Source organism: Quercus lobata, chromosome 1, assembly GCF_001633185.2.
Source record: "Quercus lobata isolate SW786 chromosome 1, ValleyOak3.0 Primary Assembly, whole genome shotgun sequence".
Classification (NCBI taxonomy): Eukaryota; Viridiplantae; Streptophyta; class Magnoliopsida; order Fagales; family Fagaceae; genus Quercus; species Quercus lobata.
The window spans coordinates 41,705,332-41,777,420 of record NC_044904.1 but is presented as its reverse complement, the minus strand read 5'-3'; the positions used below and the strand labels follow the sequence as shown (position 1 = coordinate 41,777,420).

The 72,089-nt window shown below is 35.0% G+C and overlaps 6 protein-coding genes across 6 annotated transcripts in view; 1 reads left to right on the top strand and 5 right to left on the bottom strand.

Annotated features, from left to right (window-relative positions):
* The window catches only part of LOC115956349 (F-box/FBD/LRR-repeat protein At5g56420-like), a 2,932-nt gene extending 613 nt beyond the window's left edge, over nucleotides 1-2,319 (bottom strand). Inside the window, exons 1-3 of the mRNA XM_031074775.1 lie at nucleotides 2,202-2,319; nucleotides 183-1,155; nucleotides 1-84 (exon numbers count right to left, since the gene is read on the bottom strand). The exon at nucleotides 1-84 is cut by the window's left edge and continues 72 nt beyond it. Coding sequence (XP_030930635.1) covers nucleotides 1-84; nucleotides 183-1,155; nucleotides 2,202-2,233 — 1,089 coding nt within the window. The 5' untranslated portion in view covers nucleotides 2,234-2,319. The remainder of the gene's footprint in view (nucleotides 85-182; nucleotides 1,156-2,201) is intronic.
* Nucleotides 2,320-21,498: 19,179 nt separating this feature from the next.
* On the bottom strand, nucleotides 21,499-23,341 carry LOC115956252 (F-box/LRR-repeat protein At3g26922-like). The gene is made up of 3 exons (XM_031074709.1): nucleotides 22,307-23,341; nucleotides 21,992-22,147; nucleotides 21,499-21,858 (listed from the first exon to the last, which is right to left on the bottom strand). The coding sequence occupies exons 1-3, from the start codon at nucleotides 23,273-23,275 to the stop codon at nucleotides 21,571-21,573; spliced, it is 1,413 nt and encodes a 470-aa protein (XP_030930569.1). The 5' UTR covers nucleotides 23,276-23,341; the 3' UTR covers nucleotides 21,499-21,570.
* Nucleotides 23,342-36,648: 13,307 nt separating this feature from the next.
* On the bottom strand, nucleotides 36,649-41,264 carry LOC115954108 (pantothenate kinase 1-like). Its single transcript, XM_031071985.1, has 5 exons — nucleotides 41,193-41,264; nucleotides 40,934-41,062; nucleotides 37,999-38,111; nucleotides 37,669-37,849; nucleotides 36,649-36,974 (listed from the first exon to the last, which is right to left on the bottom strand). Exons 1-5 carry the CDS (start codon nucleotides 41,262-41,264, stop codon nucleotides 36,798-36,800), a joined length of 672 nt encoding a protein of 223 aa, XP_030927845.1. The 3' UTR covers nucleotides 36,649-36,797.
* Nucleotides 41,265-41,365: 101 nt separating this feature from the next.
* LOC115954101 (pantothenate kinase 1-like) lies at nucleotides 41,366-51,912 on the bottom strand. The gene is made up of 5 exons (XM_031071974.1): nucleotides 51,769-51,912; nucleotides 44,131-44,250; nucleotides 43,932-44,026; nucleotides 43,731-43,824; nucleotides 41,366-41,380 (listed from the first exon to the last, which is right to left on the bottom strand). The coding sequence occupies exons 1-5, from the start codon at nucleotides 51,910-51,912 to the stop codon at nucleotides 41,366-41,368; spliced, it is 468 nt and encodes a 155-aa protein (XP_030927834.1).
* Nucleotides 51,913-56,930: 5,018 nt separating this feature from the next.
* On the top strand, nucleotides 56,931-61,428 carry LOC115990404 (GDSL esterase/lipase 1-like). Its single transcript, XM_031114241.1, has 5 exons — nucleotides 56,931-57,346; nucleotides 57,436-57,557; nucleotides 58,565-58,789; nucleotides 58,895-59,150; nucleotides 61,053-61,428. The coding sequence occupies exons 1-5, from the start codon at nucleotides 57,088-57,090 to the stop codon at nucleotides 61,289-61,291; spliced, it is 1,101 nt and encodes a 366-aa protein (XP_030970101.1). The 5' UTR covers nucleotides 56,931-57,087; the 3' UTR covers nucleotides 61,292-61,428.
* Nucleotides 61,429-64,549: 3,121 nt separating this feature from the next.
* LOC115954091 lies at nucleotides 64,550-70,490 on the bottom strand. The gene is made up of 7 exons (XM_031071961.1): nucleotides 70,297-70,490; nucleotides 69,912-69,945; nucleotides 67,194-67,544; nucleotides 66,654-67,102; nucleotides 65,415-65,943; nucleotides 65,092-65,323; nucleotides 64,550-65,010 (listed from the first exon to the last, which is right to left on the bottom strand). The coding sequence occupies exons 3-7, from the start codon at nucleotides 67,542-67,544 to the stop codon at nucleotides 64,550-64,552; spliced, it is 2,022 nt and encodes a 673-aa protein (XP_030927821.1). The 5' UTR covers nucleotides 69,912-69,945; nucleotides 70,297-70,490.
* Nucleotides 70,491-72,089: the final 1,599 nt, after the last annotated feature.

Genomic DNA, 72,089 nt, shown 5'->3' with positions numbered 1-72,089 from the left:
CATTGGCTCCCCAATAAATTTAAGACAGGTCAAATTACAAAACACAGGCAGATGAGTTAACAGTTCCTCTGCATAACTGAGACCCTACAAACAGTAACATACACCTTTGGTAAGAAAAATAATGAAAGGCCAACTGCAAAAATAAAGAAACTCACTCATTTAAACGGCAAGTGAAAACATACCTCAATAATGTAAGGAGTGATAGCGAGTTCTTTTACTAAAGAGAGCCCTCTGAGAAGTTTATGCACCCGGTAAGAAACTTCTCTCTGTCTTTTGCCCTTTTCTATAGAGTCTTTTCCACCCAAATATATAACTGCTTTCATTAGAGATGAAGTTTTATAGAAGAAATATTCATTTCTCAATGCACCTCCATAGTAAAAGTATTTGAGACTTATTCCAAAAATCAAGAATTGACAATCATCCTGATCCAGACTGTCTACAGTTTCATATATGGCTAAGGTTTTAAGCATGGGAGCAGAAATACAAACAGATCTGACATTCCACCAACAGCATGCATCTAAAGTTAAATCCTCCAGGACTGGGACACCAGAGAAAAGGCGTTGCATCGAGCGGTCATCTGGAAATATAGCAAACCTTATTTTCAAAGTCTTAAGACTTGAAAACCGGATGGAAGAAGGAACCTTGAGAAGAACAAACAACTCCAGATAGAAATATGTCAGTGATTCAGAAGTAAATAGGCAATGAGGCAGCACGATTGGTTCTTCAGAATTACACCTTGAATCTTCATCACTACCGAGGCCAATAGATAACACTTGAACTTTGTGCATTACTGCAGCCGAAATCCATGCATTAATGCGAGAGGCATCATTTAGCACATCACATGAAAGCACGAATAGAGTCAAATCTGAGGAGTCACGAAGCACAAGTACCCTTTCCACAAAATTCATGAATTGCACCCTCTTCTTCCTCTTATCTGGCCCATCCTCCACAAACACAAGATCAGTAATGGACATCCATAGGTACTGCCATCTTTTTGATAATGTACTTGTTTTAACAGCATCTTTTGTTTCAAGTAAGGTTAGAATGCGCTGAAGAATCGCATCAGGTAGATTGCTTATTCTATCTGTGTTCTGTTCATCATTTAGCTTCTGGTTTTTGGCTTTGCGTGCTAAAGGACTTACATTCATGGTTTCCCTAAATTACAAAATACATTGTCAAATATGGTAGTGGCATAGAAAAGAACTTGACTAAGATAATTATGAGAAATATAGAACTTAGAGCAAACAATATATAAACAGACAATTTGGTTAATTGGTTATACTTCTTTATTTACGGATTGGTTGTGAAGTAAACAAAGAACTGCTTTAGTAAATAGAACTTATGCAGTTATGATTGTCATACAATTTTAAATCAAATAGCCAAACCCAAATGAAGCTATATATTTAAGATTTCTTGAAACCCTTAACCAAAGGTTTAAATACCATACTGTATCAACCATACCGGCCAATAATATGGATATATTCTTAAATTTAATGATGCGTTAGATGAAGTTATTTTGTGGTTTCAAATGTGTGTATAACGGTAACCCCAAAATGTTATACCAAATAATAACCGGTATCAAAAAACTTTGTTCCCGTAATCAAACTGAAACCACCGTGGGTACAGTATTTATAACTTTGCCCGCAACTCTCATCTAAGCAATTTTTTCATATTAACAGCAACAATCTGACCTACTTGACCAAAGACAAAGAACAAAATAACCAACATTTCATACTTTAAACATTTTGCACCGGTTTTTCACAAAAAATTTCAACATTTCAAAGCTCCTATAAATTTAAAATTCAGAACCCATGTGGCTCATTGAATTCAAACATACATTTTCCTTCTTCTTTTCTTCTTTTCTTCTTTTCTATTATTATTATTATTTTCTCCCCCCAAACCCAAATCAACCCTTCACACAATGCAAACATTACAATCACCATCATTTCTATGAACAAAGGGCTGTAGAAATCACTAATCAGGAACACATAAAAAGATATGAGAAACATAAGGAGCATAGAAATATATAAAAATTTTAAAAAGGTTAGAACTTTAAAGGGCTGGCTATATAGAAATGCAGAAACAAAGCATTAAAAAACACACACACACACACACACACACACCCAATAATTTCATAACTAAGGCAAAGCTACTGGGTACCATTTGAGAAACTTTAAAGAAGAGAGAAAGCAAAAACCAACCCGATTGCACGGCGTCGCCGGACGATCTCCATAGTGGAGGCTCTGACTACCAGACTCTTTTATTCAGGTCCAGTCCAGGTGGGCTGGGGTTTCTTTTTTATTAGGCACAGTTTGATACCCGCCTATACCCAGAGTACGAATCTCAAACACAACCTATGACACCCACGTTTTTCACAACCGAAGTGAAGGGGTTGATTGGTATTTTCATTTAAACAAATGTTTTCAAATTTTAAATAACATTATATATATTTTTATATATTTTTTTACTTATATGTATTTTCAAAAAAACTTAACACTTAAAAAAAAAAAAAAAAACTTAAAACTGTTTTTTAAACATATGTACCAAACGGGTCCAAAGTGTGGGGATTTTTATTTTTAAAACTAATTTTGCAAATATATATTTTTCTATTTATACTACTATTTAAGGAGCTACACTTATTTGGATCGGATTTTGTTTTTTTGTTACAAAATACCCCTATAGCCTATGTTTAAATAGGAGTAAAACTTGATAAAAATGTTTTTTAACTTCCACGTAAAACACTATCTACGAAATAGGACCATTTACTCTTAAGTCTTACCTAAAACATTTCCTACAAAATAGGAATTCAAATCTGCTCTAATCACTTCTATCAAAACACGTTACTTAGAAATTTTAAAAAGAAAGTTTCTTTCTTTAGTCAACTTTTTTTTTTTTTTTTTTTAATAGCCGTCTAAATTCATGTCTTTTTTTTTAATAGCCATCTAAATCCATGTCTTGGTTTTCTCCCTCAATCCCCTTATCCGGTTATCCCACATTCCCACTTCCATTTTTTCCCCCTGAATTATCCACTTACAATTAGTTTCACATTCACGATTTAATAGTCAGTTACCACTCTTTTTTATAACAGTTTTTTTTTTTTTTTTGCTTAATTTCAAAATTAAAAAAAAAAAAAATTAACTCCCAAAACATTATCCAACCAAGCTACCATTTTCTACTATAAAAGACAATTGCAGTATATCAATCAAAATTCAAAACTAAAATTCTTTGCTTATTTGAAGACAGAAAAAGAGGTAAGTTTTCGGTGAATTGCCCCGGTGCTAATTTGTTACAGAATCTAAGTAATAGAGGTGAGAAAATTAAATTATTGATTTTAGGTATTTACTTTATGATTTTGATGTGTTTCTTAGCCGGTTTTTATAAATATTTGCACTTCCTCTCTTTTTTTGTGATAAACTGTGTAGTTGAATTGCTTCTCTATAAAAAATCTTGATGTGAAAATTTTTCAAAACTTGGTTGTTTCTATCTGATTATTAGCGTGCATTTGTTGAGATTTACTTTTTATTGTTAACATCTTCTCTCTTTGTTACAATTTCTTAGTCCTTATGAAGCTCTAAAAAATAAATATCTTGAATTGAAAGTATTGTACTTTGGGAAAAAAATGGAAGAGCTCTAAAAAACAAATATGTTAACTGCATTTGCAAGTTTATTTAAGATTTAAGAATTGAGGCTAGATATTAGTTCAAGTTTATTTAAGGTTTTAGTAATAAGTTGGGTTTGAAAGATAAGGGTGATGTGTTTGATGTTCCGTGCACCAATCCTTTTAATGTATTCCCTATTCAAGATACTCATGCTATCGGGAGTGGTATCAATCTAGATAAGGGAGGAAGAGCCTGAAGTGCAACAAAGAAAGTGGAATACATTTGGAACGATTTAAGGTCAACCAAAGCGCAGAAGATTGTATAGTAAACCTACTCACATAGTTATTATAAATTAGATTCTAAAAACAGAGTTATATAAAAATTCAAATGGTTTACGTCTTTGTAAACAAAAAACAAAATTCTTACTAAATAGACTAATTTGCAGCCCTCTGTTTGTGTCTTTGTACCTTACCCCTTGGAACCGTTACTTCTCTAAGAGTCTGTTTTTGATAGATAGATTGCACATACTAAGGCTGTGTTTGGTTCGTGTAAAAGCATTTCCGGAAAATAAGGAAAATGTTTTCATGTGTTTGGTTGCATTTCAAAATATTTTCCGGAAAATATTTTCTGGTGTTTGGAAAAGAAGAAGCAAAAGACAAACCCAGGAAAAAAATCATCAACGATTGCGATCCGAGATCGTGATCTCGCCGGCGCGATCTAGCTGATCAACGGCGTGATCTCGCTGATCAACGGCGTGATCTCGCGACGGCGCGATCGATGCTTCGTGAGATCGCGATCGACGCTTCGCGAGATCACGTCGTTGATCGCGATCTCGATCCGGCACGATCTCGCGAAGGCGAGATCACGATCAACGGTGCGATCTCGCGAAGGCGAGATCGCGATCGACGCTTCGCGAGATCGCGCCATCGATGGCGATGGCGATCTCGATCTCGCGAGATTGCGATCGACGGCGCGATCTCAGATCACGGTCGTCGGACTGGAGCTCGCGAGATCGGCTTGGACTGGAGCTTAGAGTTCGCCGGCGATCGTCGGACTAACTGGAGCTCGGTCTTCTCCTCTAGCGCGCGCTCTCTCTCTCTCTCTTTTTCCGGAAATACTTTGAAGTGAAAATGGAAGTGGAAAATGATTTCCGTGGTCAAAGGCATTTTTTTTCAGTCAACGGATTTCAATTTCCGGAAAATAGAATTTTCCGGACCAACCAAATAGCCTCATTTCCGGAAAAGCATTTTCGGAAGTGATTTTCACCCAAAACAAACACACCCTAAGAACTCTTTGGCTTCTGTAATCAGATTCCAGGTTAGAATATAGATATTTGCAAACTTCTGCTTTGTCCATTTCCTATTTTTAATATCATTTTTATTTTGAGAAAGAAGATGTAACATATGCTAATGTATATAAGGATTAAAACAAAATATTGGGTCTTATGAAAAAGTTCCAAAATTCTTTGATAAGTCGGGTTGACGTATGCACAAATTTATTGGATTGCATTGAGGAAGAGTTGGAATGGAATATTAGATAAGTTCAGGTGAGATTCAAACCTCACATGAAGTGGTTGTTATCTAAGAAATTGTTGTAAAAAAATTTCTTTTGTAACAGAAACTATATTTATCATTTGTATAATTCTATGTGAAATTTAATTTATATTTTTTTTATAATTATTAATTTACTATTCCATCAAAAATGTTACGTACCTTTTCTCAATTTAAAGGTAGTTGATAAATTTTAAATTTAAGCTCTTTTTAAATTTTGTTATGGTTGTGTAGTAAGTGGCTAACTTTTAGGATTAAAAAACTAAAATTTTGAATTAAACAAAAATTGATAACTGTGAGCCTTTCCTTTAACCAAAAAAGAAAAAAAAAGAAAAAAGAAAAAAGAAAAACACCACCTAAGAGAAAAAAAAAAACGTGGATGCAGCATTGATCTAAATTTTAGGATTTAAGCTCTTTTTAAGCATCCTGGAGCCTTTCCTTTAACCAAAATCAAAAATCAAAAATCAAAACAACCAAAATTTGAGCTTTTATCGTAAAAGAAAAAAAATGGTAGTTACTAAATTTTAAATTTAAGCTCTTTTTAGCTTTTTCTTATGGACGTGTAGTATATGACTAAATTTTAGGATTAAAACACTATATTTTAGAATTGAACAAAATTTGACAACTGTCTTAAATATACTAGCCTCTGAGCACGCGCTCATACACGTGCTTAGAGGTTCTTCTATTTTGTGGGTAATGGTTAATTTAGAGCATTTATTATACTTTGGGATTATTACATTTTTCAATTACAAAAAAACCTAGGGGTGTGATGAGTATTATGTGTGGTGAAATAATTTTTCATCACACCCCTAGGTATTTTTTTATTTTTTTATTTTTTATGATTGAAAAATGTAGTAATATCAAAGTATAATAAATGCTCTAAATTAACCCTTACCCACAAAATAGAAGAGCCTCTAAGCACGTGTGTGAGCGCGTGCTCAGAGGCTAGTTTTGATAAAAATTTTGCAAATATATTGATTATGTGACCAAAATTGAAATATATTAGTTCTTAACCTGTGCAATGTATAGAAAAATTATTAAATTTGAAATTTTAAAGAATATATATATATATATACACACACTTTATTTACTACATGTAGCAATTATTCAAGATACTATTATTCAATCATAAAAAATAGCAATAAAATGATTAATAACCTACTATACTATTCAATAGACATTGCAAACAATATGTAATCAATTGAAAAACGATTTTTTTTTTTAATTCTCCGTAATTGCAGATAGTGGTGCAAGTTCCGCATCACAGTTTCTGCATAGTTAGAGGAAATTAATGCACTTTGACGAAGCCAACATAAATTCTATCCTTGTGTTTTGATTGGGGGGGGGGGGGGTTGTTTGCATTGCAGTTCCTTTACTTGTAGTGGGTCTAAAAGATGAGCAAAAATTTCACATCAACATGCCTCTTTTTTCAGTCCATCCACGTGGTTAAGGACCATTCACTTCTTTAGTTCCTTATCTCTTAATCTGACCCTTCCTTTTCTTTTACACCGAGGGCGGTAAGTGAGTCAAGCCGTTCATGAACAACTCAGGCTCAGCTTGATAAAAAACTTGTTCATGTTCATTTGTTTATAAATAAGCCAAGCGTGAACCTTAGTTTTAGGCTCATTTGATAAACAAACTAAGCCCAAGCAAAAAAATTTGTTCGTGAACAAGCAAGTGAACAATAGGGCTCAATACAAAACAAGCCGAGCTTAGTCTCATTTATAGCTTGATAAAAAGCTTGATATATGTTTACTAAATAAACTTATTATTATGACGTTACACATATCTTAATAATAACATAGTCCACATGAGATCACTTACCTACCCATTAATTTTTCTTCTTGTTGGAGTGGGTGTGTTTCAAACACTAAGCCTTTACTTTGTTTCCCACATTGGTTAGGAGCTAACCATGTTATAGGTTTATAAGCCATTATCCTCCTTAAGTGATAGCTTGAAATAATGGGCTAGGTGTTGGTCTTGGGCTTTGTTTTTTTCTCCTTCTTTCCTTCTAACCCATTCTTTGTTAAACTTGTTGGTGGTATTTAATGTGCTGCCTGTTGGACATGCACATTGACCGTTGAAGCCCATCAATCAGCCCATGTGTCCTTTTCTTCTTTGGCTTATAAAACCCTTATTCCACTATTTTTTCCCCCAGCTCTCACTGCCTCCTCTCTCCCTCTATTCTGCTCTATTTTTTCTGCTTATCTCCTCAAAAATTTCAGCTTAATTTTTTGGTTTTAAGGAAAGACAAATAAGGTCGTTTTTAGTTCTTCTTGTTTTAGTGTGTGTTCAACTTGAAGAAATCACTATAGTCTAATCCTGGTGGTTGTTCAGCCAAGAGAGCCATTCACACCAAGTTCTACTCTGGGTGGCACGAATCAACCTTTAAGGACAACGCATTTTGCATGATTCTATAGTTTGTGAGATCTTTCTAACTCTATCTATTTATTTTTTTCATTGCTAATTTTTTAGGGTTTATATTGTTAAATAAAAAATTGTTTAGTTTGCCATATTTTCCAACACTTCTTTCCTCTAATTTTTTTTTAACACTCCCTCTAAACTAACCATGGAACACTTTTAGACATAAGCTACATATTTTTTTAATCCAAGTGGGCCCACGTATGGCTATTCTCCCACCCACAATCTTTGTAAATTTATGAAATATGTTACTATGTAAGTCTTTCCCATTCAGTTACAAATGTAAGTCTTTCTAGACTTCTAGTATTTGCCTAACTTTGCAATCCAGTTCTATCAAAACTAAGATTCTTAATTGTCACCTTCAATGTCATTGTCCAATATCTATCTTCTGCAGCCTAAAACTATATGCTACTTTGAGAAAATCAAAACTCCTTTGAGAAGCCTTAACCTCTCTCTTTTACCGTCAATTTTTCCCCCAATTTTTCACAAAGAAGAATACAGCTCTCTCTCTCTCTCTTGATCAAAAAATTCCACCAAATCTTCCCTAGATCTCTTTGCAACCTCATCAACTGGTGAACAAGTCCTAGATTTGGATGAGTTTGATGCTAGCGAAGAGGATTTAGAGTCCGTGTTCACTGAATCACCATGTAATCTAAGGGTTCTAGTGGGTGTGCGAAGAGCTCTAGCAACAGCTCTAGATCCAATGTTGTATTTGGCATCACTACCATCTTCACTCTTTACCTCCAAGACATTCACAGTCTTCACTCACCGTAGGTTTCCATGTTTGGAAAATTTTTGTATATCTATACTATTATTTAAGGGGCTTTCCCTATTTGGACCGGATTTTTTTGGTTCAAAAATAGCCTTACAACCTACGTTTAAGTAGAGGTAAAATTTGAGGATAACAATGTAAAAATATATCTCTAACTCTCACCAAAACAATTTCCTACAAAATAGGATCACTCTCCCACTAATCCACTTCTTCAAAGCAACTATACGTTTATTTGTTTTTTTTTTTTTTTTCTTTAAAAAAAATCATCCTCACGTTTATCTTCAAATTAATTAATTTTTTTTTTAAACATCCTCAAGTTTATCCAAAAAAAAAAAAACTAAACAGATATATACATGTTTAATTACAATTTAAATTGCTTTTAACTTCTTTTTAAAAATTAAAAACAAAAAACCTAAAAAAAAAAAAACCCACATTCTATCAAAAAAGTTATCTACCCTGTTATAATTTTATTTTATTTTATTTTATTTTTTTTAAGGTTATCTACCAATGTTCCTAATTTGAAAATAAAAATAAAAATCTATCCCATGTTCTATCCAAAACAAAAAACACGTTTAATTTAGTCTCCCACTCCAAAACAAAACTTCCCTCTAACATAACCTCCTGCTACTCTTTACTGGTTATGCTTATCGGTTATTGCACCACATCTAAATGTTTCCAACCACCATGAGTCTCTTAAGCAAAAAACTGTTTCTAGAACTATTTTCACATTTTGGTGATTGTGCTGCCCGAGCCAAAGCAAAACAAAAACTAGCTAATGGAGCAATTGTTTGTAATGGAAGCCCTTAACAAGTGTAGGAATAAAAAGTTGTTCAAGAATGGAGGTTGAAACCTTTGTGAGTAACGCCCAATTTTCTTGATGAATTCTTTAGCCTTTTTTTTTTTTGGTCGTTGTTTTCAAGGGAGTGTTAATCAATCATAGAAAGTTGTACTATGTTATTAGTAGTTTAGCACCAGTGTCAATTGGATGTAATTTTAGGTGAAATCTTTGGTTAAAAATTCTTCTCTTTGAAACCAAATTCAATAAATTGTTGAAACCATCTCAATCTATAGACTTGACAAATCTATTTTGAAAAACACTTTCATAAATATTAAAATTTTTATTAAAAATTTGTACCGTGATTTTATTTAATTTTCATTTATATTTTTTATATGCCCAATTAGCTTTTTGACTTGAATGGCTAAATTTTGTTGAATTTTCACTTGGCAACGAGTTTTTTTTAATAAGAAAACATTAAAAAATTATTATGAAATTACTGCAGTCATATTAATTTGCAGTGTAACGATCCTTCACCTAAGGCTATACATTTCTTCCCCTTTTTTTTTTTTTTTTTTGGTGAAGACATCTTAGGCTATACACGTTTTGTAGGGATCGACTTACTTATTGGGGTGTCTACAAAAGAATTTATCATGAATTTATTCATTATAATAATTCATTATCCTAATGTTATATTTGATTTATTTTCTCCTCAGGAAATTCTATATTTGATTACGGTTCTTTTTCCCCAATATTATGGTGGTGACTGGTGAGGGAGATTCAAGGGAGATGGAGGTGTTACTGCTGACAAAAACGCTGTATACAAGTTTAGCTAAAAGGATTTGAGGCATGGAATAATATATTAATTTAGCAAGTGTAGTAAGTAATGAAAAAGTATTTTGCTCTTGAAGATGGATGTACATGTTGTTTACTAAGGTAAAATTATCCCTTGCTTTTCATGATATATAAGTTAATTGCAGATGTACATTTTTTTGTTTGATAAAAAGTATGAAACACATGAGGCTTTTTTTTTTTTTTTTTTTGGTTTAGTGTTATAATTTTTTACTCATTTTAATTTGAGATTTACATTTTTTTTTTCCATAGAAATTGTGCATTTAAGACTACTAATATAGCTAGAGGGTCATAAGGTTAGCTACAAAAAATGAACATCGAAATAATATTGAAATCATATGTTCATGTGTGGATTTATTCATTTTTTGTAGCTAATCTTATGACACTTCCAGCTATATTAGTAGTTTTAAATGCACAATTTCTATGGAAAAAAAAAATGTAAATTTCTAATTAGAATGAGTGAAAATTTATAATACTAAACCAAAATAAAAAATAAAAAAAAGCCTTATCGCATGTGTGAAGCGCGTTTGATGAGGCTAGTTTTTATAGTTGTTTTACATTGTAGTTTGTTTGATATTGCAAAATCATCTTGATTTCCAAGTTATGGTTGTTTATGAAATTTCTATATAACTTAGAGAAATCTTGTTGGTTGTATTTATTTGATAATAACTTAGCATTGTAATTAGTTGATTGTGGTTGTGGGAGTTCGGTATATAGTTTGGAATGAGGCTGTGCTTTTCTTTTCTTTTCTTAAGGTGCAGAGTCCTTTGTGGCTAGCTACTGAAAATGTTATAGTTTCTTTGTAATTAGCTTTGTTTTGTGCTATGTGCTATGTGTTTTTGGATATTAAATTTTATTTCTTGTTTATTCATATATGTTTTGGAATGTTAATTTATTTAGATTTGTGAAGATTATAGTTGTACAATTGACAAATGTGAATGTACAAATTGTATTTTGAACAATTACTCAAGCTATAGACAATGAATGATGAATGGATGGATTTAATTATGTAAAGTTGTAATTTGAACAATTTCTAACCATAGGTGGAATTAGAAGCATGATAAAAAAAAAAAATATATATATATATATATATATAATTTTTTTTTTGTTTAGTTGATTTTTGGAGATATAAGAATTTGATAATACAATTTTTTTGGATCCCAAGCTAAAAACCTTGACTTGAGCTCGATATTAAGCTCAAGTTTGGCTTGACTAACTCATCAAGACAAGTCAAGCCGAGCTCAAGCTTTTTGACATTCTCACAAGCTTGAGTTCAAACATTATTTTTAGGCTTGTCTCGAGCTCAAGCCAAGCTTGAGAATTTGATTTTTACTGATGAGCCAAGCTCAAACACACACTACTTAGCAAAGTTTGGCTCGTTTACAACCCTATTTACACCTTATTAACTCACTTTGAAACTAACCATGGCATACACTTTACTGATCATACCACCATCGCAACAGTTTGTCTAATATTGCTTCAATAGGCTCATAAATTCGAATGGCTATTGAGTTTGAATCATTGAGGTCAAACTTTTTGGGTTTATGGTCTTGAATTATGCTTCATGTGTGAGGAGACTTTATAGCTCGCATGCAATGATATTTCATGGTGTGAGCGCAAACCAATTTTTGCCAACTTGAGAGGTCAAATTTTCTGGGTTTACAATCTCGAATTAAGCTTTGTATGTGAGGAGACTTCATGGCTCGCTAGAGGAGAGTTTGTTGTTTGCAGAGGCTTTGCAGTTTGCACTCGAGGTGGATTACTTTGTGTTCGAGCTCACAGAAATTTCGTAAGGTTTTCACTATGTATAGTGGGTCTTTATTAGGTTTTTAGTTTGGGGTACCTCTCATCTTCCTCCTCCTTCTCTAAAGGGGTTGTCTAAGACAATTTTCTGAATTAGGTGAGAAGATGGGTAGCAAAGAGAAGAATTGTTTCACAAAAATAGTCGGGTAGCAAATCAAAAGAATTAAAAAGGCTAAAATTATTTATTATTTAAAAAAAAAAAGGATGATGTGGAAAATTGTGAGTGGTGCAAAGCTTACGTGGCATGCTCTCAAAAGGTCAATAAAAGTAAAAGGTTTCGGTTATATAGTGTTTATAGATTAATTATGTGGCCACATTTAGAACTCGAGTTAATTTCAATGAAACTCGAGTTTTAGAGATTTGAGTTCTAAATGTGACCATATAACTAATATAGTATGTTTCAATATTAGTCACATAACCAATATATTTGCAAAATTAACTTAATAAGCCAAAAAACTTGTGGGCATTGTATTGAGTATTGATAATTTTGCTACAAATTTTACACACAAAATATTTATAAATTGACATGACAATAAGTATGAGTTGTGAGAATTCAAAAACACACTAAATTTAATAAACATATATTTGTGGGTTCTAGTTAGCTCAACTAGTAAAATTTCTTGCTATCGAATAAGAGAACTGTGATTCAAACTCTGTCTACACCAATCGTATATACCTACGTAGTAGTGAATTTAGGGATGACAATTTTTCCCCGCCCCGCTTAACCCGCCCCTCCCCGCTTTGCCCCGCGCGGGTTTTCCCCGCCCCGCAAAGGCAATGGGGCGGGGATGGGGCAAGATTTTAGCCCCGCACCACGGGGCGAGGCAGGGATGGGTTTAGATTTTTTAGACCCGCCCCTACCCGTCCCCGCCCCACCCCGCCCCACGTTACTAAAGGTTATAATTATAAAATTTTCATATTCTAAAACCCTATTATTTAAACAAACATATTAATATTAGCATATTTTATTCTATCTAATGTGATTCTCTGCCTTTATTTTGTTGTGTTATACTATGAGATTTTTATTTATTTATTTATTTTAATGATTGTCTTGTTAAACACTTGGATATATTATTCAATTGTTTCTAAAAATTGATTTGATTTGATGGGATAAATTTAGTTGTAATTTCAAGTATATTTTTATTAATGAAATAGGTTTCATTAAAAAAATTGTACTAGTTGTAGGGCACATTAACAAAAAGTAGAGTTTTACGGGGTGGGACGGGGCTTCGTGGGGCCCCAAGGGGCGGGGATAGGGTGAGAAAGTATTCCTCGTCATGCGGGGCGGGGCGGGGATGGGACACGACAAAACTATATGGGGTGGGGACGAAGACCCCATCCTTCGGTCCCGCCCCGCCCCATTGCCATCCCTAGTAGTGATGTTTATAGGGAAGATGTTAAATGTAGTATTACAAATTTAATACATAAAATTTATAAATTGATATAACAATAAATGTCATAATTTATAACAGTAATGCTACAACCGACAATTATAAACTATTTTATAACATTTTAAAAAACTCTTGATGTGTCAAATTCTTACTAGTTTTCATCTAAGTCCACTACTAACATCACATTTTACTTTTCAATAATCATCCACCATGTCAATAATTTGTAAAATAGTTTGTGACTTTACATGACTTAATTTGTATTCCTAGCATCATTTTTTTTTTATACGAACACAACAAATTCTCACAAATTTTTACAATAGTTGGAGATGTCAACCCACCATAAGTCAAACTAAAATAAAATAAAATAAAGATATATTATACCTAAATCTACCACAACCCAAACATGGGCGGCTTGATGCATTTGGGGGCCTAAGATGAAAATTGATCATCTTATTTTAGATGCAAAATTACTACTAATTAACATGAACTATATAGAATTTTTTTCTTTTTTTTAGAAATTTTATAGACAGAAAAAATTTGATAAAATTTTTCATACTTGTTAATGTGGTAGATTGATAATGGTAAGTAAAACAGTGATGTTAGTGGTAGACTTAGATGAAAATTAGTAAAAGTTTGCGAATTAAACTTATTATTATTCTTTTTTTTTAAGAAGTGCAACATTCACAATATTTTTTACAACAAATCCTAGATTTTAAACTGCTTTTTGTTTTCTATTTGAAAATATCACTATAATTATTTTTTTGCCATCAACAATAGGCTGTAACAACCTGCTCCTTAGCAGTAGTTGTAAAAGTGTTGTGAAAAATATAGTGGACATTGCATTTTTCTCTATTTTTTTATTTGTTTTTCATCTAATAAAAAAAAATATTTTATTTATTGATTATAAATAACCCTATTGGTTAAAATTTGGGGGCCTTTTTTTTACTTGGGGCCTTAGGTGGTCGCATTTCTTGCTCCACCATTCAGCCGGCCCTGAACCCAAAACAAGGATATTGTGGGATTTTGTGGTGTCGCTCGACTTTCTCAAGATAAAAATGGTATCTTATTATGTGTGGTAGGATGTATTGAGTTTTAAGTAAAAAACTAATGTGATAATATCTTATTGGATGTTGTAAAACATAAGTTTTATACCCCATCCTTACCAAATTCGGATTCATATTAATTAACCAAGAGTTGACACATTTAAAAGTTATGGCCTTACAATTATCATTTGATATATATGAGCGGTTGTAAAAAGCAATTCAAAGTGTTGTTGTCATCGTTTGAAATATTCTCATACAAACATACATACACCATCTAAAAAAGCAATTTGTTATAAAATATCCCTCCCCCTCCCCTCTAAAACTATCACATATATAACCAAAACAAAAGAGAGAGAGAGAGAGAGAGAGAGAGAGAGAGAGAATAAAATTAAATGACATCGTTAATAAAATTAAATGACATTGTTATTAGATAACAATGTCATTTAATTTTATTCTCTCTCTCTCTCTCTCTCTCTCTCTCTCTCTTTGTGTTTTGTTTTGGTTATACATGTGATAGTTTTAGAGGGGAGGGGGAGGGATATTTTGTAACAAATTGCTTTTTTAGATGGTGTATGTATGTTTGTATGAGAATATTTCAAATGATGACAATAGGGGTGTGCAACCAACCCACCAACCCATCAAAATCGACCCGCACCAACCCAACCCGCTTGGTTGGGTTGGTTTTTAGGGGTTGGTGGGTGTTGGGTTATAACAATTTTTTTAATAGTGGGTCGGTTGTGTTTGGTGTTTGGATTATAACAATCATAAACCTACCTAACTTGACCTGACCCACATATATATTTAAAAGGGGAAATTACACTTTACTTACCTACAGTTTGCGTGAAAAACACTTTGCCCACCTGTAGTTTAAAAATTGGCACTTTACCCACCTAATGTAAGCTCTTTTAGTCTCTTGTTACCCACCTCTATTAAAAACATGGGTAAATTTATATGCTACCCTTTTATATCTCTCTCTCTCAAAACATAAAAAACAAAAAAAAATCAATGGAAAAGAAGATCTAAAAGCTAGGTTTTGTAAAAATTAAAACCTAACTTTTAGATCTTCTTTTCATGTATCAACTTTAAGCTGTTCTTCTTCTTGTTAGATGAAATAGCTAATATTTGAGCATCATTGTTAAATTTCAGAAATCCACTTTGATGGTTAGATTTTCTACGGTCTTGATAGGCTTTCTCTTGGCCCCTAAGAACTCTCTGATGTAAACATTCACATTCCCAGGTTATGGTAACTTCATAGTAATTACAATTTCACTTTGAAGGACTTGTGGCTTGCTACGTACTACTCAGTCTCTCTCGTAAAAAGACTTTAATTGAAATTCCCTTTTTTTTTTAAGGAAAATTGGAACTGAGGAACCAACATCATTTGCCAAAGGCCTTGTGGCTAAATTGGCACCTCTCCATGTACAAGGTGCTTGGGGGTCTAGGGGGGGAAGGGTTCGAGCTGCAGAGTTAGCGGCATGTTGTAATTATTTCTCCAAAAAAAAAAAAAAAAAAAAACATCATTTGCTATTTTCCACCACCTCAACTATAGACCTTCGTCAAACAAACACAAATGTCATGTTTGTTACCATCACCTCCAATACCATGGAACCACCACGAACATTTTCAATCTCAACTGGAAAGCAAGCTCCATATCATTACCATTTTCTCGTTGCCAAAACCAATGGACATTAGCATAAACATCTCTAGATTCTCTACAACCTGCAAGATATTTATGAAACCGATAAAAAATGCATTTCCATGGAACTAAACTGAATTTATTAGACCATTTGAAGAATCCTCTGCATTTGCCTCTACAAGTCTTGAATATTCAAGACGTCCAGGCAACAATTTAGTGCTGCTCCTCGCAACAAGGTCTTCATCAGCTTCAACATTCTTGTGGTCAATCTTTTCTGATCTAAATTAAAAGTTAGGTTTTAATTTTTACAAAACCTAACTTTTAAATTTTCACTTCTCTTGATTTTTTTAGTTTTTTTTTTTTATGTTTTGAGAGTAGAGATATATGAAAGGGTAGCAAAAATACAAATTTACCCCTGTTTTTAACAGAGGTGGGTAACAAAAAACAAAGACAAACAAAGCCTACCTTAAGTAGATAAAGTACCAATTTTTAAACCACATGTAGGCAAAATGTTTTTTATACAAACCACAGGTGAGTAAAGTGTAATTTTCCTTATTTAAAATTTAAATTATATATATTTTAAAAAATATTATATAATTAATAATTTTTTTAATTAATTTTTTCCCTATTCGGCTCATCCTATATAAAACTTAATTACCTCACAAACCCTAACAATTATTTCTCTATCTGTTGCCTCCCACTCATCTCCTATTTGTTTATAAGTTAAAATTGAGTTAAGATATTAGTTTATGTATATTTTGTTTATAACTAAGTTGGAATACTAGTTTATGTATATTTTGTTTATTAGCTTAGATGGCAGGTGTGATATTTCTTATCTTGCTCAATTTAATAATAATAGTAATAAAAAAAATGTCCAACTCGTAGGTTCAACTCGATCCATGTGGAGTGTTTGGGTTGGGTTGGACCCTTGTGATGGGTTGGGTCAAAAAATTCCCTCAACACGACTCATGCACACCCTTAGTTATTACATAGCTATCACTTTTTTTTTCTTTTGTTTCACGCCTTCTTCTTTTCTCATGTGGTGGAGTGGAAACTTCCATCACAACTTTTGACTCATTGTTTACTTAACATATTTGGATAGAAGAACCAGTTTAATTCATTTTGCCAAAATGATGGACTATGTGGACCAAAATTAAACTTTATGAATTAATTTGGCAATGGAAGTGGAAGTTAAAGGACAAGAATGAATTTTACCTTTGTTTACACCACTAAATGGTTTTGATTACAACAATCAACAACCCAAAAGTGAAATTAACTTGTATTCGTAATGGTTTTGGAGTAGGTATTCTACTTCCTAAAAGGCAGGGTGAGAGATTGAAGGAGCATCCAAATCATGAGCTTTATACTTTGGAGAATGGGCAAAATTTAAGTAAGTTTGCCCTTAGTTACACAATTAATATGATTTCCATTTAAATTCAAGTATATGATTGTATTGACCAATGAAAAATTATTGAATTAAGTGTGTTATTTCATGTATATGTATATGTTTATACTTATGTTTATATAGCAAAATTTACCTTTAAAGTCAAATCCTCATTCTATCACTAAGGAAAAAAATAATGCCTCATATATATATATATATATATTTGCCATATAAATGATTAAAACAGCTAGAGATGTGACTTATTAGTAATTGGGTGCATATTGTAAAAACAAACAATGAGATACAAAAATTCATCATAAGCTTAGGATGAATTAAATAAAGACTATCAATTTGTTACATGAATATTTGATTTTGAATTTCATATCAATATAATTGATTGCCCCAATCCCTTGATTTACTCCAACCAATCAATTACTTGATTTTTGCCTTCAATTTGGGGAAGTAAATACTTTCTAACATGTATGTTCATTTAATAGTTTTGAGGCACGTACAAGACACGGTATAAATCACCATTTAGTTATTCACTTTATTTATTTTTATTTTTTGGTAAGCTGTTACACCTAGTCGCTTTCTTTGTGAGCAATGACATAAATTACATATTATACATTGACCTACTATATAGTCAAGTTTTTAGATTAAACTCTAATCCTGTAATGTGCTGCACATCATGAGTTTTATTATAGTTCCCATTATTGTTAATATTAAGATTTACCCGGCTAGGTACCTTGACATTGACATCTTAACCAAAATTAAATTACCATTCAAGAAAAAAAAAATTACTATTCTTTTCAAGGTCTCATAGTCAAGATATGTGGGACGTATATAATATCCAGTTTTTATGTGCAAGATACTACTTTAAAGCAAGGCCAATAATTAACTCAAACCCAAGCGATTTTTTATTTTCTATAAAAAGAAAAAAAAAAAAAAAGCGAATGAGAATGTAAGATATAGACAATAATATAAATTTTTTAATATTGAAGTTCTACAACCAAAAATTATTTATATATAAACACATCATTTTTTAGATGTATAAATGTGTATTATTTATTATGTCTTCTTGGAATTCTTCAATATATAAAGGTGCTTCCTTAGATTTTTATATATATATATATATATATATATATTTAATATGTGCAAACATGTATTAGTTGTCATGTAACTTTAATTATTTGAAAATAAGTGCAGACATTGTTGAAAATTAATATGCAAAATTTACATTTGTCAATTTAAACTATTAAATCAATTGTAAAACTATATAATAATAAAAAATTATTTTTATTGATAAAAAAATGTTACAGAATAAACTAGTTAACAAAATAACATTAAAAAAAAAATCTTTATTATTATCCTTCAAGACTCATTAAAATTGCTCTTCTTTATTAATTTTTGTATATAAAAAAACTAAATTTTAAGTCACTAGGGTATATACATATTGTTGAATGTAATGCCTTTTTTCATTCGTATGCATATATGTATGTGTATGTTGATGTTTATGTACTTTTACATTGTGAAATTTGCCCTATAGAGCCAATCCTCACTCTATCACTTATTGGAATTTGATAATTTTGTTAATAAAAGCAATGAGATACATAATGTTGATTTCGATTGTTGATTTCAATGTGCTTCAAAAAAATCACAATGCCTCATACATTTTAGCCCGATAAATGATTAAATAAATTTAGAAATGAGACTCATTAGTATTGACTAATTGGATGTAAGTTTTGGAAACCAAAGTAAAGAGGTACATAAATTCATCTTAAGCTTAGGATGAATATAAAAAAAGTGTTCTAAAAGTTGTGGGCGCTCACATACAAATAATAATAACAATGCAAAAGGGGGAAAATTATAAAATTAATTCATTGAGCATTATTTAATAGAAGATTTGTAAAAATTGTAAAGCTCTAATTTAAGAACACACTTCCTCTTGGTATGAAGGTTCTTGAGCCAATAAATCCAAATAAAATTTTCATATTCACTCAAATCCAAAAAACATTCACAAACTACAATTATATACACTTTTAGACACACACATGAGCAGTGACTCTCTCAGATACACACACACATAGAGCGAGAGAGAAGCAAATCTAAGGAACCCATGGCAAATCCTAGAGAGAAGTCGTTCCACCTATGTGCTCACCACCACTGCCACCAACGACAGTGCTTCCCCTCCCCCCAATCTCTTGCCTCTTAAACCTCACACACACTCTCTCTCTCTCTCTCTCTCTCGTGTTGGCCTATACCCATGGCGGAGCCTCTTTGCCCGCCTCTCTTCTTTTGGCACCAAACCACCTCCACTTCTACAATTTCTCTCTTAAACCCTCTTTGTTTTCTTTGATCTACACTTCATGGCCTACCTCTCTCTCTCCCTCTCTCTCTCTCCCCGATCTTGTTTTGTATTTGTTGTGATCTATGGGATTTAATTTGTACTTGTTTTAATTTCAAACAATTTGGTTTGTAATTGTTTAGAATTTCATTTGTAATGTCCATCCTTTTTTGAAACGCTACTTTTTTTTATTCGTTTTATGTTTGTTCTTGTCTAAAAATGTGTTTAAATAGTGAAAATAGAGAGATGGGTTACGAGAGACTGACAGAGCTAATCTCAAGTAGGTAAAGTGTCAAGTTTTGAATCACGAGTAGGTAAGGTGAAAAGGTACTTAACCATAGGTGGGTTTACTATAAATTTCCCTTTTTGGAATGATTGTGCCGGAGTCCTAAAGTATGCTAATCACTTTAAGCCGTTGAACTCCTACGTAGGATGCTACTTAATGAATTGTCAATTTTATTAATCGAAATTCCACTTGTTTCAGACACCAACAAAATGATGAGAATTAAGAAAATGAGGGACAAAAAGGTAGTAAAGGAAAATTTATTTATTAAGTATTTTTAGAATTTATCGGCATTTAAAGATTTTTTCTTAGATTTATAATTTTCTCATATGGTAGAGTGGAAACTTCAATCACAACTTTTAACACATTGTTTACTTAAAATATTTGGAAAGAAGAACCGGTTTGATTCATTTTGCCAAAATGATAGACTAAGTGGACCAAAATTAAATTTTATGAACTAATTTGGCAATTGAAGTAGAAGTTAAAGGCCACGAATGAATTTTAATTACCCTTGTCTACACCACAAAATGGTTTTGATTACAACAAGCAACAACACAAAAGTGAAATTAGCTCGTAGATATAATGGTTTGGGAATATGTATCCTTCCTCCCAAAAGGCAGGGTGAGGATTGAGGAAGCATCCAAAGTATAAGCTTTACACTTTCGAGAATGGACAAAACTTAAGTAAGTTTGCACTTAGTTAAATAATTAATATGATATCTAATTAAATTCAATTATATGATTGTATTGATCAATGAACAATAATTGAATTTAATAATCCTTGAGAGAAGGTAACATCTTTTATGTTACATTGATCAATACAATCACATAGTAGAATTTAATTGAGAAACCTAAGGTACAACTTCTATAACTTTGGTCTATAATTGAAATTAGAAGAGCAACATCAAAACATAAGACTAAAGATGTCCCGCCATAATCTGTTCTGAGAAATGTTGGAAATGAACACTCAGAAATGACCAACTGTGGTTGGCAACCCAAGGGCCAAGGAAATTTCAATTGCTCAATTTCATCCAAACATTGTGTTTAATAAATCACATTTTGTTTCTGTATGGTATGTGGAACGAAGGCAAATGGAGAAAGTGGAGAGTATAAGGAAACGAGAATGTACTATTCCCTCCAAACATAGGGTTATGCTTCCCTTGCATTTTAGTTTCAAGGGATAAGAATGATTAACAGTCTTCTCCAAAACTGTCGCATTCTTTAGCAGAACTAGAGAAGATTTTCCCACAAGCGAAAACCAAAACTCAGAATACAAGTGACTAAGAGAACATTAGAATTTTCATAGATGACTGGTAGATCATCAAACAAGGAAAAAAAAGGGGTAGAGCCAAATTCTAGCTGTTTAGAGCTTATAGCACCAAACCAGATCAAGAAATTTAGCAGCAGATTTGGAGGAGAAGGAAACTGCATCATACCTCTCAGGAGGCAAGGATTAAAAATTGAAGTGCTCAGCTTAGAGTTTCTGAGGCTATTCAGTCAATAGCCAGAAGATCCTCTAAACAACCCAAAAAAAAAAAAAGAAGAAGAAGAATTTATAGAATAGAGTGAGAAAAACCACCGGCCTATGATATAATCAGAGGTGTAAAGCCAAAGCTTGAAGTAATGTAAACCTGACAAAAGCATTACATGTACCAAGAGAATTTGGGATAAAAGGCCCAGGAATAGACAGTCTTGATCGGAACAAACCTAGGAAATACTCATGAAATTTCAATTACACAACTTATTGATCCTCTGGGAAGCATTAGTAACTGTTCACGAACCTCCTTTTGCCTCCCTGAGCCCACTGAGAACTTTACAAGAGAACAAGATATTACCATTTTCTCCAATGTTGTAGCATCTTTCAGCAAATTCTTTACTACATGTAGTTCTCCTTCAGTTCCACAAAAATTACATATTTTGATGGTCTTGAGTCTTGTAGTGAAACAAGGAGGAACTGGAGCCAGTCTCCAATCAGTTTTTTCACAATAAGTGGAAAGGCAGATTCCCTACATTGTCATCATAGAACACATGCTTTACCCATAAGTCCATAGTGGCAATGGTAGTAAATACAAGCTACCGATGCAGTAGTAAATACAGACAGCAATGTTAAAGCAAAAGTTGAGGTTCTAAAAAAGTTACCTCTGCAAAAGCAAGAGAACTAAGACAAGGCAAGTTTTGGAGTAATCTCAACAGTGTCCCACAAGCAAAATCCATTGGCTCCGCATGAAATTCAAGATGGATCAAATTTGGAAACACAGGCAAACATGCAATGAATTCTTCTGCATATGTGAGAACCTAAGGAACGGTATCAGAACGGTATCAGAACCTAATGAATTCTTCTGCATATGTCAGAACTAGAAAGCCTCAAACAAACCCTTTGAAGGATATGCCGATGAAAACAAATTATGAAAATTAGAAACACTTTTATCCATTTAACAAGCAATGGAGTTGTACCTTAAGAGTGTAAGGAGTTAATGCTAGGTTTTTCACATGAGAGAGTCCTCTAAGAAGCTTATTTGCCCTATAAGCATCTCCTCTGTGTCTTGTGGCCCTTTCAGTAATGAAGCTTCCACATCCCACATCAAAATATGCCTTAATTAGTGAGGTTGAATCATAAAAACAATAATCACTTAAGAGTCCACCAATGTAAACGAAGCTTTGAAGACTCGTTCCAAAAATCAATTTTTGACAATTGTCTCGATTTTCTGTTTCATAAATGGTCAAGTTTCGAAGCATGGGAGCAGATATACAGACAGCTTCCACATTCTCCCACTTGCAAAGAGCTAAAGTCAGATTCTCCAGGACTGGGCAACCTGAAAAGAGCCGTTTTGTTGAATAGTCCCCTTCAAACGTAACATACTTAAGATACAAGCTCTTGAGACTTGAAAAACATACAGAATGGGGAAGCTTGAGCACACGGCCCATCTTTTGAGTCGAACGGCTCATCTCTAGAGTTAAGTCTTCCAGTGAATCACAATTAAATAAACAAGGAGGAAACGTGTGTGCATCTAGGAGTCCACAAAGGGCAAGAAATAACTTTCGAACATTGTGTTGTAGTGCATACAATATCCATGTATTGATGCGAGAAGCATCACACAGAACATCACATGCAAGTGCAAAATACTTTATGTCTGAAGAGTCACGGAGCATTAGTACTCTTTCCACAAAATTCATGAAGAGGTCCCTCTTATAGATCAACTCACACGGCATACAAAACACAAAACTGGTAATGGACATCCATAGGTGTTCCCATCTCTTCGATAATATGCTTGTTCCAACAGCATCTCTTGTGGGAAGGAATGTTAGAATGTGCTGAAGAATTGAGTCAGGTAATTTGCTTATTCTATCTATGCCTTCATTAGTGCTCCATTTGTCACTAACCTTCCTGACTTTGGCATTCCGTGTCCGAGTAATTGCCTCCATGATTTTGATGGTTTCCCTGAATTACAAAATCCATAAGCCTTAATAAGACCTTTCTTCATGGCATAAATACACTCAGCAGGAGTAAAACTTGTACTTCTCTCTCACTCTCTCTCTCTGGGATATTTATTACACATTGTGGTTAAGATTTTGAATGTAAGTTTCAGCTGTGAACCAAAAGGTCCAAAAAAAAAAGGGTTGGCTCAGAAATACATATACATCTCATATGTATTCAATTTAATCAATCAAAATGAGTGGATCCATTTGATCAAAATTCTAACCTGAACATTTTCCTTCCATTTTATTTCGCTTACACAAATATATAAAATTCCAAAGCTTCAAATTTTCTTTTACTTGTATTTGTTTGCTCTCTCTCAGCAGCCCAAACACATTGATTGACAGTAATGACAAACACCCAGAAAGATTTTTGAAAGTAAGTGAATTTTTCCAAGACAAAATAGCAAATCTAAACTCAAAAAATCAGTGACAAAACCCAGTATAGATTTTCTACAGCAAACGCATAACAATAATAAGAAACACATAAAACATATATTAATATTAAAAAAGCAGTGAGGAATGGCCGGGATTACCTTAATAAGAACCTCTAGTGTTCTACATAAAATGGTGATGAGGTTGCTCCAGGGTTTATTCCGAGATTTCCCTGTTGCGAAGTTGGTCAGGCTCGTATAAAGAACAGGAAAAGGCTCTGAAACTTATTGTGGCGACTTGCCTAAAGTGTCGTCTTAAAAGGGTCCTACTAATGGTACGGTACATTTTAGGACCGATGTTATCGACTTTTAATAACTATCGGCAAAGACGGCGCCTCAATAGTCAATTTTTCAATAAAATAAATTAAAGATTTAATTGCATATTTGGTCATCATATTTTGAGATTTATTTTAATTTTTTTTTGTTAACAGATTTATTTTAAAAATCATTCTTATACTTTAAATGTTTTACTTTAATCCTTATACTTTCAAAACTGTTTTAAAAATGTCTGGTTATTAGATGGGTAGAAATTATTTATGTGATAAAACAAAACTCATTCTACTTTATAGGCTCCACATGGTTAAATTGATCTTAGTTTCATGATTTTTCGTCAAACATACGAGGATAAGGATCTTTTTTTCGTTGTTCCATTATTTTACGTTTTTAAAAAAAAGAAATGTTATGTCCATAACATTCTCATAACAAATTTTATGTGACAAATTGTTACTTGTTATTACTAGTGAGTAAAAAAGTAATTTTAGTAGTGAATTTCACTTAAAAACCTGTAATATCCTGCCAACTAGGATTTATTATAAAAATATTGTAAGCGTATCACTTCTTTTTTTAGAAATAACGTTAGGAAGATGAACAAACCACTTATAATGATTAATTAAATCATTAGAGAGCGTTAGAGCACGATGGAGAAAAAAAGGGGCTATTAATGTAAGTTTATGTTTAATAAGTGATCAAAGAGGTCTTGAATTCAAGTTTCTTTGTCCAACACATTAAGCAAGGCCTTGCCCAAGGTTTTTACCAACCACATCGAATGGAAAACCAAAAGGAGTTTGATTCCCAGTTCTTTGGCCTAATCGAGGTCAAATTGGCGATGTTATAACTAATTTAATCAATTATTATATAATTATGAAATTAAATAAAATAAATAATAATAATTTTATAACCAATTATATTTACCAAGCAAACATATTTTAATTTCTAACACAATGTTCATATCCTATTTGTTGAATACTGCCTCAAATTCCTAATTCTAATTTTTTTTGGTGTGGAAGACAGGGAATCTCTTGGACAAGGAATAAGATTAAAGCCTTATATAAATATGTATTTTGGCAAAGGATATGGTAGCTTTTGCCCAAGGTTCCTCTCATATGGGGAGAGGAGAGGACTTGTAAAAAAACATGAGTAGATTTCTTTGAAAAGTAGTTTAATAGATTTTTGGGGTTGAAAGATTACCCGTGCTTATGTGTTTGAGAGTTTGTTGTTTTGTAAGTGTGAGAGAGTTATTGGGTGTATTGGAGTTTTAAGATTGTGAGTTTGAGTTTGTGAGAGATCTTGTTTATGTTGGTGAGGTTTTGTGAGTATTGTTTGTGTGAGTTATGAGTGTAGTGAGGTTTGGTAAGTCTCGTTATAATCCATATCGATGGTAGTGAATTTTTGGTTGGCATCACCCTTGGATGTAGGCATGGAGTTGTTTGGTGTGATTGTTTATTTTCTTGTTTGCGTGAATGTGCTTTGCTAGCCCTAAATAACAAGAATTGATATTAGAGTTATTGGTGAAATGAAATCCAATTACTACTTATAGTGCAAGTTGTGGTGTGTGACAAAGTGCATCCCTAGATTTTTCCATCTTCTAGTGAACTGCTTAAGCAACCCAAAATACTGTCCCTAAGCCAATAGCTTAGCCATTCCCAAACTATGTTTGACCTATATTGTTTGGTTAAGAATGACTCTACTTGGAGGAAAAACTTGAGGCCGTTTTGGTTGTGTTGCCGAGTTAGACAGTAAGTAACTGAGCCTACTCGGGCCAAGTTGTATAGTATGAAAAAGTATCTAATTTTTCTACCGCATGTAACGGAAACACTAGATACCTCCTCCAATAGTATAGGGATGATGAATGGTTGTTGAGGGGAAAATTTTGATATTTCCAAATAGAATATGGGGTAGCCAAGCCGAAACTCAATGATGGGCCCATGAAATAAAGCCCAAAGGCTTTCGGTGTTGCGTAAGTCTGCCTAAGCAAGAAATAGGGGCTGCATCCTAACAAGATGACAACAATAAAGCACAATAAACACGTTACTGTTGTTAGTTTGTTATATTATTAGTCCTTTTACAGCATCATAGTTCAAATCAATCTTCTAGCGGTACGATATTATCTCCAGCGGTAGGGTAATTCCAGGTTAATAAGTGTGTTTACATGGTGAAAATCGTATGTTTTCCTTATTATTATTAAGTCAATATAAGGGAATACTTCCATAGTATCCAAAACACTATGACCTTCATCATAATAATAATAATAAACAAGGATTAAAGGCTTCATAGTTACAAATAAAAGAGGAAAAATATGATGGAATGAAGGGAGAGAAAGATCTCCAGCTCAGTGCAGCAAGTATGAAGCTAAGATTTTGGTGAGTGTGTATTTATGAGGCATGAATGAGATGAATGTGAGCTATTTTTGAGTGAGTGAGATGGGATTAACTCTAAGATTAAGGCTTTTTGTGAGTGATGGGCTGTTTATGACTAGTTGAGAGACATTTATGGGTTGTGATTATGTGAAAAGGGAAAAGAGTATATGAGATTAGATGAGTGTGGGTTAAAGATGATGAGTGGTAAGCTTGAGAGAAGCTAGACCATGAGCAAAATAGCAAACAAACCCAGAGTTTCAGAGAGGCTAGTTGTCCTCTGGTCAGTTATGGGACGTTTATGGAGTAGGAAGGTGTAAGCAAGGTGGTGAATGTTAGTGTTATGGTGACTATAGGTTGAGAAAGGTTGTGAGTGAGCTCCAGAGAGCTTGGGGAAGCTTAAAGAAAGCTTAATAGGGACTGAATTTCTGCAGAATGTAGTCAATGACAGAAAGTTTTAGAGAGGCTCCCCCCCTGTGGGTTGAGGTGTGTATGTTTTTATAATGGAGCTTTAGAGAAGCATTAATTAATAAGAATCCAAAAAAAGTATGACTAGTCAGAGGTAGTGAATCAAAGTTAATCTTCCTAAGATTTTTGGTCAGAAATAGGAGATTTACTTTAGGGGTTGCCTTGCCTCTTTGGGTAATGATGAGATTTTAGAAAGCTTTGCATTAAATGCCAGGATTTCTAGGACTGAGCCTAATCAATGGAATTAAGGCGTGTATCAGAAACGAATCCTAATACTGCAACTGAGATTTGGTCCCCCAAGAAGTGAGATTCAACACCCCAAGCAGGTGTCAAACTCTAAGTTCACTTCAGGGAGTTTCGCTGGAGATCCCTTTATGCCCTCCAAACCACATGTTCCCAATTTTTCCCCTTTAGGATTCATAGGGTTAGTACATGAATCATGTCTTGAACGTTTTTAACATTTATAGTATCAATTTGTTGTGGTTTGGATAACTTGGTTTCAGCTCTCCTTTCGCTGGAGATACAGTCTTGAGGAAGATGATGGAGATGATGGAGTTCCATCATCCTTCAAACTTCAGCTGATATTATAGCCCTTATGCATTATTCACGTCAGGTAGAGGGTAGCAAAAAAACTTATGGGATGGCCCCTAGTTCATCCTCAAAGGCTTGGTTCTCTTGTAGGGGTCTCTAGTTGTTTTTTGGTTAGGGATGAACAAGGGCTGGTTGCCCATTTTCAAGCCTCTTGCTGGGGACCTTTTTAGGCTGAAGCCCTTCTCCATTTCAACACTTTTAGTTGGGCCACATGGCCCTTTCTTTACTTGGGCTTGTTCCCTACTTCATGAGATTCTTGGGCCTACAAAATGGGCATTAAAGACATGCTTTGCCATGGGTTTTTTACTCCTCATGAGCTTTAGTTGTTAGTAGAAATAAAATGAATCCATAGGCTTTTATAAAATATTTATGATAGATTTTGGGTATTAATTCTCATGGGCTTTAAATAATAACTTGTTTAGTTACTCGTAATTTTTACTATGGATTACTTTGTAAATGATATTTTCTTTGGGGCTTTTTTAAATAATGACCTCCAATATTGTTCTTGAGAATAATATTTAGCATGACTTTTAAATAAATATGGTAACAACCACTATAATGGAATAATGTAATGTTCTCATGAGTTTCTCTATAGATAATCATAACGGACAAGTAGGATGAATCATTACTATGAGTTTTGGTAATAAGTATTATGAATGTTGTGATGTAAGATAGATAGTGAACATGAGTTTATAATATGAAATAAATAAACGTCATGGGTCTAATAATCATTACTTTCCATGGGCTTTTATAAGATGATTGTCATGGGTTTTGAGAATAGATAATTCATAAATTCCATAAGTTTGTAATATTGTAGTAATAGGTTTAAGAATCCAAAGTATCATTCATTATTGGACTTTTAAGTGAAATAATTATGATATAGTATTTTGTCAAGTATTATTAACCTTGAGCTTTTGATAGAATAGTGCCAAGTAGTTAGCTTGGGCTTTTAATACTGTCAACGTAAGTTGGACTTTTGATATTATCAATGAGAATTGAGCTCTGATATTGGCAATGAGAATTGGGCTTTGATATTGCCAATGAGAATTGGGTTTTAAATATTGCTAGCGAGAACTGGGCTTTGATATTGCCAATAAGAATTGGGATTTTCAAATATTGCCAAGCATAAGTATTCTTGGGCTTTAAATAGAATATGATGTGTTTTTTGGGTTCATAGGGCTGGTTTTGGGCTTAGCTAAATAATGATAATAAAATTGGATAAAATATGAGTTTTTGGGCTTTTTGTGATATTTTATATCATAACTCAATTTAGATAATGAGATATGAAACATTTATGATTAACATAATAATAGAGCAAAAAATATTTAGGAACAAAAAAAAAGTACCCTAACAATGGTTTGACCCTTCCATAAATAGTGATGTTTCTTTGTATATTTATTCACACAAAGAAACATATTGCATACCACTTATTCTCATCGGTCATCTTACAAATTCATGTGAGTACACAATAGATGGAATTACTTACTCTCTCCTCTAATTTCCAATGAAACTCTTTGCCAACATCTGAAAGTCTAGAAGAATCATATGCAGTGAGCTTATGTGGCACTAATATGTCAAGATCGATCTTCTCCAATTGAACTTGAGTCTTAGAGACTCATGTTCTAAATGTGACCACATAACTAATATAATATGTTTCAATTTTAGTCACATAACTAATATGTTTACAAAATTAACTTAATGGTCCAAGAAACCTATGAGCATCATATTGAGTATTGACTAGTTTTGCTACAAATTTTAATACAAAATATTTATAAATTGACTTAACAATAAATATGAGTTGTGAGAATTCAAAAACACAATAAATTTAATAAACATATGTTTGTGGGTTCTTGTTAGCTCAACTAGTAAAGTTTCTTACTGTTAAATAAAAGATCTAAGGTTCAAACTCTGCCTACACTAATCCTCTGTATCTATGTAGCAGTGATGTTTATATGGAAAATGTTGAAAGTGGTACTACAAATTTAATACATAAAATTTACAAACTGACATAACAATGAATGTCATAATTTATAACAGTAATGCTACAACCTATAGTTAAAAACTATTTTACAGCAATTCTAGAAACTATTAATGTGTCAAATTCTTAACAGTTTTCATTTAGGTTCACCACTAACATCACCTTTATACTTATTAATAATCATTCACCACATCAACAGTTTATAAAATAGTTTGGGACTTTAGCATTACTTAATTTATAGTATCCTTAACATCACTTTTTAATACAAACAAAATAAATTCTCACAAATTTTTGCAATAGTCAGAGATGTCAACCCATCATAAGTCAAACTAAGATAATAAAAAATAAAGAAATATTAGACCTAGAACCACAACTCAAAACAAGAATATTGTGAGATTTTGTGGTGTCCCTCGACTTTCTCAAGATAAAAATGGTATATTTAGTTGGAGAAATTATTCTAAAAAATATTCATAGAAAAAATGTTTCTATGCAATAGATTATATGGTTTCATATGGAAAAAGAATTTGGTATTTTATAAATCTAATATATATATATATATATATATATATATATCCTTCCTCTCAATTACAACATATGGATCTTAAATGACTATAGACCCTATATTATACAAATAAGATAATGTATAGATTCTTGAGATAATTGTTGACATGGGAGACCTAAAAGGATGTCACCTTTATTTGAGTGGAATGTGTAGTATATTGATTGACCAAGAGTTGACACATTTAAAAGTTATGTCCTTACAATTATCATTTGTTATATATGAGCAATTGTAAAAAATGATTCAAAGTGTTGTCGTCGTCGTTTGAAACATTCTCACACAAATGTATATATACCATCTAAAAAAGTAATTTGTTGCAAAATATTGCCCCCCCCCCCCCCCTACATTATACAAATAAGATAATGTATAGATTCTTGAGATAATTGTTGTCGTGGGAGACCTAAAAGGATGTCACCTTTATTTGAGTGGAATGTGTAGCATATTGATTGACCAAGAGTTGACACGTTTAAAAGTTATGTCCTTACAATTATCATTTGTTATATATGAGCAATTGTAAAAAACGATTCAAAGTGTTGTCGTTGTCGTTTGAAACATTCTCACACAAACGTATATACACCATCTAAAAAAGTAATTTGTTGCAAAATATTGCCCCCCCCCCCCCTCCCCTCTGAAACTATCACATATATAACGAAAACGAGAGAGAGAGAGAGAGAGAGAGAGAGTAAAAATAAATGACGTTGTTATTACACAATGTGAGTCCCTTTTTTAATAGTTCCCAGGGGATCCTGGGAACTAGGAAGGATGGGTAGATGTTGGTTGGATTGGGCTTGGCTCCCTACGACTCACTTGGGCCGTTATATGAACCAATTTGTGCAAAAGACAAGTGAACTCCACAATATATATATATATTTATAGGTTGAGCAAATAATGAAGGAACAACAAATACACAATGCAAAATAAACAATTTTGATTATGAATGCCTGAAAGAAGGTTATATTTTATTTGATTAAGTCAAGCATTAGAGTACATTTGGTCCTACCCTTGTGAGGACACTTTACAAGGCTCAATAAGCCTCAAAGATCACAGACTTGGCTAATCCTCTTTTGGGTTCTCAAGACTTGTGAAATTTGAGTCCCTTGATTCTGAGTGGCTCTTCAAATATCTGGACATAGGACCTTTTTCAATGTCTCTTTTCTTTTAATGAACTTAATACTCAAGAAAAAAAAAAAAAAAAACCTTAAAACCCTTTTCTTCTATTTCTCTCTTAGTCACTTGTGCGTCTAAATGCCCCTTTTGTCTTTATAGCCTCTCCCTTTTATACTACTCTTGGAGGTTCTTTCAAATTACTGTTTTCTCCCTTTGTCCTTCTACGTACCAAAGCCTGTCCCCTTTGTCTGAGATATTGGAGGTTAGTCATTTCCTTATTTCTTCTTATTTTGCTCTTTTGGGAACTTGTACCTAAAAGTTCGTTCACTAACTTTCTACTCGCAGAAGCTTCTTCCTTAGGGTAAACCTAGATTCTCTTCTGAGTTCAATGCTCCCTAATCTTCTTCTAAGGCCTTAAAAGGACATATCAAGGGTCCTGGGACCTTGATTTTGATTTCTCACAATTTGGACTTTTCCAAAAATGGGATGGATTCCTTCTCGCGAATGGTGGACTTGAAAGGCCTTTGACCACCTTCCTTTAACTCCATGTCCTCTGCCTTGCCCGAGGTCCCTTGGTTCCTTCACCAGGTCTTGATCTTGAAGCCATCATTTGTCCTTATCACTTCTTTCTACATCTAGGAGATTGACTTTGACAGGAATTTCCACGGTTTCTTTTCCTTTTCGAAATAAGTGTGGCTTGTTCCCAAACCAACTTTTGAGCTGTCCATATCCTACTCAGCAACCTTCAGATTTCCCTAAGGAATCTTCTTCCTAGGAATGGAGAACCCATCCGTAGTCTAAACTCAGGTCCTCTCCCTTCCTAGGCTTCTTTAGTTTTTTCCCTTCACTCATTGGGCTTTTGGGCCTTCATGGACCTTCTTATTTTTCATGAGCTAGGCTTCCTCCCGTTAAGGCCCACACCCTCTTTTTTCTGTCTCCATGGGCTGGGCTTCTTTGTCTTCATGGGCTGGGTTTCTTGTCACATTTGGGACCTCAACACACAACTATCATTTTTTTTTTCTTTTGCTTTCATGCCTTCTTCTTTTCTCACATGGTGGAGTGGAAACATCTATCACTGCTTTTGAAACATTATTTACTTAACATATTTGGATAGAATAATCAATTTAATTCATTTTGCCAAAATGATGAACTACATGGACCAAAATTAAACTTTATGAACTAATTTGGCAATGGAAGTAGAAGATAAAGGACAAGAATGAATTTTACCTTTGTTTACACCACTAAATGGTTTTGTTTACAACAATCAACAACCCAAAAGTGAAATTAACTTGTATATATAATGGTTTTGGAGTATGAATTCTACCTCTCAAAAGGCAATGTAAGGGATTGAAGAAGCACCCAAATCACTAGCTTTATACTTTAGAGAATGGGCAAAATTTAAGTAAGTTTGCACTAAGTTAAATAATTAATATGATTTCCAATTAAATTCAAGTATATTATTGTATTGACTAATGAACAATTATTGAATTAAGTGTGTTCTTCTATGTATATGCATATGTTTATATAGCAAAATTTACATTTAGAGTCATATCCTCATTCTATCACTAGGGGGAGAAAAAAATAACGTCTCATACATTTTTGCCCTATAAATGATTAAAAGCAATTAGAGATGTGACTCATTAGTAATTTGATGCATGTTGTAAAAACAAAGTAAGGAGATACAAAAATTCATCATAAGCTTAGGATGAATTAAATAAAGACTATGAATTTGTTACAAGAATATTAGATTTGAATTTCATATCAATATAATTGATTGCTCCAATCCCTTAATTTACTCTATCCAATCTATTACTTGATTTTTGTCTTCAATTTGGGAAAGTAAATACTTTCTAATATGCATGTTCATTTAATAGTTTTGAGGTACATACAAGACACATTATAAATCACCATTCAGTTATTCATTTTTTATTATTATTAATTTTTTTAAGCAGTTACAACTAGGCGTTTTCCTTGTGAGCAAGGTTGTGTGACACATTATTTTTTGGACTAGTATACTTCATAGAAAGACAAGTACACCAGATTAAGAAGCTGACAATGTGTTGCACACCATGAGTTTTATAATAATTCCTATCGTTGTCAATATTAATATTTACCCGACTACATACCTTGACATTAACATCTTTACCAATTTAAATTAGTTTTATTTTCAAGGTCTCATATTCAAGATGTATGGGATGTGTATAATATCCAGTCTTCATGTGCAAGATCCAACTTTAAATCAAGGCCAATAATTAAGTCAAACCCAAGTTATTTTCTATTATCATTAAAAAAAAAAAAACGTGAATGCGAATGTAAGATGAAGACAATAATATTTTTTAAAAATATTGAAATTCTACAACCAAAAATTATTTATATATAAACATATCATATTTTAGATGTATAAACATGTATTATTTATTTCGTCTTCTTGGAATTCTTTAACATATAAAGACTTTTCCTTAGATTTATATTTTTTTCTAAATTTATTATGTGCAAACGTGTATTAGTTGTTATGTAACTTTTTATTTTTTTGAAAATAAGTGCAGAAATTGTTGAATATTAATATACAAATTTTACATTTGTCAATTTAGACAATTAAATCAATATTAAAACTATATAATAAAAAAATTTATTTTTATTTATAAAAAAAGTCACAAAAAATACTAGTGCAAAACAACATTAAAAAAGTCTTTATTGCTATCTTTCAAGACTCAATAAAATTTCTCTTCTTTATGAATTTTAGTATATAAACAAATAAATTTTAAGTCACTAGGGTATGTATTTATTAATGAATTTGATGTGTTCTTTCATGCATATGCATATGCATATTGATGTTTATGTTTATGTACTTTTACATAGTGAAATTTACCCGGTAGAGCCAATCCTCATTCTATCACTTATTGGATTTTTATAACTTCTTTAATAGAAGCAATGAGATACATAATGTTGATTTAGATCATTGATTTTTTGCCAATATGTTTGGAAAAACACACAATGCCTCATACATCTTAGCCCAATAAATGATTAAATAAATTTAGAAATGTGACTCATTAGTAATTGACTAATTGGATGTAAGTTTTGAAAAACAAAGTAAGGAGGTACAAAAATTCATCTTAATCTTAGGAAGAATATAATAAAGTGTTCTAAAAGTTGTGGGCACTCACATACAAATAATAATAACAATGCAAAAGGGGAAAAACAATTATAAAATTAATTCATTGAATATTATTTAATAGAAATTCAACATAACATTGGTCCACGGAGCCGTTTTGGACGATTAAATTTTTTTATCTTTTATATTTGTTTACTTATCAAAAAAAAAAATGTACTGTACATTTTAGGACCAATGTTATCGACTTTTAACTATCGCCAAAGATGGCGCCTCAATATTCAATTTTTCAAAAAAAAAAAAAAAAAGGTTGTATTTGGATACTTAAATTTGGATTTGAATTTTAAAGTGATGGATTTAAAGGTCCTTAATTCTAAATCTATAAATGTTAAAGTATGTCTTATGGATTTCTAAAATTTTATGGGTTTAAAAGTTAATTCAAATTCAAGGATTTTAAAGTTTAAAATCCTTGATTGATTTGTCAAATCCATATTTTTTTATTCTTTTTAAACTATCCAAATAAGATATTAGGATTTTAATCATTCAAATTCAAATCCATGCATGTGCGCAAATTTTGCCATCCAAACACACCGTAAAGGTTAAATTGCATATTTCATCAACATCATTTAAGATTTATTTAAAGATCATTCTTATACTTTAAAATATTTTACTTTACTCATACTTTCAAAACTATTTAATAAATGTCTTTATATATGGTCATTTGATGAATATAATGAATTACTTAAATCATTAGAAAGCATTGGAGAATGGAGAAAAAAAGGGCTATTAATGTAAGCTATAATGTTTAATAAACCCCTAAGTGTTAGTCTAGTAGTTTTTAGACATCATGTAATTAAAGAGGTCCTCAATTCAAGTCTTCTAACCAAAACCTTAAGCAAGGACTTACGCAAGGTTTTAACAACCAAATCGAATAGAATACTACAGAGGGGACTGATTCCATTATTTGGTCTAATCGAGGTCAAATTTGGTGATGTTATAATTAATTTAATCAATTATTTATAATTATGAAAATAAATAATAATAATTTTATAACCAATAATATTTACTAAGCAAACATATTTTAATTTCTAACACAATGTTCATATCATATATGTTGAATATTGCTCAAATTCCTAATTATATTTGGTTTGGGTTTTTCCTTTGAGTGGAAGAAAAAGATTTTCCTTAATGTGGAAGACAAAGATTCTCTTTGGCATAGAAAGAAAAATATGCTTTATTGAAGAAGTAATGAGTATTCCTTATCCATCAAGGAATAAGATTTAAAACTTATATAAATAACTATTGTTGCAAAGGGGTTGGTGGCTTTTGACCAAGGTTCATCCCACATGGGGAAAGGAGAAGACTTGATTATGTTTTGAACATTTGTTTTCTTGGGAGCGTGAGAGAGTTGTTGAGTGTGTTGGAGTTTGAGACTGTGAGTTTGTATTTGTAAGAGATCTTGTTTATGTTGTTGAGGTTTTGTGAGTATTGTTTGTGGGAGTTATGAGTGTTGCGAGGTTTGGTAAGTTTCGTTGTAATTCATATTGTTGATAGTGAATTTTTGGTTGGTGTTGCCCGTGAGTTAATTAGGCATGGAGTTAACCGAACCACATTAAATATTATTGTCTTGTGAAAATGTTTATTGTCTTGTTTGTGTGAATGCGTATCGCCAACCCTAAATCACAAAATTTGATATTAGAGCTTCCGCTATTGCACAACACAATATTAAGGGAAAAAGAAAAAAACCTAACAAAACATATTAACATTGCAAAAATTATAATCCTTAAACCTTACAAATTGAAAATCAAATATCATAACATTAACAAATTCAAAGAATAATGAAACAACTTTTTTGGTGCAGGGTGCTCTAATAATATTCAAGTCCCTCAGACTTTTCCATCTTTGAGTGAACTGCTTAAAGCAACCCAAAATATTGTCTCCAAGCCAATAGCTTAGCAACTCCCAAACTATGTACGACATATGTTGTTCGGTTAACAATGACTCAACTCGGAGAAAAAACCTGAGGTTGTTTTGCTTCTGCGTTGTGGTGCCAAGTTAGGCAGTAAGTAACTGGGCCTACTTGGGCCAAGTTGTATAGTATGAAAAAGCATTTGGTGTTAATTCTAGTTTCTACTGCATGTAACAGAATTACAGACACTAGATACCACCTCCAATAATATATGGTCGATGAAAGGCTTACCCCTTACATTAATAGTGATGTTTCTTTGTATATTTATTCACACAAAGAAACATCTTGCATAGCATGCTTATTCTCCCTGGACAACTTACAAATTCATGTGAGCTTCATTTAACCAGAGGAAACGTGAGAAATAATAATAATAATAATAATCTCATGCTGTAGTGTAAAAAAGAAGTTACAAGAAGTTACACACTTAACACTTTTAATCAATAAGTAATACTATATTACCAAATGACCATAGTGTAGTAATCAATATTGTAAGGTTCAACTGTAGACACTGGAGCTCGGTTATAATTTTAAGCCATGGTTGAATCTTTCTTCTTTGATGGTTTTCAGCTTTCAGCCATCTATGTGGAACACCATTCCATATTGTTCATCTAGGAATTTCACCATCATTGGCTTATGTTGCTTGTCTCACAGCTACTGCATAGTTTACTACAGCTACCGCATAGTTTGCATAGTTTACTTTCTAAATTCTTTAACGTTTTAACAAGTGTTGCCTTGTCATTTTGTAATCTATCAAGTTCAGTTTTTAGTATCTCGACCTCTCTATTGAGATGATCTTCCACCTGCAAGCAAAAGGCCATCAACACTCGCAAATTACATTACATCCAGAACTACAATAATAAATGCACTTTTCATTATGAAGAGTAAGATTGGTGAAACAGCTTCCTCATAATCATCATTTTAAATTTGACTACACTAATTATTCAAGCATTTTAGTTACCAATGGCTAACAATTTATCACTTGTAGGGGATTCCACCAGTAGACCTGAACTTAGGATACAGCTTGGCTCTAGTGCTCCGGTGAACTGGACTAAAGCTTAACCCCGAAACTTAATAGCAGACTCATACTCGTCCTCATTTAGCTGTTCAATTTTTATTTTTTATAATTGTAGTAAATCATATGTAGATGAGTAAAGCTATCAATAAATTAAACTTCTAAAGCAAAGTGGGTCCAACCATGAATATGATGATTCTCATGTTCCCACTCGCATTCGCATATCCATAAATACAGTGCATGTAGAGTAATGGATAGAAAGACACAACGCGCACACAATAGATAGGAAGACACAACACATGCACATGTGTGCGTGTGGAGAGAGAGACAGAGAGAGAGAGAGAGAGCACATAATTGTACAAGTCTAATCCAGATACACTATAGTTATCTATAAGCATTTCATCTAAATTTAAAATTAATGACAAATGCAAAACAGGTTCATGAACTTCATATACTAGGAAATGGTAGCTGGAATTACTTACTCTCTCCTCTAATTTCCCATGAAATTCTTCACCAACGACTGAAAGTCTAGAAGAATCATATGCAGTGAGCTTCTGTGGCATTAATATGTTAAGATCGATCTTCTTGTAGTTCAGGAGTGCACCAACAGCTCCTAAGAAACCTTCATGTTGCAAAAACACAGCTGCTACTTGACCTTTAGACCTAAGAAAAAAATAGAGAAACATAAGAAAAGGAAACAGATGCTTGATGGCACTTTATATCAAAGGAATAGATTGCTCGATCAAGTTATGACTTTGAAAAAGAACAATTTAAACCACAATCCAAAAGTGAAATAAGTAGCAAACTCTTACCAGAAGTTCAGTCCGTAAGAAATGTTATCCATTGTAGAGGCATGCCCTCGAATGTAAGAACCTCCAAAGCAGATTCTCTTAATCCCTAAGGGAGCAGCTACAAGGTAGGATATCTGGAATTTGTGGGAAAATGAAAATTAATGATTTGTCTCATTAAAATGTGGGGACTAAGCTTCAATATAAAGCAAGTAATACTAATTGTTTTAGCAAACGAGACCATAAAATGAATAACAAAGCATCCAAAAATATGATTTGAAAAAAAATCATGAACAATTGTTTGTAGGAAACTTCTCTTTAGAGATTGGCATGTCAAACACCTAAGGACACAACAATTGAGTTCCACCACATTTGACATTCATTTGAGACTTATAGAAGAATTTGCTAGAGAGCGGTGGTTCCTGCTGCAAACAGTTTCTTGGTTTACAGTTCCTGGTCAGCAATGAGCTATACCAATACTGGCACAGAAGTAGTTGGAAGATTTTGAGCATCCTCTGAAAAGTCATTGGCCAGGGTAGACCCTCTTGACTCTGTAAAAGAAACTCCACCAGAATCACGTTGGGAAACACCAAAAAGCCACCACCATAACTCATAGCTGCCGACTAGAGCTTCAGTCACGGACCATCAACCCACAAGAACTCAAGGCCCACAAGACCATTGACTTGTGTCATCAAATCACCGGCTTGAGCTTCAGCCGCGTCAACAAGTGCCACTGCAAGAACTCATGAATTCCACAGAGAGAAAGGGGGAGGGTGAGAGATTGGAGAATGTAACCATTAACAAGTTTCGGAAACCCAGTTCTAATATTTATAAAAGTGATGCCTTTGTAGCAAAACCAAAAAAAGGAGGATCTGAAAACACCAAAACGGTGTTCTCAAAAACAAAAAAAAAAAAGGTTTGCACATTAATTTTGAGAACACAATTTTTTAAGTTGGGTTTCTAAAACACCTGTAAACTCCAACTATATTAAGCTCTCCTATGACTTCTATTAAGTTCAATGGTAAGAACTACATGTATTGGGCCTAATTGAAATATTTTTTGAAGTAAAGGGCTTATTCAATCACCTCTAGTATGACAAGCCAATAGGCCATTATCCTCTGCATCTACGATCAATGCAACCAACTCAGCTGGCTTGTCTACCTTCACTACATATGTTTTACCTAGAAAAGTCTTTAGGATCAAGAGAATCACCTAATCATGTCTCTAATGCTTTATAGTATAGAACCCAACCTCAGGGTTACTTTGTTGCACTTATAATCTATGAAGGCTATCTGGGAGCAGGTATGTGTTGTATGATGTTTGCAAGTGATATTTCAATCTTGAACAAGGTAATCAGAGTTTGGAAATATATTATTCACAAGTCATGGGAGTCCTTGAGGAAAGAAACATGTATCAACCACTCATGACAGACCTCTGACATATGGAGAAACACCAATTTGTATAAAATAATTTTTCAATAGGTCTACAGGCATGAGTCCGTTTAAAGTTGTGCATGCCTATAACCTTAGGAAGCTTTTAGATCTCCCCATGTCCCCACATGTTCATGTCTCTAAGTTGGTAGAAGAATTTACACATCATGTTCATGACTTGCATCATAAGATCAGCAAACAAATTCACGCGAGTTATTCAATATAAATTACAGGCGAATTCATGTCAATGTCACTTGGAATTAACATGGGGATTTAAGTCATTGTTCATATTAGGCCCAAGCGGTTTCCCTCCAGAACCATTAGGAGATTGCAAACTGCGTACTAAAGCAAGTTGGATCAATGCGTATGCCATTGATATTCCATCTGACTATGGTATTATTACCTTGAATTTTTATGTTGTGGATTAGGTTACTTATAATGGTCTGGCAAGCATACCAAATGATCCTTTTGATAAACCATCCTAGGACACAATTGCCTATCCTATCCCCAATTCAACCTTATTAAACCTTCCACAAGCACATGGAGAATCTATTGATGCCATTTTAAATGAGAAGATTGTTTTCAGTGGGGATTGTGATGCTCAGTGTTTTTTTGGTATGCAGACAAGGATTCCTAGAGTCATATTGTACTTGAATCAACAAAGAGAAGCTGCAACAGCTTGATCATGACCTGTAAGAACACTACCAGATTGACACAGTTGCCAATCATATCCCTAGTTCGACCTCATTAAACCTTCCATCCCTAGAGTTGATGGGAACATGAGATTTATGCTTATTTGAACATTGAGATTTTATATTGTGCTTATTTGAATTTTGGATTAGTTTGACTTTTATTTGATTAAGGATTTTATGGGATTGTATTTATGGCATGGTTATATCTTAATCCTGGAAAGCCTTTTTATTTTTAAAAATTGGGTCCTTCAATCGTTTGGGACAATGAATTTTGAGTTGAGTTTTCTTAATAGCTTAGTGGCGATTACAACCAGCCCCGAGTGGTGAAGTCTAGGGTTTTAGCTTGTTAACCTTATTTCACCCTCACTTTCTATTTAAGCTTATACTAGAGCTCCATCAATATGACAACTAATTGAATTAAATACACCTTATTGTTCACACACTATGTTTGAAAACATTTGTAGTTTCTAAAGTCATTTTCTTGTCTAATCCTTTGTATAGCAAGAAGCCAAGTCCCTGACATATTCACAAGTCACAATAGCAAGGATTCTGGGTATATATATATATACATATATATATATATATATATATATTTTTTTTTTCCCATCTAGGCAGTAAAGTACCATAGAAATTCAAGAAATAACTTAGACAATGTCCAGGTCAAACATAATGCATGGGGAATTTGGCAGTGATGGCTGCCACAGCCATTAATTTGTGATACTAAAATTTTCAGCAATTGTTCCAAAGGGACATTTCACAAAAAGATTTATAGCTAGAAAGTGAAATCTCTTCTATGCCATGAAACAGTTCTACTTCCATTACAGATCAAGAAATCACCTGTGCAATAAGGTACGTGAAATTTCTCAAAAGACTTGCGGCCATATCCTCAGCTTTATATCCTGAGAGCTTTTTGTTACCATTGACCTTTCCAAAGCAAGAAGCAATGGCAGAAGCTGAAAGATTATGCTGTAATTGAAGAAATTGTAAGATCATCAATAGTATAGGGATATTACTAAAAATAATTGAGATACTATCTACACATAAGACCAGAAATCAATTTAACAAAACTATTGGTATACATTGAAGCAATGATCACTGAAGCAAACTTGCAGAGGACAGGAATGATCACTGACCAGAAATAATGTCCTATATCTTTGAAATTATCCATTGAAGCAAACTTGCAGAAGTAAAGGTATAAACCATATAGGAAATCAGAAACAAACAGATTACAAGCTCATCTAGCAATAATAGATTCAATACTCAAAGCCATCACAATATTCGTAGCTGCAATCAAAGATCTTGTTTCTGAATTGATTAATCAAATTACGTACAGCAAGTAAAATCAAATATCTATTAACCCCGAGAAAAGGAAATGGGGTTCCTCCTCCCCTACCTAGTACACAAAATTGGAAAGGAACAAGATGAGTTAACACCTTTTGATAATAAGCATGTGATGATATTTCATTGTTTTCTCCTTCTCACTATTTTTTTAGGTACCAAGAAGACTTTTCTTTTGGCACTCATGCTTTCCTTTGTTTTGGCACAAAACTAATTTGACAGCTTCGGATTTTACATAAAAAAGAAATGGGACTATTAGGGAAGAACAATATTCAAATTTCTGTTCTTTGTAACTTTTATATTTAAGTGTTATCAGCATTTGGAATTATATAACAGTCTTTTCAATGAAGAAGCATTCACAAATACAAATAAATTTATCATTAATTCCAGAAGAACAAGAGGAAAGTTACAGCTTGACTATGCTCAAATCAACCAGGCAACAACAGACCCAATGACACATGTTGAAAAGAGCTATTGTTTATTCATGTTTAATGACTACCAGCGCACATCATTTGTCATGATGCAGATATAAGATTCCGGAAAAAAGAAGAAGAAAGAAACAGCTTGGATTTTTCAATGCAAAGCCACCAGTAGACCCCTTTTGGCAAGAGGTCTTGTTCATATATGTTTTACAACTAATAACAAGGATTATTTTGCTTTGTTACCATATTTCTTTGTATTTGTTACCCCTTCAAATTTGCATGTTTGAAAAGTTAGAAATCACATCACTAAATTCTTTTTGTTGTCTAGGAGTCAATTAAACCATTCAGACAGCATTCATTAAGTTAATATTGTATTGAGTGGCCTTCCGTGTACCATCTCTTGAACCTTCACTTCCATAACTGAGTTTGAACTCTAAATCTAACCTGAAAAAGATGTCTCTAAAGAAGACGGACAAAAGATGATGAAAGTGAGATAAATACTACTAATTAGATAGATTTTTATTCAATGAAATTTCTTTTTTGAAATGAAAGTAATGACATCTAAAACAATGAAATTGACCTCTTATTTCTCCTTCAATTTGGCTCCTCAACTATGGCTGAAGTGCTTAAAGTAATGACTCATGAAATTCTAAAATGGCAGGGTAAAATAAGATTACATTTAAAAGATTTTGATGACAGAAGATAGCAAATGCCTAAATCAGGTTAGTGATAGGTTTTAAAATTACTTCAAAGCAAAGACACGAACAACCAGGCAAGTGTTTGTCCCCATCACTTTAAGGTCTTAGAAATGGCATAGATCCACCATGTAATAGTAGAGGGGATAAAAAATAAAAATAAAAATAAAAAGGGAGAGAGAATAATTTAATTTCAAGCACATTTAGTTTGATTTTATAGTGTACATTACTAGACTATCTTTTTTAAGAAAAATATTTTTTCCATCCTTAAATTTTAAATTAAGTTCAATTTTAATCTCTAAACTATCAAAAGTTCTACTTTCATTCCTAAACAATTGAAAACATTGTATTTTATTTCCTTTTGTCCACCTCCATTAACTTTCTATCCTACATGTCTAACAAAATGCCTCGGTGGCATTACTTTTTTTTACTTTTTGCATTTTTTTTAAAGTAATGGAGGTAGGTTTGAACCCGTGACATGGGAATTAGGGGGTGGACAAAGGTGCCATTTGACTACAAGCCCATTGGCCCCTAGGTGGGATTACTTAATTTGACATGAAGCACTAGATTGCCAAAATTATATATAAAAAAGGTGATACGACAAGCGGCTTGACTTCATTTGTCGCTCAACGATAACATTTCTTTCTTTCTTTCATTTCCCACATTTGCTCAGCAATCAAACACAACATAAAATCAAAATCCACACACTTGATACGACCGTCTTTGGTTGCTAGAAAATGTGGGAAATGAAAGGATTTTTTTTTTTTTTCCCCTTCTTATAGTCTTATACAGCTGCAAAAGCTACATATCATAAAAAAAAGGACAAGACGGTGCACACACAGAAACACGAAGAGAGTCTATGAGAATGAATGGAAGCAAGGAAATATAGAAAAATAAATAAAATCTACAATACATAGCATTAAGGTTATATTTTAATTGAATTAAGTTAATTCTTATATAGAGATCCTATGGTTCAATATTGTTACAGTATGCTTGATTAATGAAATTCTTGCTATAATTTTTCCAATGACTTGATATTGATTCAAAGCAACCTAGGTACTAACTTTTAATTTTTGTTTGGTGCTGAAACCCTAAGCGCTGATTCCTCAATTTATTTTATCTTATTGTTATTTTTACTTACAATTGAATTAATCAGAATTTTATGTTGCATCAAATTACCTCAGGATAACCTGTATCCCCATAAATATCTCCAACTGTTAAATCCAGTGCTCGATTATCTCCGTGCTGACTGATTTCTAACAACTCATCATAACTAGTGAAAAAAGAAAGAAAGAAAGAAAGAAAAGAATTGAGGTCATGAGATTAAAAGCATAAGTAGACTGAAGAAAAATTACTTTCCTGTCTGAGTTATTGGATTACCTCTGGCAATTTGTTAGTAAACTTGCAAAACCAAAAATGGTGCCACCACCGAATTGAGTACCAGTTACACGTTTGAATTTTTTATTTCCAGTGACCTATGTGAGGTCAACATTTATGTATAATGAAAATATGCATTCTGGAATATAATAAAAAAATTAAAAAGTGACAGAAGATTCAAAAGAAAAGGAATAGGAATTACCTTGATAATACTAACACCAGAACCTATATTTACAAGTAGGTAAGGAAATAAATCGGAGTGATCAATGTTTACATATGTCTTCTTTCCACTAATGTGTGTGAAAGCTTCTTGGTCAATTTCCTGCTAGAGAAAAAAAAAATCGAAAGTAATTTTATTGAGTGAAATCATTTGAATGGCTAAAATAGTAAGGGCATCACATACCAATGCAATGCATATATACATTATCAAAATCAGGAATCTACTTTAAGCAATGGGCATCGGTGTTTCAGAAATTGACTTAAGTATCAAAAGAAATATAGATCCATGAAAGGCACATGAAAAGAATAAGTATGAATGAAAAGCTTGAAGACATTAAATTTAAATTTAACATTTATAAAAGAAATTTTGATTTTTTTTTTTTCTCAAAGATAGGTTCAAATATTAAAACAAATAACTAATGCTGCACAGAGAAAAGACAAAAATAAATAAATAAATAAGAAAGGAGTTAATAATGTCTTGTTCCTAAGTATTCTCCGAAAATGCCTGTTGAAGATGATAAAATATAGAGCCTGATTGGCCTACCTTAATGGGCCTGACGGATTGGAACTGTTGGGCCTGTGTAAAGATGGTCCCACGCGCTTTGAAGGCCCATCGCTGACAGACATAGTAAGGGCCCGTGATCCGAAATCTCTATCGCCTAGAAAAGCCCTAAGATCCAAAAAGGGAAAGCCTTGCTCACCACGCTTTGGAGAATTTGTATTAGAGTCCCACATTGGAAATATCTGGAGGTCAAGAAGAAAAGCCAACTCTCTACCACTATAAAAGGACTAACACTTTCGCAAATCAAGGTACGATTAATTGACCCTCTCTAGCGCTCTAAAAGTGAAGAAACGAATTCTGACTTGACCTTCGGAGAGTGTTTGGCCGGCACCACACCGGTGCTCTCTAAAGGTTTTCTTTCGATCGTTCTTGTTGTGCAGGTTCGCTTTGAGTCGCGAGTACGGTGTGACCTATTGGTGACAATTTCCAACGTCATCAGTTGGCGCCGTCTGTGGGAAAAAACGTGTAGCACTTCATCGCTTCCTAGACAAAAGAGTTACATGGTACTCACTCGCTCAATGGCAACCACGAATGACGTTCAAGAAGAAGAAGCCCCTACGACTGCCCTTGAGAAACAGGTTAGGACGCTCGCCGCAGCCGTGGAGCGCCTCACCAAACAAAACCACGACCTAGAAGAGCAGCTGAACCAAAAGAATGCGGCGGTCAATAACCAAGGAGCGGATCAAGAAGGGACCAGCGTTGAAAGGAGAAATCAGGACGGACCACAGGAGAGTAACGCCCCGAGCAGACCAGTGCGACAGGACATTAGCATCCCTTCCCTGATGGATACGGCTCCACAATCTGTCATCGCGGAGATGCAGGCGATTAAGGAACAGATGGATGTAATGATGAACGCTCTCAAGGGGCGAGTGTCAAGTGATCTTGACGACCTTGTCAACCGGACTGACTCGCCATTCACGACAACCGTCAACTCCTTCCCCCTGCCGAATAAGTTCCGCATGCTAAATATGGATAGTTATGACGGAGTCAAGGACCCTCTAGATCACCTAGAGACCTTCAAGACCCTAATGCACCTTCAGGGAGTGGCAGACACGATTATGTGCAGGGCCTTTCCTACAACCCTAAAGGGCGCAGCAAGGATTTGGTTCAGCCGGCTAGCACCCAACTCCATCAGCACCTTCAAGGAACTAAGTGTTCAATTTACTACGCACTTCATCGGAGGACATCGGTATAGAAAATCCACGGCTTGTTTAATGAATATCAAGCAGCGAGAGGAGGAGACGTTGCGGGCCTAAATATCACACTTCAATAAGGAAGCACTCTCGATCGACGAAGCCGACGACAAGATATTGGTAGCAGCATCCACGAATGGGCTGAAGGGGGGTAAGTTTTTGTTCTCCCTATACAAAAACAACCCCAAGACCATGTCGAAGGTGCTTTACAGGGCCACCAAATATATGAACGCTGAAGACGCGCTATTAGCCTGAGAAGATAGACCCAAGAAAAGAGACAGACAAGAGGATCCCTGACAGGACCAGGGGCGGAAGAAAGGAAGGATGGGAGACCGAAGGGAGGACAGACGTCCAAAACCCACGGGCGGAAGGTTCACAAGTTTCACCCCGTTAACCGCGCCGATAGACCAAGTCCTAATGCAGATTAAGGACGAAGGGTCCCTGACGTTCCCAGGAAAGCTGAAGAGTGATCCCAGCAAAAGGTCCAGAGACAAATATTGCCGCTTCCATCGTGACCACGGCCACGACACGACCGATTGCTACGACTTGAAGCAACAAATCGAAACCCTTATCCAACAAGGGAAGCTGCAGAAGTTCGTCAACAAGGGGAGAACGGATCAACCCCCACAAGAACAACACCCCCGCCGAGAAGACGAGCGACCAAGACCCCCATTAGGGGACATAAGAATGATAATCGGAGGAACTGCTGCGGCCGGATCGTCAAAAAAGGCTCGCAAAACATACCTTCGGATGGTACAGAATGTCCAGTTGGCGGGCACAATGCCAAAGATAGCAAAAAGAGAAAGCCCTGTTGTTGGGTTCTCGGAAGAGGATGCACGGCGCCTACACCATCCACACGACGATGCCCTCGTCGTCAGCATGCGGACAGGAGACTACAACGTGCACCGAGTGTTGATCGACAACGGCAGCTCGGCCGATATCTTGTACTATCCGGCATTCCAGCAAATGAGGATTGATAGGGAGCAGCTAATACCGACAAACGCCCCACTCATTGGTTTCGGAGGGAGTAGGGTATTCCCTTTGGGCTCGGTAACGTTACCGGTGACAGTAGGAGATTACCCCCAACAAATCACCAGGAACGTGACATTCTTGGTGGTCGATTGCTCGTCCGCCTACAATGCTATTCTTGGACGACCTACGCTCAACTCGTGGAAGGCGGTAACATCAACTTACCACCTAATGATCAAGTTCCCAACGGAGTATGGGGTAGGAGAGCTACGCGGAAGTCAAGTTGCCGCACGAGAATGCTACGTAGTTATGATGGAGATGCAAGACCAAATCCAGGCCTTGAACATAGAAGAGCACCGAACGATGGCAGAACCCACAGAGAAGCTGGAGGAGATAACTCTTGACAGTTCCAATCCGGACAAAACAACCAAGATCGGAACGCTTGCCAAACCCGCAATCCGTCAAGAGCTCGTAGCTTTCTTGAGGAGCAATAAGGTTGTGTTCGCCTGGAGCCATGACGATATGCCGGGAATCGATCCCTCGGTCATGGTACACAAATTGAATGTATTGCCCTCATTTCCACCCGTCCGACAAAAGAAGAGAGTGTTCGCACCGGAACGAGACCAAGCAATAGTGGAAGAGGTCCGCAAACTCCAAGAGGCAAGCTTCATCAGGGAAGTCTACTATCCCGATTGGCTGGCGAATGTGGTAATGGTGAAGAAAGCGAGCGGCAAGTGGCGGATGTGCGTGGATTTCACCGATCTTAACAAAGCGTGCCCTAAAGATAGCTATCCCCTTCCAAGAGTCGACGTCCTAGTAGACTCGATGGCTCAACACCAATTACTAAGCTTCATGGACGCTTTCTCGGGTTATAACCAGATCCGCATGCACGAGGCCGATCAGGAGAAGACTTCATTCGTAACCAGCCAAGGACTATTCTGTTACAAAGTAATGCCATTCGGCCTGAAGAATGCAGGGGCAACATACCAAAGGCTAATGAACAAGATGTTCGCGCAGCAAATCGGGAGGAATGTCCAAGTCTATGTCGACGACATGCTGGTGAAGAGCCGGAAGGAGGAAGACCACCTGGAGGATCTTAAGGAAACATTTGGTACGCTTCGATCCTACAACATGAAACTCAATCTGGGAAAGTGCGCATTCGGTGTAACGGCAGGCAAATTCCTAGGGTTCATGGTATCCCAGAGGGGGATTGAGGCTAACCCGGACAAAATCCGAGCCATAGTAGAGATGGCCCCCCCGTGAAATGTGAAGGAGATACAAAGCCTTAACGGCAAGATAGCAGCATTAAACAGATTCGTGTCGAGAGCCACGGACAAGTGCTTGCCCTTCTTTCGCACATTAAAGAAATCCTTCGAGTGGACGGACGAGTGTCAGCGAGCGTTCGAGGAATTAAAGGCATACCTATCTTCACCACCCCTATTGAGTCCCTCGCAACCTGGTGAAGAACTTTTCCTCTACTTGGCTGTCTCCTCTGTCGCCGTCAGCGCAGCCTTAATTAGAGAAGAGGATAATGCACAGAAGCCTGTATACTACGCCAATCGGGCGCTCCGCGGTGCCGAAGAAAGATACCAACCTATGGAGAAACTCGCTTTTGCATTGGTCACGGCGGCTCGCAAGCGCAAACCCTACTTTCAAGCCCATACCGTGAACGTAATGACCGACAAGCCCTTGCGAAGGGCACTGAGTAATCCTGAAGCCGCAGGTCGACTGACGCTGTGGGCAATAGAATTGAGTGAGTTTGATATCAAGTACCGTCCGCGTGTGGCCATTAAAGGACAGGCTGTAGCCGACTTCATAGCAGAGTTTACGCGTGACGAGGACAAGGGGGTAGAAGAACCCCCCTAGTGGAGCATCTACACTGATGGATCATCCAATCGGCGAATTGGAGGGGCCGGCATAGTATTGCTGTCACCTGAAGGAGACAATATCGAATGTATGGTCCGTCTCGACTTCCCCATTACCAACAATGAAGCAGAATACGAAGTGGTGGCGGCATGACTCGACCTAGCCAAAGCCGCCGGAGCTGAATGTGTGGTCGTTTATTGCGACTCTCAAGTCGTGACCAATCAAGTAAACGGAGATTATGAATGCAAGGGGGAAAGGTTGAAGAGATATCTTGATCAAGTAAGGGCGAGAGTCAACGGGCTAAAAGCGATGGTCGTCCAAATCCCCAGGGGAGAAAATGAGCTCGCCGATCGGCTAGCCAAAGCTGCTTCAGCAGAACATATGATGACACCGGGTAATGTACTTTCCTTTGTTCAACTCTTTCCACTAATAGACCCTGACAACATGCAGGAGATACGCTCCGAAATAAACTGGACTACACAGATAACTTCATACTTGAAGGACGGGTTACTGCCACAAGAGAAGGAGGCAGCGAGAAAGCTGAAAGTCTAAGCGGCAAGGTTCGTCTTGATAAAAGACATTCTTTACAAGAGAGGTTTCTCCCGCCCTTATCTAAGATGCCTCGGGGTTGAAGAGGCAGACTACGTAATGAGGGAAGTACACGAAGGGATATGCGGGAACCATTCTGGATCGCGGTCGTTGGTGCACAAACTGGTACGGGCTGGGTATTACTGGCCAACCATGTAGAAGGATGCCAAGTCTTACGTTAAAAGCTGCGACAAATGCCAGAGGTTCAGCAATTTCATCGGACAGCCAGCTGAGGAGCTGACCCCTATAACGGCTCCATGGCCGTTCGCTCAGTGGGGACTAGATATCATGGGACCTTTCCCAACGGCGGTAAGACAGCTAAAGTTCTTGGTAGTGGGTATTGACTACTTCACAAAATGGGTAGAAGCAGAGGCCTTGGCCACCATTACAGAAAAGAACATTAGAAGTTTTGTCTGGCGGTGCATCGTATGCAGGTTTGGTATTCCTAGAGTCCTTGTCTCAGATAACGAGAGGCAGTTTGACAACGGCCACTTCCGGGATTTCTGCACACAGCTAGGAATAAAAAACCACTACTCATCACCCGCCCATCCTCAGGCTAATGGCCAGGTTGAAGTCACGAACCGATCCCTGCTAAAGATTATCAAGACTCGGCTCGAGGGGGCAAAGAGCATATGGCCCGAAGAATTGCCGAGCATACTGTGGGCATACAGGACAACGGCGAGGACTCCAACAGGAGAGACGCCATTCCGACTGACATACGGGAGTGAGGCGGTCATCCCAGCAGAAGTTGGGCTCACAAGTTACAGGGTTCACAACCATGACGAAAGTAGGAACGACGAATCTATGAGGCTACAGCTGGACCTGATAGATGAGGTAAGGTCGGCGGCGGAGCAAAGGATCGCTAGATACCAGGATTGCATGGCCAAACATTACAACTCCCGGGTCTAACACAGAAACTTCCAAGTAGGAGACCTTGTACTCAGGAGGGTCATAGGTGCAACTAGAGACCCTACACAGGGAAAACTCGGCCCCAACTGGAAGGACCCTATAGAGTCACGGCATGGAAAAGGAAAGGAACATACCACCTGGAGACAACAGATGGAGAGAAGCTACCGCATCCATGGAATGCCGAGCATTTGAGAAAATACTACCAGTGATAGTAACACGGCGAACGGTAACCAATTTTCTTTTTGGCTTTTTAAGCTTTTTATAAGTTTTTCTTTTAACTGTGTTTCTTTTGCTACAATCTTGTCGTGCCTTTTTTAAGCCCAAGGGGGCAGGCACTTTTCCTTTACGCATCTCTGTAATTAGATACAATTATGATCTTCTACTTGGATGTCATTACAATTGTCCACAAAGTTAACGAAAGCTAGTTAAAAGTCCACGAGATGGACGAATACAAAATGAAGTCCACAAGATGGACGGGGCATCCTAAAGGGATGATAACATCCTACAGGGATGACAACTTAAAATCCACAAGATGGACAGACCATCTTACAGGGATGATATCATCCTACAAGGATGATTACTTGAAATCCACAAGATGGACGTCCGACGGATCGTCCCAGAAGGATAACTACATAGTCCACAAGATGGACGGATCGCCATAACAGTAAAAGAACTTGTCCGCAAAGTGGACGGACGACGACCATATAAGAACTGTCCACAAAGTGGATGGATCACCAAAAAGGTGAAAATATTTTGCAAAGTCCGTAAACCGGACGGTGTAACCGCCACAAAATGGACGGACGACGACCATATAAGAACTGTCCACAAAGTGGACGTATCACCGAAAAGTTGAAAATACTTTATAAGTCCATAAATTGGACGGTATAGCCGCCACAAAGTGGACGGATCACCCAAAACGGTGAATAATTTTACAAGTCCATAAAGTGGACGGATCACCCAAAACGGTGAATAATTTTACAAGTCCATAAAGTGGACGGTGTAGCCGCCACAAAGTGGACGGATCACCCAAAACGATGAATAATTTTATAAGTCCATAAATTGGACGGTATAACCGCCACAAGGTGAACGGATCATCGACTCGATAAAAAGCTGCCCACAAAAGTGGACGGACCATAAAAACGGCTGAAATAATTATGCTCCCAAAACGGACGGTTCTAAAACGCCCACGAAGTGGACGAACAACAAGACGATAAAGGTCAGCCACCACAAAGTGGACGGATAGTATATCCTATCCGTAATAGACGGGTCCGATTAGAGGTGAGAAAAGTTTTTTAAAGTGGACGGATCAACAGACCAGTTTGTCCAAATTAACACTTAACATACAAGAAGACGAAGAGAAAAATCCTTAACGGATACAAATACTTAACCAGCAACAAAAATATGCGTAAACATATAATGAAAGAAAAATATTGTTCGGTACAAAGGCTAACTTAAAACAAACCATCTTCAAAGTACTAAGAACATATAAAAAAGGGAACGGATCCTCCTCAACATTCACAAGAGATTAATCTACTTTCTTGGGGTCGGCAACAGGAACCTCCTTCGGCACAGCGGACTCTCCATCACCCTGAGCTGTTTCGTCTCCGAAGAGGTCCTCCGTATTTTCTGAAGCGACGGGCAGCGCAGATGTCTGATCTTGATCACTGACGGTTATCATGGACACGTCCAGATCTGGGTAGGCTTTTTTTATCTGACGGAGTGCATCGTCAAAGCCCTAAAGGAACGATCCCCCCAGCTCCTTCAACAAAGCCTCAGAGTCGCGATACTCATTGACGGCGTCCTCCCTGGCCTGACGGAGTTTCTTCTTCAAATCCTTTACCTCATCTTCTTTACCCTTCAAGGCCTTCCCAGCTTCCTCCGTCCTCTGTTCAAACTCTTTCCTGGTCTTCTCAGACAGTTTGAACTTCTGCTCCATTATGGACTTCCATTTATGTAGTTGGCTAAGCTCCTCCTCCGTCTGCCCAACTTTTGACCGTACACGTTCCAGAGCCGCTTCACGGTTGAGGCAGCAGTCCATCAAGCCCTTCATCATAACCAAGGACTGAAATAAACAAAATTAAAAAGGTGTTAAATAGAAAACTAAGAAGAGTGGACGAACATACAATGACGGATAAAAAAGGTTACCTGTGCAACGGCGAATAACCCCGTCTCCCCCATTGCCTCCGTCGAATGATTCCCCAGATCCTCGTAATCCTCTGCGGAAATTATCGACGAAAGTTTCTCCAAAGCAAACTTCGAGTAGTCACGGAGAAGGGGAGGGGGCTTCTCCTCGTTGACGGGTGGGGCTTGCATTAAGCCCTTACCGGATCCGTGTTTGGCTGGGGTGACGGTCTTAGCACCCTCAGCCATCAAGCCCACAACGGGTTCCAATGAAACCTTCGGCTGCTTGTATGGACGGTCAGACTTTGGCGGCTGCTTCCTCTTAGCCGATGACCCCGGCACCTTGGGAACCACAATCTCACCCGTCTTCTTTTGCTCGACGGCTAGAGATTTTATCATTGCCCTTCTCTTTGCGTCGTCCATTTCTGCAATACAGGACGGATGAAGATGTTTTCTCAAATTGAAGGCTAATTTCAAGAGTAAAAGTTGACGGACTCACGTTTGTGTATTCTTTCGTCGTATCTAATAGCCTCTTGGGTGGGCTCAGGACCGTCACAGTACCAATGAATGGTCTTCGGATTCACCAATTTAGCCCAGGTCCTTTCCTCCGGCTTAGTTTTTCTGCAAACCTTTTCAAGGAAACTAAATTCCTCGAGGCTAACTTGCGGGCGCCGTCTACCTGCAGAGAAAGACGATTAAGATATACACATAAAAATGGACGGATATGAAAAGCATTGCAAAATTAAGACGGGTGCATACACGATTGATTTATCACTGCCCAGGTTGTGTCAACGGGCAGGTACTCCGTCTCCCCTGGACGGTTCATCCATCTGTCACCCTCCAGGAAGAAGTAACGACTCTTCCAGTCTCTATTTGAGTCTGGGGTCTCAAAGATCACCTTCAACAAGGGGCTCCGACTAGCAAAACTATACATCCCCCTTGACCCAGAAATCTCGTCTGGACGGTAACAGTGAAGAAATTCACGGACCGTCAGTCTCCTTTCTCCATCTCCATGGCTATGAAGACCCTCCAGGCGTTAGGAGATATCTGTGTGACGGACAACCCTAGATAGTGCAAAAGTTCCCTATGAAGTGTAGAGAGCGGGAACCGAAGTCCTGCCTTCAACGCCTGCTCGTATACTCCGACACCTTCTACCCCTTCATAGTAACACTTCTCCGACACATAGGGTAGACGGATGGAAACGTAGTCCGGGATTTGGAAGTTGGTTCTAAAAGTGCTGAAATGTCTCTCCCTGATGACGGATGTGAACCTATGCACTGTCCACTCTGGCAACATGATGAACTTCCTTAGTCCATCAGCACCTACAACGGACTCCAGTGCTTGATTCCCGTCGTCATCAGAACCCTCTATTTCAACTATCTCCACATCCTCATTTGTTGAGGACGAAGAGGAGGCAGACGGACTCCTATCTTCGCCGGGGCTCTCTTGGTCTTTATGACCGGACGGGTATACATCTTCGTATTCCGTCCCGTCACGAACCACCGACTGGTTACTTGACGCACTAGACATTTCCTACAATTGACGATGAAACCTAAGACTAACGGGTTTGAAAGCATTGACGGGTATAGTAAGCCTAACAACAATGCAAGGACGGAAATGTAACTTGATTATGGTATTAAAGTAAATACTTACCACACTTGGCGGAGGATGGGTGACGGTTGTTGTAATCGGTATATACTCGTCCTCGACGGAGTGCCCTGACAAGGTTGACGGCTTCGCTCTAACAGACGATTTCTGGTTGAAAATTGTGAAAATGGGAAAGTGAGGCGCCTTATATATATATAGGAGATGCACGGAAGACGAAGCGACGCTTCGATCCTATACAACGGCCATTCAGAGATTGACACGTAGCATGCACAATAAATGTTGACAACCTGTCAGTACGCATCAACAGATTGTGCCCTTCGTGTAACCGTCAACTTGATGATTCTTCTTTTCGACGGGTTGATCCATCTGGAACCGTCATCCTATCTTGCATGAATCCGTCAATCAGCTTAATCCTTTTTGACTCACGGATCCCATTCCGTCATAAAAATACCCGTCACACCCCTACATTAGGATCGTCACCCCATTGATCCTTTGACCTAAAAGCGGACGGACCATTGGGGTGAAGGGGGCAACTGAAGATGATAAAATATAGAGCCTGATGGGCCTACCTTAATGGGCCTGACGGATTGGAACTGTTGGGCCTGTGTAAAGATGGTCCCACGCGCTTTGAAGGCCCATCGCTGACAGACATGATAAGGGCCCATGATCTAGAATCTCTATCGCCTAGAAAGGCCCTAAGATCCACAAAGGGAAATCCTTGCTCACCACACTTTGGAGAATTTGTATTAGAGTCCCACATTGGAAAGATCTGGAGGTCAAGAAGAAAAGCCAACTCTCCACCACTATAAAAGGACTAACGTTCTCGCAAATCGAGGTAAGATTAATTGACCCTCTCTAGCGCTCTAGAAGTGAAGAGACGAATTCTGACTTGACCTTCGGAGAGTGTTAGGCCGGCACCACACCGGTGCTCTCTAAAGGTTTTCTTTCGATCGTTCTTGTTGTGCAGGTTCGCTTTGAGTCGCGAGTACGGTGTGACCTACTGGTGACAATTTTCAACGTCATCAATATATATGTATATATATGTGTGTGTGTGTGTGTGAGAGAGAGAGAGAGAGAGAGAGAGATATGCCACTCCTAATTTGTAGATAACGGGGGAAAGACAAGTTGGACCATGGTTGTCTCATCAAGATGGAAAAAAAAATTACCATTTAATTACAAATGAGAATTATTCGAAGTTTTAAGACTAATTAAATACATGAAAATAAAACTAGCCTTTATTCATTGTTAATTAAATATAAATAAAGACAATATTATTTAAAAAGTATATTTCAACTTAATTATGTATCAAAATGTAACTTGACATTCGTCTTTTAAATCTCAATAATTAAATATGACTAATTTTGCACTAAACTTTTTTACCAACTTTAGAGTTAGACAATACATACTTTAAATTCTCTTGTATAAACAAAATTATGTTTTCATATCTTATCTACCACCTAATTTTAAGAACAAAAATCAGTCTTGAGAACAAAAAATTTGATGAACTGATCACTATGATGATAAGGAAAATAAAAGTACCAAATGTGACCTAAGTATTTGAAGGAAAGCAGATCTATTTACCATGTCTCATTGTTTGGTGAGTTTGATTCGGCTTTTTGAAATTGTGATTTTTGAAAAAGTGATGACTTTAAAAAGTGTCAATATGAAGATATGATTTTTGAAATAGTTGAATACTTGAATGCTTGATAAAAGCTGTCAAAAGGTGTTTTCTGACTGGGAAAAAAAAAAAAAAATTTGTTTGGCACTTTGGCTAGTACTTATCAAAATTTTGGTTTGAAGTGTAAATTACCAAAAAAGGACAAATATACACACACATATGTAAAGAGAATTTCATTTATTTTTATGGATTCACCTTCTTTATTTTTTTTTTAATGTTTTAATTATTTGTTATTACTATCAATGAATTTTTATCAATAGTAGTTAATTCTTTAATTTTTCATGAGCACAAATTCAAAAATGATGGTGCAAAAATGATAAAATATATACCAATTCTGTTCATAGTGCATTTATATTTGACTAGCTTTATTAGTTGATAAAATCTAATAAAATTAGATTTAAAAATAAAATTAAATAATGTCACATATATAATAATTTCACAATAAATTCTAGATAACAAGTTATTAATGGTAAATAAAAAGTAGCGAAGTTCAAAACTTCAAATGATAATCAATAACATTTTGCCATCTAAGATTTGTTATTATGAAAATATTATGGACATATCATTATTCTAAGATTAAATCCACAAATCTTATCCAAAAAAATCTACCCCACCAATAGGCAGGTGACACTTCACTTCAAACAATGGGCTTGTTTGGTAAGTTAGTTTGAGTAATGTTGTTTGAGTGTTTTTAATATACGTGTAGGTAAAAAAGTGTGTGGAAATGTGTGTTATATTGTTTAAAATATGTATTTTTGTGTTTGTGAAAAAGTTTCATGCTTTATCCCTCTCCTTTTTTTTCAACTTTCTATCTCCTCCCAATTCCCAACGGGTTCTCTCTCTTGTTTATGAGCAATATAAAAAAATAAATAAATAAATAAAATATAAAAACTACAATCAGAATAAATCATTGCAAAAAAAAATGCTGTGAATAAACGTAAATAAAAAATTTATGAGCAATATTACATGTACAAACTACTTTGTAATATTTTTTATAAAATATTAATATGGTCAATTTCATATTTATTTTTATTTGAACTCATCATTAATATTACTGTGGTGGTGTTGATTTTTTTTGTACTAATAAATGTACTTCATCATAGATTTAGTGTGAATGAATCTGAAAAAATAGATAGCTCTTGCGACCGCGCTCAATATATATAATATATATATCTTTAATGAAACCCAAGAGGTACATAGTTAGAGATATGATAAGACCAAAGCCTGGTATTATACTATAAAGAAACTAATAAATATAATATAAAACATAACATTATATACACCCTTACCCAGAAAAGAAAAGAACAGAGAAAAAAGAATCGTTTTCAGGTCAATGTCGCAGTACTAGAATTTTGGATATATAAAAAGTGGGAGTGATTTAGAGGAACCCAGCAATACAGGAGGACCAACAGTGAGGCTTCGCATAAAGCTGATACATATTAGCTCATGGTGAGTCTAAGCTACTTGTTCTGTGTGTTTGTGAGCCTTCTTGATGATGACCCAGTCAGCTGCCATGTTCAGTCCAAGCCAGAGGGAGAACATAAGACCTTGTTTGTATTTGGGGACTCACTCTTTGATCCAGGCAACAACAAGTACCTCAATTCTAGTGTGGAAGGTGGATCAATTTCATGGCCATATGGGGAAACTTTCTTCAACCATTCCACTGGGAGACTCTCTGATGGCCGTATAGTCCCTGACTTTGTTGGTAACTAACACTTCATATTGCCTCACTATAACATGTAGATTGGTTTGTGTACTTAAATTGTGACACTTTTTTTCTTTCAATGGCTGCAGCCCAGTTTGCCGAATTGCCTATACTTCCTCCATACTTACAACCAATTGCACATCATTTCACTGATGGGGCTAACTTTGCTTCAGCTGGAGGAGGTGTTCTTGTTCAAACTCACCCTGGAACGGTATGTAGATAATTTTCTATTTAAGACTTAGTTATGGGTGGATTCAGCTTCCCACTTTTTTTGTTCAAGAAAAAAAAGTAGAACTAAGCTCAAAGCATGTCTGATGATGCTGCTAAAGATATGTGGGGAAATGACATTAAATGGGTTTGTGACCTTTTTCCTGTCTTGAAAAATGCTGAAGTTTGTTTGTGAGATTCCATGGGAGGAATTAATATAGGATAGCACATAATCCAAAAGCTTAACTTATGAATTTGGGTCCAATTTATGTTATAACCAACAAATTCATTACTAATTTTAGTATAAAGGGCTTACAATTATGACAATGAATACAATTATGTAGGATGCACGAGTATGAGTACGATACAACTACATGAGAAATTTTTGAAAAATTATAACATGATACGGCAATTAGGACATTGTTACGACACAGGCACAGCACCTCAAATGAAGTATCCGCGCATCCTAAAGAATTAGTGCCTTATCAATAACATAATATAATGTAGGAAAAAGAACACAAAACCTCCTATGTGGTTTATCAATAAAACACTTCTTTTATCTGTAAACCCGTTAAACATCCATTCAAATGAACAATCAGTTCCTCATTTGATGGCATGTCTAAATTTAGAGATGCATTTTTACATAAAACAATAGCGTTGGAGGTTATGTATTACACACAAAACCTCAAGGAGGCTCCTTGTTATTGAGAAAACAACGGGATTTTGTCTATTTTTCTCAATTTTTAAATTACATTTTTGTTGTAGTTGATAAGTTGACACATTAGTCTGTAAAATGTATGCTTTGTTCTTACATCAAAAAATTGAAGGAAAGCCTATTGTCTTTGACGGTTTGGCCTACTAGCTGGATGGAAACTTTGTGCTACATCTGAAAATCAAGGAAATAAAAGCACTCTTTGAAGTGGGCAGTTTTACTGAAAAATCACTGATAAACATAGTTAGTAATGCAAGGAAATGTTACTCTTAATAGCATAATTGTCCTTTTCTCTCCAGATAAATCTCCCAGCGCAGCTAAGCTATTTTAAGGCTGTAGTGAAGTCACTAAAGCAGAAACTAGGCGATGTAGAAGCCAAGAAGGTGCTGATGAGAGCTGTGTACTTGTTTAGCATTGGAGGAAACGATTACTTCAGCTTTTACTCGGAGAACCCCAATGCTTCTCAGTCCTACCGAAGACAATACGTGGGGATGGTCATAGGCAACTTGACTGGTGTGCTCAAAGTAAGAAAATCACTGTGAATAAATTATTTTTTGGAAGTATTTTACTTCAAAGACAGTATTCAATAAGTTGGTCTGTTTTTGATTTTTAACATTTTTCTTTTTCAGGAAATATATGATTTAGGAGGAAGGAAAATTGCATTTCAGAATGCAGGGCCTTTGGGTTGCCTACCAGCCATGAAAGCAAGGAGTCCCCAACTTGGTAGTGGATGTGCTGAAGAACCCTCAGCTTTGGCAAGACTACACAACAGAGCTCTAGCCAATGTGCTTAAAAAATTAGAGAGCAAGTTACCAGGATTCAAATATTCAATCTTTGATTACTACAACGCACTTGGAGACAGAGTGAACAACCCTTCAAAATATGGTAGGCTGCGACCACAACCTGCATATCATGCTTCTGCCTTGTTAGATTTACCTTTAGAGCAACCATGCATTAGTGCTAAGGACAACAAGTTTTCACCATCTATTAGTTTGAAAGAGTAGCGTGTTGAGTAAAATACGTGAACAAATACACTTTTATCTTTAATTACAACACTTTTTACAAGCACTATTATTGCACCAGTGCACACACGGCACTTTTACATTCACACACACTTGACCTTACACCTTACTTCTATACACCTAGCTACTAACACAATGACACAACTACTTCTTTACTTTACAGTGCTGACACACTTCACCTCACTTGCTTCACATCATCTCACTTCACCTCACACCACTTCACTTATCACAAGTGGGAACCAAAGTTCCTATTTATATAAGTTGGAGGTCGGTTAAGTAACCGACATTGAAGCTTCTTGCTTCATTTAATTTCTGCCACTAGAGTTCTAGTAGTTCCTAGGCCATAGCTTTTTAATTTTTTAATTTCTAACCCATGACAGCTTCTAGAGTATCCTTTTTTCTTTGTCTCTTTAGCTTCAGTTCTACAATCTTATACGCTCTAGCTTATTTATTTCTTGTCCAAATCAACTTCTAGAACACTAGTCAAATTGTGGCTCTACAAAGTGTTATCTAGGGATTTCCAGAGAAAGAGAGAGAGACGGTGCTTGATGTTTAACATAGAGTGAACGGAAGCTGGCTCAAATCAACAGCCAGATTTTCTATGTGTATTTCATTTATATATAATTACAAGCAAGATATTTGCAAAGGAGATCACGATAGAAAACAGAATAAGCTTATCTACTATACAACTTATCCATATCTATATAGCTAAGGCAATCATATTTGAAACTAAACCATCTGCTATCTATTGTTACCTGGAGCTTTATCTTTATCTTCACTTGGAACTTTATCTTCAATAGAATTTGTTTTACTCTGATCCATATTGCTAACAGTCCCCCGCAAGCTGATGGGGAGGGAATGAACCATCATTGATCCTCAAAGATAAAAATCAAGAAGAAGATAAGCCCTTGGTAAAAATATCTGCTGGCTGGTTATATGAAGAAATATAATGGGCAGCAATATCCTTATTAAAAACTTTTTCTTTGATGAAATAATAATCCACTTCAATGTGTTTCGTTCTAGCATGGAACACAAGATTAGAGGATAGAGACAGTGCCCCAATGCTGTCCACCCATAAGCATGGCATTGTAAAAATAGGAATTCTTAGTTCCTTAAATAGCATTCTAATCCAATATATTTTAGCAATGGAAAATGCCATTGAACCATACTCAGCCTCAGTGCTTGAACGTGCAACAACTGGTTGCTTTTTAGCTGTCCAAGATATAAGACAAGGACCAACATAAATGGCATAACCAGTAGTAGATTTTCTGTCATCAGGACTACCAGCCCAATCTGAGTCACACCATTCAATTTTAGTGAGCCTTAGTATAGTGCAATCCATAATCAACAGTTCCCTTTAGATAGTGTAGGACACGCTTGGCTATTAGATGCACTATAGTTGGAGCATGAAGGAATTGACATAGTTGATTGACACTATAGGCTATATAGAAAACAGAACAAGCTTATCTACTTACAACTTATCCATATCTATATAGCCAAGGCAAACATATTTGAAACTAAACCATCTGCTATCTATTGTTACTTGGAGATTTATCTTTATCTTCATTTGGAACTTTATCTTCAATATTACTCTGATCCATATTGCTAACACTTTTTTACAATCATTGATGTGGCAAATTGTAATTCAAACTATCACTTTCATAGGAACTCACTATTGACATCATTTTTATTAACACCAATCATAACATTCCAACATTGCTCCTACCTTTATCTTTGTTGTAACTTTTTTCCTTTGCTTTTTTAGGCTTCAAGAATGGTAAAGTTGCATGCTGTGGCAGTGGGGCATATAGGGGAATGAATTGTGGAGGAGGAAGAAATGGAACAGAACCATATGATTTATGCAGTAATCCTAGTGAGTATGTGTGGTTTGATGGTGGCCATACTACTGAAACAGCCAACCGCCAGTTAGCTGAGCTGATTTGGAGTGGAGCACCAAATGTCACAGGCCCTTACAATGTGCAACAACTATTTGGACATGCATAATAGTATATCTATTTGTGACCAGTTAAAATCGTATCTAGCTTTCTTTTTATGTTTTTGGAGGTAACACCGTCACTCGTAGATGTAAACCACTCCATTTGAATAATATACTCATTTCTATTGCAGAGCCAAAAAAAAAAAGGAGAAATTTGTTAGTATTTCAATTTCTTATGCTTGACCATATTTCACTTAACTTTTTTTTATTTTAACATGATAAATATGTTGACATTTTATAGCAAATTGCAGTAATTGAGGTGTTGAAAATCAAATAAAATAACTATATGGTTACAAAGGGAAATTCTGACAGGAAGAACACTTTGAGGGTTCAAAGTCTACTCTCAATGAAAGAATGCACTAGTGAAATCAAAATTGTGCTAGTAGAATTAACCCTAATTCCAATTTGCTACCTCCACTAGAACTCTTCCACTATGGATCTCTTCACACGAACAATCTAGTCCGTGATTTCAAGTACCTGCGAAATTTCTCGTGTGTATATGTATATATTTGTATATGTTCTAGCAACTTCAATCTTTCACCAATCTTCTAATTCTTCAATGTTGTTGGTGATGGAGATATTCACTTGACAAAAAACCCTGAGACCTAAGTGCATATCTAATGCAACTCTCTCCCTCAAAAGCTTAATTAATTCACATTTCAGACATAGAGTTACCTTATATACTTTAGAAATGTATGGCACAAATGCCAATGCTTAAGTTGATCATGTGCCTGAATCTAGAATTTAAAATTTTTGAGACTCGATTAGTCGAATGATGTCAAGATTGCAATCAATCTCAAGTGAATCTCGATTTGTCAAGTGAATCTCAAATCATTTCCTTGTTCCCTTCTTTAAAAACATCTAAATAAAGTGAATTAAACCAATATCAATCCAAATGGATGCTAGAACTAATTGAATTCCAAAAATAAAAGGCTCAGTTAGGCGTGACAGTAGACACTAGATAGCTTAAGCCAAGTCCAACACAAAAAAATAAAGGGAGACCATACAATTGACTATTTATCAATTAGTTATAAATTAATACATGTTCCAAAAGTTGAAACTCTAGTAAAAGCGGACGCCATAAGTTAAAACTCTTTCTAAAAAAATACGTGTCCCAAAAATTACAATGTGCAACAACTATTTGGACATGCATAATTTTGCTGAATATAACTCTTATGAACAATTAATATCATATCTATCTTTCTTGAGATGTTTTGGCCTTTTGGAGGAAACACGGTCACTTGTAGATGTAAACTGCTCCCTTTTAATAATACAGGCATTTCTATTGCTGTGCCAAAAAAAAAGGGGGAATTTGTTGGTATTTCACTTTCTTATGCTTGACCATATATACATAAATTTCTTTATCTTCATTTAATAACAAGTGATTTTCTAAAAATCATAATTATATGCCTGAGCAATTTTCAATCTTCTTGTAAATCATGGACTAACCATCATGAATCCCCTTGGCAATTGTCATTTGTAGCAAATGTCCTCAATAAAATATTGTAACTAAGCTGGATGTTCCATCAAAGTTTTTCTTTTTCCTTTTTTACAAAATCAACATGTACTACATCAAGTGAAACATAAAGGCTATTGGCAGAATATCTATGGAAATGTTATCAAAATTTTTTTTTTTTTTTTTTTTACAGAATCAATATGCACAATAGGAAAAAGGTTATTTTATTCCTATAAATTCCTTGGAAATGTCCTGCAATGAGAAAGCAGCATAAAGTTACATTGATATTTAGACTCGTCTTCTTCTTTTTTCCAAAAAGTTTAGACACAAATTTTTTCACGACTGCTGATCTAGGGTGCACGAACACAAACACAGTTACAACACAGTGACACGAGTAATTTTGAAAAATTATAACATAAAATGGCAAGTATGACACCAATATGACACTAGTGTACGAGACAGATATAACATGAGTACGGTATCCTAAATGAAGTGTTCGTGCATCCTAACTGTTGATATGACATGTTATAATTGATAGATAATAAAAGTAGTACAAGTGTTGGATCCACATAAAAATGATGTTATTTTAATCATAACTTACCACCTTTAACAAGATATAAAATAATCATGAATAAAGTTTTGTCCTTAATATTGCTTCATTATCAAAAATTAGTGCTCTATTTTTGTTTCCTTCTCTTGATGTGTAAAGAATTTGGGTGGTAATATGACATAATAGTCATGAAGAATATCAATTTTTTTTTTTTTTTTTGCTGAATAATTTTATTTTAATTTAACTGGTAAGCACATCATAACTGTATAGATCCCTGGAGATCTTGTTTCATAACCCGCTATGAGACACCATGAATGAAAACCCCCCCCCCAATAGACATGATTCTTTGCATATTTTTATATTTATATAATAAAAAAATTATGCATTAAAATTATTGGAAAAACTATGAAGTTTATGCGCGTACTTTTCTTGACTCAAATATGTTCAGTATTAATTTCTTTAGTAAGCCAATGAAATAGCAGTAAACTAAAACATTCAAATATGTTCAGTATAATATTCAGCAAAAAAAAAAAAAAAAAAAAATGTTCAGTATAATTTTTTATTTGTCTTATCCACTGAATACGTGGTTGAAGAGCGTCCTCCATGTTGGGACTGGTGGTGGTCAAGTCTCTTTCCTTCTTTCTCGGATATGTGTGAATATGACAATTTTGTTTGGATTGATAAGGGTGAGTTTGGTTCAACTTTTTGAAAAAGTGCATAATGAAAAAATGGAGTTTTGTAAAAGTGCATAATGAAAAAGTGGAGTTTCAAAAAGCTGAGTGTTTGGTAAAAGTTATTAAAAAGTACATAATGAAAAAGCTGAGTGTTTGGTAAAAATTGTTAAAAGTGGCTTTTTGAGGGGTAAATGACCAAAAAGGATAATGTATATATAAGGGAATTTATTTCAAACATTTTTTATTTTTTATTATTTTTTTTTTTTTTTGTGGATGTGAGTTTATTTCATACTTATTAAATTATCTATTTCATATACTTACTAAACAATAATAATAATAATATTAATTAAATCTAAATAATTTCCATCAACATGAAGCACAAAATAAAAATGTAAAAAGATGATAAAATATACACCAATAATCTAAGTTTAAATTGTACTACATAAAAATGTAAAAACATATAAAATACATATCAATAATCTAAGTTTAAATTGTACAACACAAAAATATAAAAAAGATGATAAAATACATACCAATAACCCAAGTTTAAATTGTACTACAGGATATTATAAAAAAAAGACAACTACTAATTATTATCCCCCCAAATGGAATTAGCAATGGAATCACGAAGAACCACCATTGCAGGGTTTGTTAAAGATCCTAAATTCTGCTCATAACTGCTATCTGCTTCACTATTATTTTCTCTTCTAGAAATTGAATCTCGATTGGCATTTATGAAGCCCCTATCATCCCTATCATTTAGTCTAACAAAATTATGAAGAGCCATAGTAGCAGATACAATAAGTATTTGGATATGGAATGGAAAAGATGGCATGTTTCTGATAATTCTCCATTTATTCTTCCACACACCAAAAGTGCGCTCAATCGTACATCGAAGAGATGAGTGAGCATGATTAAATTTTTCATGTCTAGTTCTAGGGCTTCCACCTCTCCTTCGAAAGTCTTGAAGATGGTATGATATCCCTTTGTATGGTGCCAAATAACCTTTCATCATTGGGTATCCAGAATCAACTACATAATATTTCCCTAGAAAAAAAAAATTCAATTGTTTTAACACACTCATATAATATGTAATTATAATGAACAATTGATTAACCAATTACAAACCTGGTGGTGGATGCGGAAAGTTGTTACTCTGTTTACGAATAGTATCAAGAAAAATGTGAGTGTCGTGTGCTGCACCTTCCCATCCAGGCAAAACAAATGTGAATAACATATCAAAATCACATGCAGCCATCACATTTTGGGTTGGATATCCCTTTCTTCCAAAGTATGGAATGGACTTCTCAGTAGGTACAACCGCTGTCACATGTGTGCCATCAATCGCACCGATGCAATCCTAATAAAAACATTAATAGTTTTCAGTTCCACATGCATTGTATTATCTTATAGACAATAACACTTATTCAAATATACAATAGTACACATACTTTGAAATGTGGCCAATAAATTGGATGGTCTTGTATTTTGGTTGGAACTTCACTAAAAGTTGGATCCGAAGGCTTTACATATGCAGCTGCAAAGCGAGCACCCAACAGAGTGATCATCTTCTCAAAATGTCTACTTATGGTTTCACCCGAATGTTGAAATATTTCTTGAACCATTCGGTTACATGTTCCATGACCAAGTATCATTAAACAGATTGCCACTGACTCTTCTAATCTTATATTCCTTGAATGTTGAAGTCCAAAGTCACGTTCTAAAACTTGACACAAATTAAGAAACACCTCCTTTTTCATTCTAAACATGTTGTAACACAATTTCTCATTACCTTCCATACAACGTCTCACCCAAACCCACCCTGTTTGTTCAGAATCATAACAAGGAGTCTTATTAATGTACTTATTGAAATATGTCACAACTGCTTCACAGGTAACTACCACAAGCTGGTAAAACTCATCAGAATCGTCGTTACTATCATCATCATCAGAATCACTGTCACTGTCATCATCACTATCACTACTCTCATCATCATCATTGTTATCATCATCATCATCATCATCATTGTTATCACCATCATCATCATCATTGTTATCACCATCATTATTATTGTCAGCATTATTATAATCACTAGCATCATGATAATCACAATAATTTCTGTAATCCCCATCCATTAATAGTTCCATAAAATTGCCACTCTCATAAGTACCATTATAATCATCCATATTGGTTTAGGCTACACAACAAAGTAACAAATAATCAATCATTGCTAATACTTAATATAAATCAACATAGTAATCAACAAAGTATTACATAACTTTGTAATCAACATATATTAACAAAGTAATCAACAAAGTAATCAACATATATTAATCCAAAGCTAATAAATCCATATTACATAACTTAGTTTAAAGTTAATACAACAAAAAGCTAATATTAGTCGAAATGTGTTTACATTACACATATATTAATCCAAAGCTAATACTAAATATCACATAACATTGTTTAAAGTTGATACAACATAGTTAATACAACATAAAGCTAATATTAGTCATAAGCTAATATTAGTCCTAAGCTAATATAGAGTATCACATAAGGTTGGTCACTTCTTTTGCTTCAAAGAAATCAATTCTTGTAGGTACGCCAACTGTAACTCTGGCTCCTTGAAAGTTAGAAACATATCCCTATGTATCTTTTTTAGTAACACTAAGGAAGCTTGAACCACAAACCTACTATCCACTCCAGGAAGTGCTCTCACAATCGCCATGACATTATCAACTGAACTTGGTGACTCTCGAGAAGTACCTTCAGACTTATTCTTACATACAGTTATTAATTCACTAATACGATTGTCCAACATTACAGCTCCTCCTATCTTCTTCTTTTTTTTCTGTGAGGGTATTGATTCACTAGTTCGCTTAAGTCCTGAACTACGTGATTGACTAGTATGTTCTTGTTGCAAACTATCAATGTCTAAACTCATGTCACATTGATTATCCTTAAATTCGGAGCTACCATCCGAATCACCAGCACCCTCTTGTGGCATTGTTGGAGGGAGTGTATTTGAAGAAGGGGTCCATGCAGCTTCTCCAGTTGCTGCAACATCCCTAAACATTATATCAAGTTGTTCTAGATTCTGTAGACCTTTCTCTCGAAATTTTTTAGCTTTGGGTAATTCCTACAAAATGTAAAAGTGCTTTCACTCAGATAACAACAATATAAAAAAACTATTTCCAACTAACTACATATTAATAAAATACTCAACTCACCTTCAACTTTCGGTCCCACCAATCATCAGGAGCAAGAATTGTTCCCTTCGCTGTATCCCAACCTAAACCTGTGTCATGCATCCTCAATTTTTCCCACAATCTCCAATCACCTTTTAACACATCCCACCTACTTTTTAATTGCTCCCTATCATAATTTTGACCGGTTTCATCACAAAATTTGGTCACTATATTGGTCCAACCTATGGTCTTAAAGGCAACACCTTTATTCCTATTCCCAAGTTGAATCTGTTCCACACAAAGATTACAAAAAGTAGTGGTCCAGCTTGAATTATTATCCCATAATGCTCTAGCCTTTTTTGCCTCGGGGTTGGAAGTTGTGTTTTTACCCATCTATAAAGTTCACCAATGAGGTTGAAACATATTAGCAAAACTATAAATTTTTTATTAAGATCAAAACAAAAATATACATATTACAGAGGTCATGAACATCAAACATATCACAATCAGGGTATTAGTATCTAATTTTCTTGTTATTTGAATAAAATGTTGTATCGTGTTAAAAAAAAAAAAAAAAAAAAAACTTAGGTGTAGGTACAACTTTTAGAGCATTACTTTTTCTAAGTATTTCTATATGTTTATGCAACTTTTTTTGTTAAGCCTTAATTTATTTATCTATCCATCTTGCAGTGACCCGTATGTCATGCAAAAGTTGTCTCTTTAGGTTTCGATGTATTTCGAATAAAAGCCTCAATAAAGAAGAAAATCAAACAGATTGTGTAGGAATATTAAATTTGAACAAGATTGTTGAGACATGTTTACATGAGGGGTTCTCTATTATCATACTATGCACTCTCTGCATTAGTAACATTTTTGTCTGAATAAAATTGCTTTCAACAAGATGTGGTGACATACAAGAAATACTTTTGAAAAAATGGCAATAAAAAAGCTTATTAAAATTTGGCAGTAAAAGAAGGTAATACCCCTTTTGTAAGAGTCCATCATCTGCTATAAGAAAAATAATTCTTAATGATTTAAGCATAGAAAACATGGATTAAATTGAAAAACAAAATATACGTGATAACCTCTAGTCCAATAGCCAACAAGGTAAGTCGGTCACTGTGAATGTCACCTCATACCCAAATAGCTCACATTATCAAAACCCAAACCAAGACATATTATCCAATAACTCATGTGAAAAGTATGTAGAAAGGGTGCGCAACACTAAGTAATCCAATCCAACCCACATTACTAACTAACAGTGGATAATTATCTTTCTTAGAGATACTAAATACTAAATAATTATCTTTCAAAAAAAAAAAAAAAAACTTTTCTTTTTTGATAAATCAGTAAGATTTCATTAAAAAAAAAAAAACACTCAAAACAAACAGTTCCACTACAGTTCAAGACAAGGCTCAACAGACAATTCCAACACAATCAACTCAACTAACAAATATGCAACAGAAGAAAACAATATCCAACTCACGATTCATTTTTCTGCTCTAAGAGCTGAGACTACACCTTCTTCTTTTTTTTCACAGTATCCACTAACTTCACCAACTACCATGGGGTTATAGATTGCTTTTGGATTGAAGAACAGAGAAAGGTAATCCCCAGATGGAGCAGAGGAATCTGTTTAACGTTGAACAGTAATCTCCTCCAATAGGAGCAACAAAATTTGCATTACCTAATCAATAACTCTGAAATTAGCAACACAAATTTTCACACACCTACTAAGTGAAAGACTCTAAAATCACCTCTAGTACGAGTGAATTGTCTATGGAATGAAATTACAATTTTTTTTTTTTTTAACCACACATTAATCACCTATCAAGTAATTCAACCACATCTTTCATGGTCAAACTTCAGAAAACTCAAAAATCTAAGACTATACTCAAAAACCCACCTAATAAAAACGCAATTTTTAATAGACAACACCACGTATCATATCATATCATATAAGTTACCAACAAAATTTGATGGTAAATCACAATATATTATTACGCAATCAGGGGGGAAATCATGGTGAAAAATGACCCTATATTCTCTGCTAATAATCCAACACAAACAGTAGTATAACCTGAACTATAATGGAAATTAAAGTAAAGAGTTACAATCTTCGAATCATAGCATAAACATAGAATCAGAAAAAGAAGAAGTATTAAGAGAATTAGGAAGAGATTAAGACACCATTAAGACAAAATTGACATTGTTTTGACATATAACCTGGAAAATAAGAGTTTATTTTTCAAATCAACATATAACCTGCCCAAAATTTGGAAGTTAAAATGCCCAAAATTGACATTGTTTTGACACAAAAAAGTTTTGACATATACATGCTTAAAATAAAAGGCACTTACAGAACTCACCTACATTACTGAACCTAACCCAGGCCCCAAAACACAAGCTAACACAACTGAAATATATAAGTTCTACACATTCATAGCAACTGAAATATATAACACAACTGAAGCATAACAATATCTCCAAGTTAATACACATTCATAGCAAGATCCGAAATTTTGTTATAACAAAACAAATAAACAAAAACACTTCATGAGAACATGTATATATTCCAATCAGCAAGATCCGAAAACAATACCCATTATATATTCATCAAACTAACACTTCATTATATATTCCAATCAGCAAAAACAAATAACAAAACAAGTAAAGGAACAATACCCATTCATAGGAAGATCCGAAATTTTTTTTCCCACACTCGGTAAAAAAAAAAAAAAATCAGATCAGTGTTGGTACCTGGTTTTTGGTAGCAGATCAGTGTTTTTGGTACCTGAGAAATCAAAACCCACACACCAAAAGTGAGAAATCAACCAAAGAACAGAGAAATCAAACCCAGATCCATGAGAAATCAACCAAAGAACAGAGAAATCAAAACCAAAAAAACCCAAATCAGACCCATGAGAATCAACCCCGGTTTGGTCCAAATCAAAACAACCCATACCCATGACAAATCAACCCAAAGAACACACAGAAAAATCATTACCCATAAAACAAACCACAATCCAAAACTACAGAAAGACTTACGGAGAGGAAGAACCAGAAAGAAAGAAAGAAAGAAGAAGAAGAGGAAGACGAAGCGGAAGAAGAAAAGGAAAAGAAAAAAGACAGAGATGAGACTTACGAAGGCAGAGCAAGGCAGAGAGAACAGATGGAGGCGTCAAATGCGAAGGGAGAGCAGAGATGAGAGATGAGGGCACAGCGCGCACAGAGATGAGAGATGTGTGGGTATTTCGGTCTTTCCATGTTTGCAACGGTAATATAACAAAACGCGCTGTGCGCGTTTTGATTTATGGACCGCTCAGGGTCCATTTCCGTTGCGCGTTTTGTCTTCAGGTTTTCTAAAAGTTCAAAACGCAACTTTTATAAAAAAGTTACGTTTTGAATTTACCAAACGCATATCTGGGCTCAGCTTTTTTGAAAACGCCCGTTTTGGACTGAAAAAGTGGAACCAAACGGGCTCTTAACTCACGAACATTCTTACGAAGAGGAAGAGTATTCTTGAGCCGTAACTTCGTAATTTTTACAAATATACTTTTAGATCTTTATTGCTCTGTTTTTGCTATATTTTTTGTGCTTTTGCCAGTAGAAGCGATGAGGTGTGTTGCTGAAGTATAACGGAAGTGATCTCAAGTTGACAGAATAATGTTAATAACAAATTTGCTATATATTAACATTATTTTACTTGAATTCACTATTAACATTACTTTTATCATACCTTTTTTATTGGGATTATAGCAATATTTTGTTTTCACTTGAAATCATTGTTAAGCTTATTTTTATTATAAAAAAAAAAAAAAATCAAAAAAAAAAAAAACAAACTTGTATACAATTATAAAAAAACAAATGGGTAGTTATAATAAATCCACCTAAAGTTAAACTCGTTTTCATGTTGCCTACTAATAGTTCTAAAGTGATGTTAATAGCAAATTCAAATGAAAATAATATTCACAATAAATCATGTCATTAATTAATTGTGAAAAAAAAAAAAACCTATAAATGGTCATATAATAAAAGTTATGTTATATATTAGTGAATTCAAATGAAGATAATGTTTTACTCAAAAAAAAAAAAAAATGAAGATAATGTTCATGATAAATCATGCCATTAATTAATCGTGAAATAAAAACTATAAATAGTCATGTAATAAAAGTGATATTAATAACGAATTCAAGTAAAAATAATGTTGCTATAATCATAATAAATTATATCATTAATTGTGAATGGTTACCCAAAAAAGAATAAGAAAAAAAAGAATCTGCATTGAAGTCATTGTCGCCGTGCTAGAATTTTGGATATATAAAAGGCGGGAGTGTTAAGAGGAATCCACCACACACTGAGGCTTTGCATAAAAGCTGAGACATATTAGCTAATGGCGACTCTAAGCTACTTTTTCTGTGTGTTTGTGAGCCTTCTCAACCTAATCAGCTGCCATGTTCAGTGCAAGCCAAATGGAGAACATAAGACCTTGTTCGTATTTGGGGACTCACTCTTTGATGCAGGCAACAATCAGTACCTCAATGGTAGTAGTGTGGAAGGTGGATCAATTTCTTGGCCATATGGAGAAACCTACTTCAACCATTCCACTGGGAGACTCTCTGATGGCCGTTTAGTCCCAGACTTTATTGGTAAGCAACACATCATATATGTTACTATAACATGATGCAGATTGGTTTTTGTACTTAATTGTTAACACTTCTCTTACAATGGTTGCAGCCCAGATTGCCATGTTGCCTATACTTCCACCATACCTACAACCAATTGCACATCGTTTCACTTATGGGGCTAACTTTGCTTCAGCTGGAGCAGGTGTTCTTGTTCAAACTCACCCTGGAACGGTATGTAGATCATTTTCCATTTAAGAATTAGTCATGGGTGGAGTCAGCATCACCCATTTTTTTGTTCAAGAAAAAACAA

Bases quoted from the DNA above. Each gene is read 5' to 3' on its own strand.
- LOC115954108 (XM_031071985.1), bottom strand. From the start codon at position 41,264: ATGGATAATTTCAAAGATATAGGACATTATTTCTGGTCAGTGATCATT. The intron at 41,063-41,192 runs GTGATCATTGCT...CTTCAATTACAG, and splicing joins TCCTCTGCAAGTTTGCTTCA to CATAATCTTTCAGCTTCTGC. The intron at 38,112-40,933 runs GTGATTTCTTGA...CACAAATTCCAG, and splicing joins TCACGTACCTTATTGCACAG to ATATCCTACCTTGTAGCTGC.
- LOC115990404 (XM_031114241.1), top strand. From the start codon at position 57,088: ATGGTGAGTCTAAGCTACTTGTTCTGTGTGTTTGTGAGCCTTCTTGAT. The intron at 57,347-57,435 runs GTAACTAACACT...CAATGGCTGCAG, and splicing joins TATAGTCCCTGACTTTGTTG to CCCAGTTTGCCGAATTGCCT. The intron at 58,790-58,894 runs GTAAGAAAATCA...TTTCTTTTTCAG, and splicing joins ACTTGACTGGTGTGCTCAAA to GAAATATATGATTTAGGAGG.
- LOC115956252 (XM_031074709.1), bottom strand. From the start codon at position 23,275: ATGGAGGCAATTACTCGGACACGGAATGCCAAAGTCAGGAAGGTTAGT. The intron at 22,148-22,306 runs GTACAACTCCAT...ACCGTTCCTTAG, and splicing joins TAACTCCTTACACTCTTAAG to GTTCTCACATATGCAGAAGA. The intron at 21,859-21,991 runs GTAACTTTTTTA...ATGACAATGTAG, and splicing joins GTTCTCTTGCTTTTGCAGAG to GGAATCTGCCTTTCCACTTA.
- LOC115954101 (XM_031071974.1), bottom strand. From the start codon at position 51,912: ATGATAACCGTCAGTGATCAAGATCAGACATCTGCGCTGCCCGTCGCT. The intron at 44,027-44,130 runs GTAATTCCTATT...GACCTCACATAG, and splicing joins CTGGTGTTAGTATTATCAAG to GTCACTGGAAATAAAAAATT. The intron at 43,825-43,931 runs GTAATCCAATAA...TTTTTTCACTAG, and splicing joins TTACTAACAAATTGCCAGAG to TTATGATGAGTTGTTAGAAA.
- LOC115954091 (XM_031071961.1), bottom strand. From the start codon at position 67,544: ATGGGTAAAAACACAACTTCCAACCCCGAGGCAAAAAAGGCTAGAGCA. The intron at 67,103-67,193 runs GTGAGTTGAGTA...TACATTTTGTAG, and splicing joins GGTGGGACCGAAAGTTGAAG to GAATTACCCAAAGCTAAAAA. The intron at 65,011-65,091 runs GTTTGTAATTGG...TTTTTTTTCTAG, and splicing joins CTTTCCGCATCCACCACCAG to GGAAATATTATGTAGTTGAT.